Below are 72,089 nucleotides of genomic sequence, written 5' to 3'. Positions count from 1 at the left end.
CAGGCATTTGAAGAAGAGTTGTTGGTGGAGAGAGTTATCACTCTCTTGGTGCTGATGAAATCATAGGCGAATAAGATCAACTGGAAATGTTTAGAAGCAGAAGAGTAGAGAAGAACTGTCTAGCTGTTGTGCTGCAGTATCCCGGTGTGTCTTAGATAGGTTATAACTACACAGAAATATTGATTCCTTTAACTTTGGGGCTGCTATGGGGTGTCTAGAAATGACAGGGCAGGATTTGGGCCAGCAGAATTTCAGGAGCAATGATAATGGCCTTATCATTCCCTCTTCCTTCATGTCCTGTGCAAATGTTATCTTCTAAGTGTTTCTTGATATAGAAAAACATGAAATTCTAGCATATTTTACACCCTTGATTATATCCTCACTTAAGGGGGAGATAAAGGAAAATAATCTTTAGAGGGAGACCCAGAGGGAAAGATCAGAGAAGGTCAAGGAGAACCTGCAAAGAGTAGTATCAAGGAAACTAAATATTATATTTGCAGAACGAACCTTCTTCTCACTGGTGATCAATTACCAAAGTATGCCGGTTCATTTTTATATCTTCTATCTCCTGCATTTATTTATTCATTCTTTCAGAAATCTAGATAATCACGCTTAGGTGTCAACTCCCTGTGAAGTGTCAGGTGCCAGGCTTTTTGAACATTAGGTATTTATTTGGTTCTGACTGATAGCATAGAGCAATCTGACATTGTAGGAAGGAAGAATACAAATTGGTTTTTGTTGTTTTAGAGACTTAGCAATCGTGTTAGTGTTCCCACTACTTGGGAGAAAGTGCAGATCTACTCCCAAGGCAATTCACAAAGACCAAGGAGATTCTTTCTGACATTTGGCTAAGAACCCCCTTTATTATTGTTATTATTTTTGAGATGGATTTTCTCTCTTGTTGCACAGGCTGGAGTACAATGGCGTGATCTTGGCTCACTGCAACCCCTGCCTCCCGGGTTCAGGAGATTCTTCTGCCTCAGACTCCTGAGTAGCTGAGATTACAGGTGCCCACCACTACACCTGGCTAATTTTTTGTACTTTTAGTAGAGATGGGGTTTCACCATGTTGGCCAGGCTGGTTGCGAAATCCTGACCTCAGGTGATCCACCCACCTTGGTCTCCCAAAGTGCTGGGATTACAGGCATGAGCCACTGAGCCAGGCCAAGAACCCCCTTTTAAATTACTTAATTCATTCAGAAATACTTGAGTACATACTGTGAGCCAGATGCTGGGATGAGAATTTAGCAAATGAAACAGATAAAGCCCTTGCCCCATGGAGCTCACTTTCTGGAAGTGGGACAATAAGCAATTAAATAATGATGGCAGATAGTATGTCAGATGATGATGAGTGATATTGAGACAAATAACACAGGAGAGGGGTAGGAATGGCTGGGGAGAAACTACATTTTAAATAGGGTGGTCGGGGAGACTCCAACACTTACTAAAACATATCAGTGAAGTCTCCTGAGTCATAATGACTAAACTCAACCAGGAACCCGCACGAAAATCGAATGCATTGTTATTTTCCCAGAGGAACTTATTCTTATTTAAGAACTTATTTAAGAAGACTCAAGGGCCTGGTTTTTATATCCCAATTTTGGCTCGTGAATCCAGCTTATTTTGTATTCATATTAGTTAATGGCTAAACCTTTCTTTGCTCAGTGTTCCAGAATGAATACCTATCATCAGTCTGCCATGCATTGAATAAATGGAGCATTGGAAGTGTCCCTAATAGTCTTTTGGGTCTTGTGGCTTTGAAAGGAGATATTTTGAATATCTTAAAATTTTAACCTCTATACTGTCCCAGCCATCTTGTATCCTTTTATTTCTGGAAGAAAAAAAAAGGCCCACTGGTAATTTTACTTTCTCTGTGAATAACTTCCCCCCAGAGTCTGTATTTTTCCTAACTGAGAGATGGCTGAAGGCAAATCCTGATTTGCCGACTTTACTCTGCCCCAGAAACTCAGGACATGGCTGGAAATCTGCTGCTCTTGGGAGTCTAGGCCATGGGGCGTCTGGGGTAGAAGAAGCTGTGTTTATAATGAAGTCCCTCAGGTCCTTTAAACATAATGTCCCTTGAATGGGACTCAAGACCAATTTGTATTGGACTGAAGTTGGCAAAACGGATTTTACCAAATAGGTATGTTCACGAAAGCACAAATGAAACCAAGTTTGATAACTCAAATCCTACCTGAAATGCTCTAAGGAAAATCACTAAGGATGACATCTAGTGAATCCTTTTGGAAAGTGAATAATTGACACCAAGTTTCTCTTAGTACAGGCACAGATTTTTGTATTTGGGATATGTCTGTAACTGCTATACCTCTAAGGAAAATTTTGAGAACACATGAATTACACACTAAACAATGTGATAGTCAATCTTTATTGTATAAGATATTTTCTAGAAGAGTTGTCTCTGCCTAGAAGAAGGGTCAACATCTTTTTCTGTAAATAACCAGTGAATTCTTCAGCCTTTGGAAGTCTTGTGGTGTCTGTTACAACTGAGAACTCTTCCATTGCAGCACAAATGCAGCTATAGACAATATACAAATGAGTAATGTGTTGCATTAATATTTTATGAATTCTAAAATTTAAATTTCATATAATTTTTGTGTATCATAAATTTTTTTTGCTTTTTTTTCCAAAGCATTTAACAACGTAAAAGATATTCCTAGTTTGTGGGCCACACAAAAACAGGTGGCAAACTGGATTTGGTCCACAGGGTATAGTGTGACAATCCATGAGCTAGAAAATTATGTTATGTACTGTTCACACATTATTTCCTCCAGATTTACATGATTGTCATTCAGTAGATGTTTGGGACATTATTTGTACGTCTGTGTATTTCATGGATAAGAGTTCCAGCCAGATTTCCAACATTTCCTCTGGGCTTTTGAATGAGTTATGGGACCTTTCTGACTCAGTTTCTTTACCTGTAAAATGAGGAGAATGATATTCACCTCTGGTGGGTGATATAATAATTAAATTATATGATATTTATGAAATAGGCAGCATAATGCTTATACATAGTAACTTAAATAAATGAACGTGTCTGTTAGCAGGCGTTTCGTATTTCCTCTCATTAGAAACATATTTTGCTCTTGAAGGTTAATCTCTAGAGGGCAGATATGTGGCTTATGAATCTGAGGCTGAATACTAGCCAATATCTTCTTTCATCTTGATGTCGTGGATTGTCTCTTTCCCGGTGGTTGTTCCTCTAGCTAGAGAGAAGATTTGTCCCCATTGGGTATTTCTGGTCATCCATGGCTTGCCCAAGGAGCTGATAGTACAAACTGGCCTTCCTTGTCTGTGGTTTCTTTAACTTGCCTTCCTCATTAGATTCCGAGCTGTTTAAGGAGACCTCCTGATTTGATTAGCCAATACATCAGTCAATTTCTCTTCAATAGGAACCCTCTTAGTTCCCTTTTACCAATCACAAGGCATATTAGTCAGTTTCTTTCACTGCTGTAAAGAAATATCTGAAACTAGGTAATTTATAAAGAAAAGAGATTGAATTGGCTCATAGTTCTGCAGGCTGTACAGGAAGCATGGCAGCGTCTGCTTCTGGGGAGGCCTCAGAGAGTTTTTACTCATGGTGGAAGGCAAAGTGGGAGTAGGTGTCTTACACGGCAGGAGCAGGACCGAGAGAGAGGTGGGAGGTGCCACACATTTTTTTTTTTTTTTTTGCAAATCAACAATGAGTTTATTGTTCATGGTAGATTAAAATCAAACTTGCATAGCCAGGCGCAGTGGCTCACGCCTGTAATCCCAGCACTTTGGGAGGCTGAGGTAGGTGGATCACGAGGTCAGGAGTTCGAGATCAGCCTGACCAACATGGTGAAACCCTGTCTCTACCAAAAATACAAAAATTAGCCAGGCGTGGTGGCACGCACCTGTAATCCCAGCTACTCAGGAGGCTGAGGGAGGAGAATCGCTTGAACCTGGGAGGCGGAGGTTGCAGTGAGCCGAGATCACATCATTTCACTCCAGTGAGACTCTGTCTCAAAAAAAAAAAAAAAAAAATCAAGCTTGCATAAAGGTTGGGCTAAGTGGTCCTGGACTACAGACTCTGTTGCCTTGAATATAACAGTACAATTTGTCAATTACTCCACACCAGGTTAAAATGAGTAAAATCTATTTGAAGGTATCTTCTTTGTAAATATTTGTCAGACTCTAATTTTTCTTTTTGTATTAAAATTCAACTATGGATGTATGTGAAACAAAATAAATGGAGATAGTTTTTCTCCCACAGACAGAGGTGTCTTTGAATGTGCGCTAATGATTATCTGTAAGCCTCTGTGGGGAGGGAGGGCTGCAAGGTCATGAAAGGCAAAAGAATCTAATTGTACCTGGAATTCTCCCGGACAGCAGTGGCCCCTCGTTTTGTCATTCCCAGTCAATTGTCATCACGTCAGAGGAAAATCTTCAGGGGTGCTAATCCTGTCACATTAGTTGATCATACTAACGAGAAAGGTAATGCGACAAGATACACATTGCCTTCATCTGTACATTCTGTGATACCAGGCAAATTACCAATTACAGACAGCTACTTATATTTTATGAGGGACATTTTTTTTTAGATGATCTCATCCTCTGTGTTATTTGTTGATTGGGTTTGTTTTTTGCTTGTTGGTTTGTTTGTTTGTTTCTTCCATGTAAGGAAAAGTAGTGTAAGCAGTAGCAAGAAAATGAGGAAGATGCATTTTGCGTGTTCTTCCTTTCAATGTTCTTACACATTGTATTACTGCATTGTGGTAATAGCTTCTATAAAATCTGCCATAGCTGGATTATGCAGCTTTGCAAAAATTTTACTAGATTTTATTCTAACTCATATTAGCTTTGTCCTATCAACTTCTGGAATTTATCTAATTATTGCTTTTAAAAGTTTCCTTCCTTTTAATGTTTCCCTGCTATGCAAAACCTTTCCCAGACCTTGGTTTCTTAAAAGAAAGATGTTGCTACAGTTCCCAATTCTTTCTTATTACAGGCTCAGGTATGCCACACACTTTTAAACAACCAGATCTCATAAGAACTCACTCCCTATCACAAGAACAGCCCCAGGAGATGGGGCTAAACCATTCATGAGACCTCCACCCACATGATCCAATCACCTCCCTCCAGGCCCCACCTCCAACACTGGGATGACATCTCCATGTGAGATTTGGTGGGGACGCAAGTCCAAATCATATCACAATATGGCCTGAGATTTTGGTTGCTGTTGGTCATCATTAACTTATAAAGGATATGGTTTGAAGGGCCATTTCTTCCCTGACACTTTGTTTTCTGTCTTCTACATTCCTTGAATATATACATTAGGTCAGTTTTGACACATTTTTAGATAGGGAGGAAAGCTTTACTAGGGGGTGCTCTCTCTGGATTGGATGCAGAGAATGAATCGATGATGGACCACACAAGTCAATATAACCGCCGGGACTATAGAGAGGAATTATAGAAAATACAGCTCTTGGCTGGGGACGGTGGCTCATGCCTGTAATCCCAGCACTTTGGGAGGCCGAGGCGGGCGGATCACCTGAGGTTGGGAGTTCGAGACCAGCCTGACCACCATGGGGAAACCCTGTCTCTACTAAAAATACAAATACTTAGCAGGGCATGGTGGCACATGCCTATAATCCCAGCTACTAGGGAGGCTGAGGTAGGAGAATCACTTGAACCCAGGAGGCGGAGGTTGCAGTGAGCCAAGATCGCACCATTGTACTCCAGCCTGGGCAACAAGGGCAAAATTCCGTCTCAAAAAAAAAAAAAAAAAAAAGAAAAGAAAATACAGCTCATTCAGGAACCCAGAGGTAGAGCAAGAAGTAGAAAAGTCTGAAGATCTCATAGACGCAATGACACCGGCATAAGAGGAAGCAAAGTGTTGATTGCTTTTTATCTTCCACTTCTGCAAGTGGGGTATTTTCCTAAGAGGTGTGGATATATATAGTTTGTTGCCAATATAAGATAAAAATATTATGTAAAAAACAAAATACATTATGCTTGTTATGTTAAATGTGTATATATTATAGAATATATATTATATAGAATAGACAGTAAAGCTAATACCTAGGGGTAAAATAAAATATGAAGTGCAGGTTCCCTACTGTCCAGGGCCTGGGGCAATAAAGATGACTGAAGAGGTGGAAATAGGGACTGCTGTTTTACGGCCACCAACAAGGAGTTGCTTTACTTCAGCATTCTTTCCAAGTTTGCTCACTTCTTTTTGCTGTGGAAATGATTTTAGAGCAGATTCTTGCCACTGACAGCTGGATCATAGTTAAGAATTATTTTCACCAAGCCTATACGGGCTGAACTTCTACTCTCAGACCATGGAAGGCTGTTTCAGCTTTAGTCACCAGGAGGTTAGATCCATAAGCTTTCCCATTGTCTGTTTCTACCTTCCAGTTCAACCTGGGAAGGATAGATCAGCTGAAAAGTCCTACCTCGTTGGCATTGGGAAAAGGCTCAAGCATAATAAATGCTGAAGTTGCTGGGAAGTTAGAAAACTACCGGGCAACAGAGTAATGTTTTGATAAAAGAAAAATGGCTCAGAAAATAACAAATGTTGGCAAGGATGCAGAGAAATAGGAACCCTTGTGCATTTCTGGTAAGAATATAAAATAATGCAGCTGTTATGAGAAACAGTATGGCAGTTCCTCAAAAAATTAAAACATAGAATTGCCATGTGACCCAGCAATTCCACTTCTGTGTATATATACATCCAGCTGGAGACCATTATCCTAAGCAAATTAATGCAGGAACAGAAAACCAAATACCACATGTTCTCCCTTACAAGTGGGAGCTAAGCATCAGGTACTCATGGACATAAAGATGGCAACAATAGACACTGGGGACTACTGGGGTAAGGGAAGAGTTGAAAAACTGTTAGATACCATGCTCAGAACCTGGGTGCTGGGATCATTTGTACCTCAAACCTCAGCATCACGCAAAATACTGAGGGAACAAACTTGCACATGTACCCTCTGAATCGAAAATAAAAGTTGAAAAAGTAAAACAAAATAATTTAAAAAAGAATTGAAAGCAGGACTTTAACAGATATTATATACCCGTGTTTCTTAGCAGCATTATTCATAATAGCCAAAAGGCAGAAGCACCCCAAATGTCCATCAGTAGGTGAATGGATAAACAAACTGTGGACTGTGTATACACTGGAATATTATTCAGCCTTAAAAAGAAAGGAAATGCTGACATATGCTACAAATGGATCAACCTTGGAGACATTATGCTAGGTGAAATAAGCCAGTAACAAAACGATAGATATTGTATGATTCTACTTACGTGAGGCTTCTAGGGTAGTCAGATTCGTAGAGACAGAAAGTAGAATGGTGATGGGCAAGGGCTGGGGAAAGGGCAATGGGGTTATTGTTTAATGGGTATGGCATTTCAATTTAGAAAGGTAAAAGCACGTTCTTGACATGGATGGTGGTGATGGCTGTACAACGACATGAATGTACTTGACGTCTTTGAAGTGTATATTTGAAAAATGGTTAAAATGGCAAATTTTGTGTTGTATTTTACCACAATTTTTTTACAAAGCAAAACGGAAGGAAGGGAAGGAAGAGAGGGAAGGAAGAGAGAAGGAAGGGAGGGGGAAGGGAGTGGGAGGGAGAGGGAGGGAGGGGGAAGGGAGGGGGAGGGAGGGGGAAGGAGGGGAGGGGAGGGGGAAGGAGGGGAGGGGACGGAGGGGGGAGGGGGAGGGAGGGGGAAGGAAGGGAAGGGAGGGGGAATGGAGGAAGAAAGAAAAACAAAGGATGGAATGAAGGTGGGAAGGATGGAAAGAAGGAAAGAATGGCCCAAACCAGCAGATGTTAAGCGACAGGGACAGTGGAATAGAAACCTTCGTTCCAGAACTAGGCTAAAGCCAAACTTACCATAGAAAATTATTTCTGTTTAGTGTCTCTGTGAGCTAGGAATTAAATATTTCCCACCATTTCTCTTCTTTGGGCAGTGAGCTGAGCGAAGAGAGAGAAAACAAAAACACTGTGCAACAATTTGTCGGAACAACTTTGTCCTTCAGGACATAAGCGTGTAAAATTGCTGGATAGAATGTAATACTGAATGCCACAATGTATGGAACAGATGAACCAGGAAATTATGTTCTAGAATAATGTGGTCTGCTGAATAATTCAGGACTTTTCAGTAGGAAAAGGACTTGCAAAATGCAAGCATGTTCTCTGGTGTTGGCCGCCTCTTTCTCTACTGCAAACATGCAACTTCCTCACTTCCCCTCAACAGCATAGCTATTCCCAGGTGCACCCTGCTGTCACTTGTCTTTAAGAACATTTTGTGTTACCCAGAAGATGGTATGAAATATCGATGAAAAGGTTGCAGGCCTTCATTTGTGGTAAGAAGATATTATTTTAATGTTCAAAAAGTCTTTGATCATTTCCAGGGACTCTGACCAGTTGACATAGCCACGAAGTGCAGCCTCACCACCAGATTGGAAGGCAACACAGGGAGCAAAGAAGCGACAGCGCATGCATCCTTGTGCTTCTTTCATTTCTTCCTCCTTTCTCTCATTTTTTTCTTTCTTTTTAAGGAAAGATTGGTTTAAACGACGAATAAATAAGAGTGAAAGAAATGGTGGTAAAGAGAAGGGTGAGGGTGGAGAAAAACACCAGGCTGTTTTTATTTTATTTTATTTTTTCTATAGAGCACTCGGGGAAGTTTTGAAGGGGGAAAAAAAAAAGATTTAAGAAGTGATACTTTTGAACTTCAGCCAAAAGCAAGCCATCAAAATGGGACACTGTCTCTTTAAGTGCAAGCCTGCACAAACGAAAGGAAATTAATTAAGTATCCGACGCTGGTTTGGCGCCATGGAAAGAATACACAATCTGGGTCCTGTATGCCAAATCTGAAATGAAAATGAAGGTGATCCGTCATATTTGGCTGTTTTTTTAAAGACAGAATATATATTTTTGAAAGTTGACTAAGCAATTACCCAAATTAAAGAAACTGGAAAAGCAAACAGTGGTAAAAAATGCTTTAATTTTTTAGAGGGTAAATTAGTTTTCAAATGTGTGCCTTTTTTATCTTAATACCAAAGAGAAAGAAAAAAAATTAAAAATAAAACAGAGGGCTCCTTAACTCTTTAATGCCGGCAACTAGGAGACTTTATTCACTACCTCTGCCAATGATAAAGTTTCCAAACTTAACAGGGAAATGTAAGAAAGCTCAGGCTCCTTCTAAGCTCAGGAAGAGATGTTTAGTATGTGTTTCTAAATTTGAGATTTCTTAAAGGTCGTTTTCCTTTCTTAAGCGTGGGTCTCTATGCCCCACTAGCCTTACATGTTGTCAGCAACCAGATGGGTTCTCTCCCTTGCCACCAACTCCTGCCCTCTGAGCCACTGAGCTTGGGCCTTGCCATCTGGCAGGTAGGAGCAGCTTTGCTTTGCCATGATTCTGTATTATTCTCTGGCAAAGGCTAAGAGAAGAGAAGAAAGGGCTTTAGATCCAAAAGTTTCCACCCTGAGGACAACAGGACATGTACCAGGTGGTCTGTATGGTCAACTAGACTTTCATTTTGCTCCTTCTTCAGTTGGGAAGAGAACATCAGAGGCAACGCTCCAGCAAACTTCATCTTATTCCCCCAACATCCTAGAGCTTTTCATAATACGCTAGGTGGAAGAAGTCATCAGAAAGAGGTGATTCCTGAAATAAATACTGCATTTATGGAGATTGTTGAAGAAAAGGCTATGTTAGATTAGACGCTCTTATTTGCAACAGACAAAATCCATAATAAATGGTCTTGAAACAAAAGGTAGTTTACCGGCTTTTGTAAGTTGAAATGTCTACCATAAGTTTGGCTTTAACTCTGATTGAATTCGGGGATTAGACATGTGGTATTGAAGAGAGTCTTCGCTTTCTATTTTTGTCAGTTCTTTCTCACTCTGGAGCTGTATCTTCACTCTTGTAAGGTTACTGAGAAAAAGGAAAGTGATGAAAGGTCAATCAAAGGCTTTGAAAATTTTGCTGCCCTTGATTGGTCTGATTGGGGTATGTGCCCATTTATGTATTCATCACTGTGTTCAGGGATATGAGATGGGCATGCAGGATTACCCTGGTTGTATGTTCTGGAAACTAGGAGCAAAACTGGCTTCATCAAAAGTATCTGGGGACAGTGGATTTGATTTGATTGATTACTATAAGACAGAAGGGCATATAGTGAGTGGCAAAAGAAGATGGCCTTCTAAGTGAACTTAAACATCATTAACTGTTTTCAATAACCAACACAATCACTTCACAACTAGTTCAAAGAGTTAGGGATAGAGGCAAAAAACTCCCAGCAGCAAACATGATGCAGAAGGATGGTTGTTGGAGGGAGTTTGCTGGCAGCTGGCTTAGTGATGTGGCCACCAACCCCTAATTTATTTATATTTTTATATTTTTATTTTTTTTGGAGACAGAGTCTCACTTCCTTGCCCAGGCTGGAGTGCCATGGTGCATTCTCTGCTCACTGCAACCTGCGCCTCCTGGATTCAAGTGATTCTCCTGCCTCAGCCTCCTGAGTAGCTGGGATTACAGGCACATGCCACCACACCCAGCTTTTTTTGTATTTTTAGTAGAGACAGGGTTTCACCATGTTGGCCTGGCTGGTCTTGAACTCCTGACCTCAGGTGATCTGCCTGCCTTGGCCTCCCAAAGTGCTGGGATTACAGGTGTGAGCCACTGCTCCCGGCCTACCAACCCCTAATTGACAGCAAAACACATCTGGCTTTTGTGTGTCAGCTTGAACACTCTCTAGATGTGTCATCTTGGCCAAGTGACTTAACTAGTTTGATCCTTGGTTACATCACTTTTAAAATGAGGATAACAACACCTATCTTGTAGGGTGTACTAGTTTCCTAGAGGTGCTGTAAGAAATTACCACAAACTATGTGGCTTAAAACAACAGAAATTCATCTCTTTTAATTCTGGAGGCTATACATTCAAAATCAAGGTGTTGGCATGGCCAAGCCACACTTTCTCTGAAGGCTGTGGGGAATAAATTGTTCCATTCTTTTTATTTCATTCCTGGTGTTGCCAGTAATCCTTGGTGTTCCTCGGCTTGTAGAGGGATCACTCCAGTTCCCATCTCTGTTTCACAATGTTTTTTCCTCTTTGTCCACATCTCTTCTTCTTCTTTTTTTTTTTTTTTTGAGATGGAGTCTCACTCTGTTGCCCAGGCTGGAGTGCAGTGGCATGGTTTTGGCTCACTGCAAGCTCCGCCTCCCGGGTTCACACCGTTCTCCTGCCTCAGCCTCCCAAGTAGCTGGGACTACAGGCGCCCACCACCATGCCTGACTAATTTTTGTATTTTTAGTAGAGACGGGGTTTCACCATGTTAGCCAGGATGGTCTTGATCTCCTGACCTCGTGATCCGCCTTCCTCGGCCTCCCAAAGTGCGAGGCTTACAGGTGTGAGCCACTGTGCCCAGCCATCTCTTTTCTTCTTATAAGGACATTTGACATACTGAATTTAGGGCCTACCCTAATTCAGTGTGACCTCATTTTCACTTGATTATCTCAGTTAAACCCTGTTTCTGAATAAGGTCATATTCACAGGTATGGGGGCTTAGGACTTCTACATATCTTTTTTGGGGGAAGCAATTCAGCTCATAACATACAGTTACATAATAATCATGTGAGATGATGCATTTAACCATCATTATCAGCTAATGCTCCCCAGCCAGCTATTCAAAGCTTGCAGTGTTAGGATAAGAGAGTGTTAAAAAATGTATTTTATGATGTATAGCAAATATATAGACACTTGCTCAAAATGTAAGCATAACCTCAAAATTGTTTTTTAAACTGAGCACAGCCATGTAAACAACACCCAAATCAAGAAATGGAACATTGCTAGGACGTAGGATCATAGACTAAGTGTATGTTTAGCCTCCTTGAATAAGACTAAATGGTATTCCAAAGCAGTTGTACCAACTTACACTCCCAAAGCAAGGTATACAAGTTTCAGTTGTGCAACATTCAGGAGAGAAAGTTTGTATTTCTTCTATTCTTTTCCTGTTGATGTCTGAAACATCAAGATCTGTAAGAAGCTACTAAAGAAAATCCTAGTTTAGTTCTCTCCTCTGATCAAAAACTAATAAAAATATAGGAAAATATTAGTTTAACATCTCTTCTGATTAACAAATGAAGGATGGACTGCCTAATGTGACTTCTGGAACACAAGTCAAGGTGGTCTTTATGGACTTCTGCAAATGTAGATACCTCCCTCACATCACTATGTGGCTTATCTGGTTTCCAGGAATTTAAGGTTCTTGGGTACTTGGTATGTTGTGACATTTAATTTGGATATACATTTTTATTTAGACCTGGGAATAAGGGACATAGAATATATTAATGCATTCATAATAGATAACCTGAGGGTCTGAGGTCCACAGAAGCTCCATAAGTTGCCCAAGGTCAGCTAAGGAGTGTCAATGACTGAGTTGGAGGCTAAAAATTTGCATGTAGCCACTGATTTTCACACTAAATGTTCATATATTTCTATTTACTTGAGTATTTTCATATATGACCCAAGGGGTCACACAATTGTTAAGTCAAGGAAGTTTCTTTGTTTATTGTCATTTGCTAGAATAATCTATGCTGATAGTTGAAAATATAAAAGCTATCAGCACTTTGTCATCCAACACTGCTACTATTCTTTTTAGCTACTTGATTCAGCATCCAGCTCAGCTAATCTCTTCTTGGTTTTCTTCTAGACTCTGATTGTGTTAATCCTCTCTCTCCTACCCCAGAAAACTTATGGGGAGCAAGATTGTTTTCATCTATCTTTTCCAGAAACTGCAGGGACTTAAAAAAAATAATAATGATTGCCAAAAGGACTTTAACTGTCTTGAACCATAGAAAGAACCAACAAAGGACAGAATTTAAAACAGGTCCAGTTACAGACTTTGAATATGCTCCCTCTTAAAAGTACAATGTATGAAGCCTCTGAGGCTTATTGGAAAGGTCAATAACTTTGAAATCAATATAGCTGAGTTCAAATCCAGGATTTGGATTTGCACCTTGGATCTTTTAGAGCCTCTATTTCTGTCATTTTATAATGACGATAATGTTGCAAGACTTAGAGATAGTAAATTTCAAAACTCAGCCCAATGTCTTACACTAAGCTGTAGACATCATTATTGGTATTATTACCTATTATTGAAGTAAGGTATATTCAAGGCACATTCATGTACTTTATTATCAAAGTAACATGTTTGTTAAGCTATGTAGGAATTCTCTAAAACAATTAAAGAAGAAGCAAGAACAGGCTTTTTCCTAAATACTTAACACTGAATGCAGTATTAGCACAGATGTTGGAGGAACCAGAGCCTGTTTGTAAGTACACTTTCAGAGAGAAAAGGGCCGGGGTAGTAGTTCTCAAGCACAGATGAGTCTCTTCTATGGCTTTAAAAACATACAACACTCTGAGTACTTTCCCTGAAATATTGATGGATATTTTAATATGGTGCTCAGTTCTGGAGCCAGACTGCCTGTGTGTGGATTCCAGCTCTCCCATTACTAGCTAGGTAACTTTATGGTGTTATTTAATTTCACGGCTCCGGCTTCCCCAGCTTCCCCAGCTTCCCCAGCTTACTCTGTAGCATAAAGAAAACACTGGCACTTGCCCATTACATAGGAAGGACTCAACAAATGCTTGCTCTCATCAAGAGGTAGGAGTCTGTATTAAAAATGAAAAACGAAAACAAAAAATTCCCTGACAAATTTGTAGTTCAAATTTGTTTGCGAACCACTGACCTAGTGACAGAATGTAATATTGCATTTTGGGTAAAAATCTCATATCCCAGATTGTAACTTCTTAAATTCTTCACTTTTCCTGAGATCTTAAAAAAAACCCCAAAACTTATGGGTATAAAATTGAATGAGATATATCTTTGTCTTGAGAACAATTAAATTGTATGTATAGTTTTGAATACACACACACACATTTCTGTTTGTAAAAAGTATTCATCCATATGTACTTCTGTTTTATAATTAATTACACTGAAATTGCCTCCTTTTAAAGAAATAAGAATGTGAGAAACTGGGGTAGATTTCAGTTTACAAGGTCACACCTCCCAGAATCCAGAAAATGTTTTCCTAACAGTAGAGGCGACTTAACCCACATGTCAATTGCACAAGTTTTTAGTACCAGTCCTGATCTTTGCATTAGGGATTAAAGAAGCTCCAGCTTAATATTTGAAGTATTAGCATCATGTCCTCTCTGTGGCTTGTCTGGCTCGGAACTTGTGAATTTTTTCTGATTACTACTTCAGGCTTTGTTCTGAAACAGCTCTTTCTGTGGTGCCAGATCTGGTAGACCAATTTCTATTTCGGTTTCCATGTTTAAGTTTTCCTTGTTTCCTGCCTCAGAACCTGTAGAGTCTCCATAAATTGGTTTTCAAATTGCCAGTGCTCTTTCCTACAGCGCTAATGGGGAGGGACCTCAATCTATTCACAGATTTCCCTCTCTGTCTGGATTTTTCAAGATTATCTGCTTGCACATCCACAGGCTTCATGTTTTGTCTCCAATAAAAAAAATTTAGTATTTTGAGTTTTCTCTCTTCTTCATGTGATCAGTCTAGGTTAAGTTTTGTCAGTTTTGTTGATCTTTTCAAAGAATCAACTTTAGTCTTTGTTGACTTTATAATTTTTCTATGTTTAATTTCATTTATTTCTGTTCTATTCTTTATTATTTCCTTTGTTCTGATTCTTTGGGTTTAGTTTGTTCTTGTTTTTCCAGTTACCTAAAGTGGAAGATTAGGTTACTGGCTTGAGCCCTACTTTTTTTTTTTAATATAGGAACTTAACAAACATAAATTTCTCCCCAAGCACAGCTTTAACTTAAACCTGCAAGTTATGTTGTATTTTTGTCTTCATTCATCTCAAAGGATGTTCTAATTTTTCTGATAACTTCTTCTTTGAAACATTGGTTATTTATGAATGTGTATTTACCTATTTGTAAATTTCCCAAACTTCCATTTGTTGTTAATTTCTAACCTAATTGTATGTAGTTAGATAACATATTCTGTATGATTTCAATCTCGTAAAATTTATTGAAGATTGTTTTATGGCCTAGCATATGGAGAATATTCCATATGTACTTGAAAATAATGTGTGTCTGCTGTTGTTGAGTGAAAGATTCTATTAGATCTCTTAAGTCTATTTGCTTTAGGGTGTTGTTTAGGTCTTCAATGACATTATCTTCTGTCTAGTTGTTTTACCCATTATTGAAAGTACATACTGAAGTCTCTAATCATGTCGAATTGTCTATTCTCCCTTCAGTGCTGTCATTGCTTTATGCATTTTGGTGGCTCTGTTGTTAGGTGAATACATGTTTATAAGTGTTATATCTTCCTGATACATCGATCCTTCTATCACTATAAATTGTCTCTCTTCATATCTAGTAACATTTTTATTTTAAAATTATACTTAGCCTAATATTTGTATATTAGTACATATTAGCATATCACTTCAGCTCTCTAATGGTTGCTATTGGCATGATATATTTTATTTTCATGATTTTACTTATATCTTTGAATCCAAAGTATGTCTTCCATAGACAGCATATACTTGGATTTTATTATTGTTATATTCCCCAGTGTGATAATCTTTGCCTTTTGATTAGATTGTTTAGTCTGTTCATGTTTAATGATATTAATGATGTGATGAACTTTAGTTCTGCCATTTAAATTTTTGTTTGTTCTGCCATTTAAATTTTTGTTTTCTACATATCTTCAGAATTTTGTGTTCCTTTGTTTCTCCTTTACTTGTTCCTTTTGCAGCAAGTGGAAAATTTCCAGTAAAACTTTTAATTCCTTTAATAATTTTAATACTATTCAAAAATTTACTTTCTTTGTGGTTGGTCTAGGGTTTACAATATATGTCTTAATCTATCAGAATTTACTTCAGACTTATAGTAATTCAATTCCAGTGAGATACTGAAACTTTACTCCTATATAGCTGGATATCTCCATATAATTATTTCTTCTGTGCTGTTATTGTAATACACTATGTGTGTGTGTGTGTGTGTGTGTGTGTGTAATTCAACAGTATATTGTTAGATGTCTTTTAGAGAAGAAAGTAGAGCAAGTATGTATTTATGAAGTTTGTTATAGGAACCATTTTATTTACTATTTCTGGTTCTCTTTATTTTTCTTCTGTGGATCTAATTTATCATGTGATATCATTTTCTTACTCCAGTAGGGCTTTGCTCCTATTCACCTCCTTTATGCTATTATTGTCTAATATGCTACACTTCTATATATTATAGTCCCAACACACACGCATATTATATAATGCAATTGCTTTTTAAATCAGGTATTATAAGAAAAAAGAGGAAATATACAATAATATTGTTTTTCATAATTACCCACATAATTAGCACTACTGAAACTCTTTATTTTTTCCACGTAGAATCAGATTACTTTTGTGTGTTACTTGCTTTCAGCCTGAATAATTTCTTTTAATATTTTTTGTAATGCAGACCTACAAGAAAAAATTTCTCAGTTTTGGTTTTGTTGAACTGTCTTTATTTTACTTTCTTGTTTGAATGATGTCTTTACTGTATAAAATATTCTCAGTTGGCATTCCTCTCCCCACCAGTACTTTGAATATACGATTCCAGTGTCTCTGGCCTTCATGTTTTTTGATGAGAAGTCAGCTGTTATTTATTGAGTTTTGTGTGTGGGGGTGTGTGGGTGTATATATAAGGTGTGTATATACAATGTGACTACATATACATATATAATGTGTCTAAGAGTGGTAGTCTTTGGTAATGATTCTACTTGGAGTTCATTGAGATTCCTAATTTTCAGATTAATGATTTTCATCAAATCTGGGGAGTTTTTAGTCATTATTTCTAATAAAATATTTTTGTTTCTCTCTCTGTTCTTTATTTGGTACTCCCATTTCATATTCTGAGGCTTTATTGATTTTTCTTCATATTTTTCTTTTTGTTCTTCTGATTATATAATCTCTCTTAATCTAACTTTACATTTGCGGTTTTATTTATTTATTTATTTTTCTTCTGCCAGCTAAAATGGTGCTGGGGACATATGAGCCATGCCAGTAGCCTATCTCTCATAGGGTAAAAACTTTAGCCCTAGACTGTTGATTCCCTGTAGTAAATTTTTTATTTTGGTTATTGTACTTTTCAATGACATAATTCTAATTTAGTTCTTTTAAAAAACAATTTATCTATACTTGTTGATATTTTCTATTTTATAAGCCATTCTCATAAAACCTTCCTTTACATGTTTAAACATGGTTTCCTGTGGTTTTTGGAATGTATTTATGATAATAGCATGAAAGTATTTGTCTGCCAAGTCTAACATCTGGGCCCACATATATATAGTTTCAATTATTCACTTTTATTTTTCGTGTATGCATCAGATGTTTTCTTTACATGTCTTGTAGTTTCTTTTGTTGAAATGGACCTTTTGGATACTGAAACTCACCTTGTCCCCATGGACTTATTGTTCTTGTTTGTTTGTTTCTTTGTTTACGGACTTAGAACAGTTGTGGAAAGTAAATTTCATCCACAGCATAACGCCTCTGGTGTCACTCCACAGAGAGTGCAGCTTTGGGCATATGTGCAATCTTTCTGACCAACAGAGATAAGTGTGATTCTACCCAAGCTTTCTTTGCCTATTCCTTTTCCCAGCCTTCCTCTTAAGCTTCTTGCTGGTATGCCTATTGATGTTATATTCAGCTATTATAATTCACTATTTGCAAATTGATTGCTGTATTGTTTTCACCAAAACTCTGTGACTTGAATTGTTCCACAGTCTGATCCAATTAAATTCAGGCATCTTTTTCAAGTTAGGGTGTTGCTAGACTTTGATGTTTGCCCCAACTCCAAGCCTTCTAGTGGTCTACTGTTTCACTTACTCCTATCATGAAGCTATCAGTGTCCTCTCTATTGCTCACTACTAGTATGTCTATTGCGAATTTCCCCATAGTCAGTTACATATAAACTCAATCCTCTTAGGAAGAGTTTCAGAGCTCTCTGTTCTTATGGACTGCCTATCCCCTTGAGCAAAAACTGCGCAACTGCTCTGGAGTTGGTAAAAAGGACAGCATCACACTTCTTCAGAAGTGACACTCTTTCATTATTATTGGAGCACTGGTCAGGTATGGTAGCTCCTGATCTTTTCAGCTTGCCCCTTCCTCTGTGAAACCTTTGCTCTATGAGCAAGCTGTGGTGGGGACAATGAGAGCCCACTATTCTTAGTCTGCAAAATCTAGAGTATAATTTCTACCCATTGTACTCCATTTCTTTCAACCCTTTCTGCCTGGAATCGTTCTGAAACGTGGTGCTGGGGGCATATGAGAGATGCCGATAGCCTTTCTCTCCTGGGGTAAAACTTTAATCATAGACTGGAGCTAAAGGGGGAAAGGAAGTCCTAACTTTATGGCCATCAGTGCAGAGTAGGCTCCTATCACACTAAAATTTGGAGTTGTGGGGAGGGAGTTCATGACTCAAATGCACACATGACTCTTATTGTTTTTACTGAGATTTATTAAAGTTTTTGGATTAGTTTACTTTTAGAGACATCACATTAAAAATAATTTTCACCAGTTAAAACAGTTATTTCTCTGAGGAGAGAGTCTGCTAGCTTTTTCTACTGCTCTTTCAGAAGTCCCAGCTCTTCTGTCTTCTTTTTCTGACATCATTGTAATTTCATTTTTGACCTGATGCTACTTATTGATCTTTGCCTGTTCTACTTTATTCTGACATTGGGAACACTTGAGTATGTGCTATAAGAATAGAAATGCTGCAGGCAACCACAGGACTGTGTATTAACCCTAATGTACATTAGGTCAGATTGCCTCCTCACCTGAGGGAGGGGTGAGGTTTTTCTACCCCATCTCTGTTAAACGCCCAAACAGGAAATGCTTACCAACCTCCAGAGAAATATACACTTAGCACAATCTCTATGACTAGTCTTATGCTACAGGATTTTCCCAAGCAAATAGCTTCACTGAATTTCTCCAGGCTTCTGTCCACAGAGTATCTATTTGACTTCATGTTTTGACTGTGGCCAGAGATGGACAGTTTAGGGGACTTTTTATGGAGGGGAGATTAGATAACATGCTGTTGGAGGAGGAGTTTCATAAAGAGAGGAATCCATTGAGAAACATTTTAAAGCCACTGGCCCAGAATCACCACAGAAGTTCCAAATCTGAACTTTTTCCTTTCTAGAGAACAAAGGAATATATATATCAATATTATTTTTGTATTGATTCCATCTTCTCCAATAACTGAAAGTCCAAGATTGATAAAAATAGAATTAAGTCAATGGATTATGAAGATATAGAAGTTCAAACCTGTGGGAGTATGTAATAAAATGGGTATGGGGGAGGTGAAGAAAAGGAAGGTGTCAAGAATTACCTAAATTTCTATGATTGTTCAACAGTGGATCAAATTTCTTATGCAGAGAGTGTAGGGGGAAAAAAGAAAGGGCCTAGTATAGACTTTTGAATATTACAAGGAACGAAAATCTTCTGTTGAAGACGATGAGCCTATGAGATAATTGAGACATGGAGAAAAGGGTGAAAGAAAGAAAATTAGGAGCTTCTGGGAAAAGATAATGTTTAATTTAAAGAAAGTAGTCAAAAGTATGATTTGCTCTTAAGAAGTTATAGCAGGAGAGGCCGAAAACGACATTTGATTCTGTGACATGGATGTCATTGGAGACCGTAGTAGGAAGTGACTATGAAAGGGATGGAGCCGAGTTTTATTAGAGGTTTGAGAAATGAATGGGAGATGACTTGGTGGAAATAGGCATGTGTAGGCAAGAGATGATTGGCGCAAACTCCTTTTTCCTTTTTAACTCAGGAGAGACATTAAGAGAGCAGAAAATTACTAAAGAAATAGGGAGATAATTCACTATGGAGAGGAAGTTCATCACAAGAAGGAATGAGGGCAAGACTAACTCATCTAGTGCATGGAACTGAGAACAGAGTAAAACACTGGAACTAGACAGACACCCTGGCCCTGGTTTTTATTCCCTGTGTAACTCTGTATAAGCAATACACTTAGTCTCTCTGCACCTTGGTTTTCTTGTTTGTAAAGTGAGAGTAATGAAACCTATACTGAAAGTTTCCCATGACACACAAAAAGAGGGATCACAAATGAGACCATGTATATCAATCACCAGGCGCATAATGTGTTAATAAATGTTTCTTTATCCAGTCTATCATTGATGGGCATTTGGGTTGGTTCCAAGTCTTTGCTATTGTAAATAGTGCTGCAGTAAACATACGTGTGCATGTGTTTTCATAGTAGAATAGTAGAATGATTTATATTCCTTTGGGTATATACCCGGTAATGGGATTGCTGAGTCAAATGGTATTTCTGGCTCTGGATCCTTGAGGAATTGCCACACTGTCTTCTACTTGTAACTTGCAACTAAGGATAGATGTTATATTGTCTCATTTATGTTTATCAAATAAATGTTAGTTGACTTGTAAAAAAATAAAAATGTTTCTTTTCTTCTTTTGCTCAACTTTGCTTACCCTATTTTCCTCCAAATGTATATGAACGTCTTACTAATGTTTTGTTTTGTGCATAAATACCTTTGTGGGAACAGTGTTTATTCAATTAAAGTCATTGAGACAATACATACTATTTATTGAGCATCTATGTGAACAAAGGGAATCTCTGAGGGGCTCACAAATGTGCATGACACAATTAGATCACATTTAAATAGAATTACTCCATCCCATTGTAGAAAAATAAACCTATATGAGAGAGTATAGGAGCATATATAGCAGATATTTTGAATCTAGGCAACAGAGGATAGTGTTCTGGGGACAGCAATGGCTGTGATGGAGACAGAAATGCATTGATGTGAGAAATTTTAGGTGGGAGAGTAAACAGATGTGGAAATAAACTAGAACCAGTTGGTGAGTGGGAAGAATGAGACAAATATAATGCTAAAAGTTTTGGCTTGGGTTCTGGAGAGGTGGGTAGTTTCATTCCCCGAGAATTGTCTTGATGGCTCATTGAGTGGTCACTGTCACTACAAAGCTGTATGTTGAGCAGAACAAAACATCGGTAACACACTCCATATAACTTGGAGAATTTCTGACGATGGTGCAGAACTGAGTGAACTTTAGGTGAGATCTGCACAGGAGAATATGATATATATGAAAAGGTCTACAGCGTTTTTAGGAGTAAAGCACTAAAGTATTCCAGAACCAATTATTGCTATAATCAGTTTCACAGAAAATGCTTCTATGAATATTGCCAATCATGCAAAAACTGTGCATTTTGACATGTGTCACTTCTAGAAAAAGTTATTATAGGACATTAATGGCCTTCCTCATGTTCTCTCTAAACATTGAAAGCTCCACTATGGCAACTGCCGGCAAACAGCAGGAACAACAGCAGATTCCAGCAAGTGCTTTTTCTTCTGTCTGTGTTTTGACTGTCATAGTTTCAGCTTGTAACAAAAGGAGTAGGTTTTCCTGTGGCTAAATGGACCTGGGAGGTTTGAAAAGTAAATCATTAAAGGGTTTCATGATGAGATTGAAATAGGTATATTATTGATATGTTGAACACCACATGGGTATAAAACAAAAGCAATGTAAACAGAGAATGTCTCCCCACTGACCCAAGTGAGGAATTTCCAGATGCCGTCACAGCGGGTTCTGTGGATGGAACCTTTGCTGCTTCCAGAAGGTCAAACTTGTGACCTTCTCTGGACACACACACACATGCACCCACACTAAACACATGAATACACACACACACATTCACATTCTTTTAAACTCAGCACTGTAAACTTCTGATAGCATCGGTTGCTTTTCTGCCTTGATGGGACTTCTGAACATTTGAGTTTTGCAATAATATATGTGATTTGAAGAGACAGAGAATTTCCCATCCACCAGAGGAAGAGTAATTTCTATGTTAAAGTCATGATCAATCACACTGAGATTCTTTTTTATTAATGCTTTGTAGGCTAAGAGAGCATCGGAGCTGGAGGGGAAATCTGAGAGCACACTCTTAGTTTAACAGATGTAAAGTAGTAGAAGGTAGAAGTGACTTATTATACCTAAACTCAGACAACTGGTCAGTGGCAGAGCACATGTGAAAAACGGTCTTCTTGTGCCCTTTCCTTGCTCATTTTATCATAATGTCATATCTCCTTTTCAGTTTTCCTCAGTGATGATCTTACAGGCAGTATGAATAATTCCAAATAGAGAACCATTTGGGAATCAGTTATTCATTCCTTTTGTTTTCTCCATAAATGTTTTATGTTGGGTTATGCTTTCTTTAGACTATTTCAGTTTCTGAGTAATCTATCATGCTGGGATCTATGTTCCATCAGCATACCATGTGGCAGAGGAAAAGCAACCCAAGATTCTTTAAAAATAAATTTTACCTATAGAGTTCAATATTTTAGTTTTCTGGGATTAAACATTATTATTTTTCTGTTTTATTTGCTAGAATATGCAAGCTTTAATGCATGTTCTAATGAGGGTCACTACACCTCAGAACTCTATGCTCTTTACATCATACCTTTTATTTTAAGTATGCTTATTTTCTAAAATCTACTTTGTGGCCAAGTATGTATTTTATGCATAAAAATAAAAACCCACAAGGTTGTAGAAAGAGCATGGCTTTTGTATGAGTAAACCCAGTTTCAAATCCTAGGTCCTTCACTTCTCAGCTCTGAGAAAATGATCAGGTAAATGCATATCTCTGTTTTCTCATCAGCATCATTTGTAAAGTGTGGATCCCATAGCATAGCTATAAAGACAAAATAAAATAAGGCGTGTAAGGTCCTCGCACAATACAGGACATTGGTATGGGAAATAACAAAATAATTTAAACAGTTCATTTCAGTTTGCTCACTTTAATATTCCATCACAATTTTATAAGCCATACTTGGGCTCCATGAGTTTTACCTAAGTCATTCTGTTATGAGAAATTAACAATGAAAATGCTTTAGAAAAAAATTACCTACTGTAAAGGAAAATGAAAGGGGATAGTGATAGTCATTTTGGGGGCATTTATAAAATGATTAGATTATTTTCCCAACATTATTCTATTCTTGAGTAATACAGATGCAAAGATGATTTCTAAAGGAATGGTAGAGCCTCCTCATTCAACTCCGTTAAACACTACAATCCTTAAACCTCATGGCTTTACAGGAGGCTGGTCAGTTCTGATGATAGCAGTGTTCTCTTCCATGCTCTGTCATGGAGAATTTTGACCAGGCAAAGGACCATGGCTGGATTGCAGAGCTTAAGACATGGTGCATCGCCTGATGGTGAAATAATAGCTCTAAACTTTAAGAACTTGACAGCCCTCTCAACTATCCAATTGAAACCTCTTATTTTACAGCTATGGACATCAGAGTACACAAATTTCACTTTAAAAATCAGTAAATAGATTGGCATCTAGCAGACAAATGTTCAATAAATACTTGTTGAATGACACAAAGTATATGTCTTTTGTACAAAAGTATTAGGTTGGTGCAAAAGTAATTGTGTTCTTTGCCATTACTTTTGTACCAACCTAACAGATTGTTTTAAGATTAAGTAGATTAGGAAAATTGAAATGATAGCTCTTTTCAGATTTTAAAAATTGCTATCTTCGGTTTTAATTTCTTTGGAAATTCACTTTCATTTTCCTTGAGTTTAACTTTCTTTCAACATGTTGATAATAGACAATTAATTCCAAAACAATACATTAAATTGTTCTAAGAAAGCTGGCTTTTTTTTTTTTTTTCCTTTAAGTTCGTTACTGGGACAGCTGTGGCAGACAAACGCTTCCCTGTTTCTTTTCCTTTCTTTTTTCTTCTCCTTTTTATTTTTATTTTTTTTTTCTGTTCAGGGATGAGTGATTGTTTCCTTCCACAAATTAAAATGAATCTCAAGGTCAGAGCATGCATTTATTTTGTTTTTTTTCTCTAAGATGATCTGTTTCAATACCATTTGCAGTTTTTGTGACTTTTTTTCAATTATTGATTTATACAGTTTAGGACCTTGCTTTGGGTCCTTTTATGCAACAAGTTTTCAGAGTGGTCAAAACAGAAGCATAAAGGGGCCGTTTTGCGAGTATTTTAATCTTAGCCCAAAGCATTTGGAAACTTCTGAGTGAATATGTTCTGCTAAGTATTATAATCTTTCTCTAACAATTTACAATTTTAAGCACCAGTGATGTGATATTTACACACCTAGACCTAGACTGCCTCAAAGAGGAAATGAGTATGTCTACATGTTCTTCACTGAAGCTGCATTATAACTGAGCGGCTAAGCAATTTCTATCATGTGCAATGAAATCCTGACCTGATCCAAGGTCCAATTATGAATTCGGAGCCACAGGCACACAAGTAATATCACGTGAGGCCTTGTAGTTGGTTAATATTTTCTTCTTAGAACATGCTTTTACCAAAGAACTCATTCTTTTGTTGAGTTTCTGAACCAAATTCAATAAATGTCTTTAGATTTTAATAGTTACTTAAAAGCAGGGTTAAATTTTAGAGACAGAAATATTTGGATCTTTCTTCCTTTGATGGTTCCAAGATCATGCTAAACAATGTAGACAACCTACAAAATGATTCTTTACATGAATGTTTCCAAATATTAGTGTGAATGAGATAAGTAAAATTTCTAAATAAAAGAGTGACTCTCTTATGTACGTTTTTACTTTTGAAAAAATTCTGTATATTAGCCATCGTATAGTCATACCGATCCTATGTTGGCAAAGATTTGTTTGTACCTAGGATAAATAATAAAAACCCTTGAGTAGATTAATGGATACTGTATTCCTCTTTTTTTCTTTTTCTTTTTCTTTTTCCTTATGTAAATTGTAAACAGTACATCCTATGAGAAACTGGAGAAGCAATGAGTAGCCCAGAGCCAATAATTACCTTTTCTCTTTGTTTACACCAAGGTTCAGAGGGCATTTCTTTTTCTTTTCCATTGAAAAAAAAATCCCTCCTCATTCTCCAAAACACGTTAATGGTAAAAAATAATCCCCAGTCCAACTAATATCGTTAATAAGAATGGAAAGCACTGAACATCAGCCCCGCTTGCCCAGTGCCTTCTTTTCCTTCCCGAGTGAGGAATGTTAACTGCATTGTGCTGTAATGAGCCATGCCCAAACTACTGTTTTCTGGTCCACTGTTTATTTGATTTCTTTGTTGTAATGAAACTCAGATGGTTGGTGTTTACACTAGCAGTGTGCTGGGAGATCACGCTGGGAACCATTCTAATTAGCTGCAAGTGGGTCTCAGAATTAGAATGGAGGAAAGAACAAATTTTTAGTAACGACTTTAAATTGAAGCCCTCATTTATTTTCATTATGGCCAGACCAGAAGCAAGCTAATGTTTCCCAGGTCTTTCCGTGCAAGGCCTGTGGCTCAGCTCAGTGGAGAAGGATTCAGCTATTTTAGATGCACTTCAACATACATTGCTCCAGGAAAGAGAATGTTTAAGGTAACACTGGAGCAAGGAGCCCAGCTGGAGTTTTCAGAGCAGAAGATGAAGTGGACACAAGCAGAGAGCAAGCTCTCTGCCTGACTCTGAATTCACTTCATATAAAGGATTATGTTTTCTGAGCTCTGTTCTGAAATCACCTTTCTCTGCCTGGGTGTATTCTCAGAAATGAAATCTTTTGGTGTTCATAGCAAAATGAACAGTGAATTATGTTTTACCATTCAGCACACAACGGAGACCACAGTCTAACAAGAAAATGGCTTGCCCTAATGAGCCAGTGTTTACATATCTTCTGGGTTTGTGGTGTTCTTTCTTTGGAAGCAACTAATTGGTCAATCATAAGAGATTTTGAACTATCTAGTCAGACTTCATGTAGAGAGTACCTCTAACACATGCTCTGTAGCATGAAACATCATTTTAATGGTTACAACATGTGGCCAGATGCCTTCCATGCCTTATTTTGTGATGTAATTCTAGCATGTGAATTGGTAAAACATGATTTGTAAAAGCTACAATAGTCTTACTGGAGTAATCAACAGTTCTTCTCTGTAGAGGCATCTATGTCTACATGTTCTTGTGTGCTTTTTTTTTTTTTTTTTTTTTTTGACTTACCAACTTTGGAGGTGACTTTAATGAGAGTTTTAAAAGTAGAGTTTAACATATTTGTTGTTTGCTATATAAAAATTAAATTGTGTTTTGCAGAAAATAGTGCAGTATTTGTAATCTTGTTCTGGAAGACTTTTTTGTTCTTTTTCTGTTCTTTCAAATGTGATCATGCTAATAACCTGACTTTTTTTCTGAATGGGAGAAAATATTTGAAAATCATATATCTAATGCAGTACTTTCACCTAGGGCAAGCTTGTCCAACCTGTGGCCCAAGACAGCTTTGAATGTGGCCCAATACAAATTCATAAACATTCTTAAAACATTATGAGATTTTGTTTGTGATTTTTTCTTTGCGATTTTTTTTTTTTTTAGCTCATCAGCTATTATTAGTGTTAGTGTATTTTATGGGTGGCCCAAGACAATTCTTCTATGATGTGGCCCAGGGGAAGCCAAAATATTGGACATTCCTGGCCTAGAGTATATAAAGAATTCCTACAACACAATGATTAAAAGACGACGCAATTAAAATGGGCAAATGATCTGAATATTTTTGCAAAATAAATATACAAATATTTAATCAGAACATGAATGAATTTAATATACACATATTTAATTAGAACATAAATGAATTTAAACATGAAATGATGTGTGATATCATTAGTCACCAAGAAAATACAAATCCAAGCCACAGTAAGTTACTCACTAGGACTGTCATAATCAAAAGGCAGATAATGAGAAGTGTAGTTGAGGATGCAGAGAAATTGGAACTCTCATATTCTGCTGATGGAAATGTGAAATGGTGCAGCCACTTTGGATAATAGTCTGGCAGTTTCTCAAAATGTTAAACACAGAGTTACCATACAACTCAGCAATTCCACCCCAGGTACATAACCAAGAGAAATAAAAACATATGTCCACATGAACACTTGTACATAAATGTTTAACAACATTAAGCACCAGAAATGTTAATCAACTGATGAATAGGTAAACATAATGTACATTCATACCATGGAATATTAACAATAAAATGAATGGAGTTCTGATACATAATATAGCATAGATGAATTTTAAAAATATTTTACTAAGTGAAAGAAGCTGGTCACAACCCATGTAGTATGATTCCATTTATATGAAATGTCCAGAAAGGGCAGATCTATAGATAGAATAGAGATAGACAGTAGATTATAGACAGAAAGTTGATTAGTTGTTGCTTAGGGATGAGGAAAGGGATGGGGGAATTTTGGAGTAGTGATTAAAAGATTTGGGATTTCCTTTGGGATGACATATATGTTCTAAAACTGATTGTGATTGCAGTATATCTGTTAACATATTAGGTTGGTGCAAAAGTAATGTAAAACCACAATTACTTTTGCATCAACCGAATACTCAAAACTCTTGAATTGTAGGCTTTGACTGTATATAATTGAAGTGTATGTTATGTGAAGTATAATTCAAGACAGTTGTGACAAAAAAATTTGATGTTTATTTGCTTTAAAATAAAATTTCATTTTGAAAAAAATCTATGAAAGAGAATAGGCCTATGGAAAAGTCCTTCTGCAAACAGCAGGCATGCAGCACTCCCTGCAATTCCAGGAGAGCGCAGTGTATTTCCTTTCCTGCAGCCTGTGCTTACCTTGTCCCTCTGTCTGGAATGTCTTTGCACTGTTAAAAGCCTTCCAATTCTCCAAAGTCCTTCGCCACCATTCGTGTTTCTTCCATGAAGCCTTCCTGGATGAGTCTAGCTGGGATACTCTTTTCTTGGTGCCCTCCCAGAACACAGTGATAGCGACCATCTCCCAAATTTTGATCAGAAGTGTAGGGTCATTTAGATATTATTTAGTCTAAACTCATCATTTTATAGATGAGAGACTCAACATACAGGAAGACTGCCCTACTCAAAGTTACATAACTGTTTGAGATAAAAATCAAGATTTCAGTTCTTGATAGACCCTAAAGGCAAGGGTTAAGCACTGCCAACTTCCAAAAAATGACCAAAAAAGGAAAATATGTCTGTTTTGTAATTAATTTTGTTACAAAATCCTTTTTGCTTTGATATACCTACCATTCCTGGCCTGATTGGGGGATTGCAGGACTTGATATCAGAGGAAGGAGGGTCTTTCTGGGAACCAGAAGTGCTGTTTGAAAAGTCAGGACAATTTAAGGCTGTGCACCAGGTTATAACACATTTCCATACTATTACAAGTAAAGACATGGTTGAAGGGAACAGTGACAGTTTCAGGGAAATACTGAGTTTCAATGGTGGTGGTTTTCTATGAGACTTCATTCCAGTGATCTTTATGATAGCTTCTCTCTTACGTAGAGTCAGAGACACGATTTATGCATGATGTGGTTTATAAAAAGATGCCTTGGGCAAAATGAAATTTAATAGTCATATGGAGAAAACAGAATAGCATAGGCTTTATGCAAATTAAAATTTAATCTAGTTAACTATACATGTTTTGAGAGAACAAAAGAAACTTGAGGAGGTCTAGTCCTTGGGCCTGCAGGAATGAACTCATTCATCTAAATTTCCATGAGAGACAATGGGTATAAAGTAAATAGTACCTCCCTGCCTCACAGCACTGTTGGGAAGCTCCAAAGGAAATACATCAATGTGGAAGACAGTGTGGCGATTTCTCAAGGATCTAGAACTAGAAATACCATTTGACCCAGCCATCCCATTACTGGGTATATACCCAAAGGATTATAAATCATGCTGCTATAAAGATACATGCACACTTATGTTTATTGCAGCACTATTCACAATAGCAAAGACTTGGAACTAACCCAAATGTCCATCAACGATAGACTGGATTAAGAAAATGTGGCACATATACACCATGGAATACTATGCAGCCATAAAAAAGGATGAGTTCATGTCCTTTGTAGGGACATGGATGAAGCTAGAAACCATCATTCTGAGCAAACTATCGCAAGGACCAAAAACCAAACACCACATGTTCTCACTCATAGGTGGGAATTGAACAATGAGAACACTTGGACACAGGAAGGGGAACATCACACCTCAGGGCCTGTCATGGGGTTGGGGAAGGGGGGAGGGATAGCATTAGGAGATATACCTAATATAAATGATGAGTTAATGGGTGCAGCACGCCAACATGGCACATGGATACCTATGTAATAAACCTGCACATTGTGCACATGTACCCTAGAACTTTAATAATAAAAAAAAAAGAAATTGAAAGATTGGAAATAAAAAAAAAGGAAATACATCAATGAAAATGTCTTATAAACAGTGAAGTTTCTGGAACTTCCAATGCAAAGTTTATAAGGCTTTTACTACATATATATTTTCTCAACCTCATTTAAAATTTATTTTTCGGTTTTTACTGTGTCTTTAACGCTGGAGTAAGAGCCACAAAAACAGTGCTAAAAAATGATACAGGAGATAGTCCCTGTGTCTGAAAAAGATACCACTTTCCCTTTCTGTTTTCTGCTGCCTGCTCCGACGTGATCAGCCTACCAGGACAGTTCCTTTTCCTAGGATAAAGGGGTGTCCTGTCCTTCTCCAGTTTCATCCTCTGCAAATCAGGGGGTGGGGTATAAATCAGGTCAGCCCTGCAACCCCAGTCTCTTCCTTGCCAGAGAATCCTGAATGAATCAAGTTCTTTTATCTTATTTGGCCTAATAATCAATGCAGGTATTTTCTACGGTAGATAAACTCAAAGAGGAGTCTTAGATTTGTCCAAATTTGTCATATATTATGCATGACACAGGAAGGTCTCTTGGGCAAATATTCAAAGTGACATTTAGGAACTGAAGGATAACTTGGGAGAGGCAGGTCTAAGGAAAGAACTGTGGTCATCCTCGACCTGTGTGCTGCAGAAACTAATATTATGATTGTAGCTGCCATTTTAGGCACCAATTCTGGAATTAGAGGATTTGATCTGTGTTACAAAAATTAACTAAATACCATATGGGATACAGACCACTTGTGCTTGGTATTTTATTTTTTGAATTTTTGTCCTGCCGTTGATTGGGAGCAAAAAATCAGGTGTTCCTAGTCACGTTCCTTTGTATCTTGTTTTTAACTTAATCTCAAATCAAGGACAATACTGTTGATCAAATAACCACTGGCTTCATTGGCTTATCTCTAGATCCCTGAAGTCACCACTCTGCACCCACACTTTCATCATCCTCTAAATATCTTGTGGTCTCCAGATCTCTCTGCATTGTTGATTATGACTGCCTTGGTCCTGGCTGTGGATTTCCAGGAGGTACCTCATAAGGGTGGTGGAAGGACAGGTACTGAGAGGCCCTTATTATTGAAGCTGTGTCATCACCTTGAAGTGCAGAAACATCTCAATGTAATTATTATTAAAAGGGGATTTTAAAAACCACAGCACTCTCTCCAGGAAATCAGGTTTCCTTGGAGATTTTGGAAGGAATAAAATCAATTAAAAAATAGATTTGGGGTCGGGTGCAGTAGCTGATACCTGTAATTCCAAAACTTTGAGATATAAAGGTAGGAGAATTGCTTGAGATCAGGAGTTTGAGAGCAGCCTGGGCAACATAGAGAGACCCCCATCTTCCAATTTATTTTTAAAATTAACCAGGTGTGGTGGTGCACACTTGTAGTCCCAGATACTCAGGAGGTTGAGGCAGGAGGATCACTCGAGCACAGGAGGTCAAGGCTGCAGTGAGCTATGATTGCACCACTGCACTCCAGCCTGAGCAACAGAGCAAGACCCTGTCCCTTAAAAAAAAGATTTGGGTCATGAGTCAGAGATTGCACCACTGCACTCCAGCCTGGCAACAGAGCGAGACTCTACCTCAAAAAAAAATGATTATTAATATCTACAGCTTTTAATTATGAATGTTTGTGCTATAACCTCCCTCACATCCAAAACCTTCACAATAATCTATTTACCCCCAAAATGTCATGCTTTCGGAGGAAGAAGAAAACGATTGATTTCCATGTCTGGAGCAGGAGAAAGAAAATACCCACAAGAGGTGAGATACAAGCAAAATGAACTGTGAGGAAAAAGTTCAGCAAGACAAATAATTTGCAGCCAGACATGACCATGAGAACATAAGACTCTCTGGTATTTTGCAAAAATCTTGGGGGAAAGCTAGGCATGTCTCACAGGATGTGGAATAAGGGCTCAAGCCAATTTTCCTTAAATCTCAGAGGATTGGGTGACCTTAGGTGACTGCATTACAACTTTAGTTTGCCTGATGGAGAATGCCTGATGCTCATTGAGTTTTCTTTCTTTTTAGTCAACTTCCTGCTGACCCATTGTGGTCAATACAATTCTGAGACCATCCTGGAACATTACTTCCTGGTGTGAATGTCAGAGGAGGCTCTGGAAGGGGCTGCTGACTCTAGACTGAGGGTTTTCCATGAGGAATCCTGGTTGCATTAGAAGGACCCAGTGGAGGGTAGATAAATGCACTCTAGAATCCAGTCACCTGTTGGTAGACCCCAAATAAAGTGAAACAAGGAGACCTCAGAATAACTAAGTTTATGACAGTTGGCTGGAATGGTGTTTGAAAAAATAAATATTGCTTTCTGCCCTGGAATGTGCATTTCCTGTGTGCTAGGTCATGACACTAAAGAAATTCTATGTATTTATTTATTTATTTATTTATTTATGAGACAGAGTCCCGCTCTGTCACCCAGGCTGGAGTGCAGTGGTGCCATCTCGGCTCACTGCAAGCTCTGCCTCCCGGGTTCATGCCATTCTCCTGCCTGAGCCTCCCGAGTAGCTGGGACTACAGGCGCCCACCACCAAGCCTGGCTAATTTTTGTATGTTTAGTGAAGACGGGGTTTCACCGTGTTGGCCAGAATGGTCTCAATCTCCAAGAAATTCTTTTATGTGAAACATTCCTATGCTGAGATCTCAGTGGTAAATGAAAAGGATGTGTGTTTGCAGAAGGTAATATCTGCTATTATTTTATAGGATCTAATGATGTCAGGTAGGTAAGTCCCACAGGAAATGTGATTGACATACCTCAGGGGTCTTCTATGAGATCGATTAAACATGTTTGATTTTATTGAGGAGGTTATAAAACCTTTAGACATTGATTTCAGTCGGTTCATTTCACCTAGCAATTAAAAGTTCCTCAAGAGAAAAAGAAGGTGAAACAAACTTTGGCTTAGGCCAAGAAGTCCTTCTTTGGAAATTTATACTTATCTGTGTCTGTTCCTTTTTCTTAACAGTATAGATTGGCATGAGTCTTATCTCCATGGCAGTGCTGGGATATGCCGTTTTGTATTAATAAAATTAAGTTATATTAAAAAGAATAAAGTTCCTGAATATTGAGTGAGCCAAGTGCATGTTGACGTACCTTTAAAATGTGGCTCAGGGTAGGGCCAGGAAGATTTTAAAATTCAGAAGTAGTAGCTATTCAGAAGGTTGTTCTAGAACCACTGCCAGTAAAAACTCAAAGTGAAAGGTCTGATGTATCACACATTGAACTTGAAAAACTATGTTTGGGGTAAAAAGGCAATCATTTCTTCATCTCACTTTCTCTTTCAAAAATACGCGCGTGCACACACACACATGAACACACCACATGAGAACTCCCATATTTTAGTGGCAAGAATTGTTATCGACTGTTCTGAGCAAGCAGGGTTAGTGCAGGCAGAAAAGTCTACTTTTTCATCTTCTCTTTTTTAAACACTGATGAAAAAAATAAATGATGCATTCATGCCTGAGCTATATTGCTGCTTTCCTCCCTCTTAAAGATAGCATAATGCATTTGGGCAGGTATAGTTCCAGGCATTAAATGATGCAGGAAAGGCAAGAGAGCCTGAGAGTTGAATTTACAAGGTATCATGTTGAAGCTAATACCTAGTGATAGAACCCGAAGAATTGCTCACTACTGGGATGAAATATGACATAGCGGGAGATGGGAATAGCAGGGGTATCAGGTCCACTGAGCCAGGTCCCTCTGATTGTTACCCTCCATGGGGACTTCTCAAACAACTGTCACATTGATTGTTCTATCAGACACTAAGGGATGAAAGCAACATTAGTAATAAATACCATAACCTGATGACCTATTATGTGTCAGCCTCATGCTAAATACTTTAAAAGTTTGTGTAACTGAATTCTTACCACCCTGTGGAACAGGAATTACTATTCCTGTTTGTCATAGCTATACTGATTCTGAGCCAGATGACATTACTTTTTCCTTTCTACTTGGTGTTATGGAAAGAAAACTGATTTAGAATAAGGAAGACTCATCACCTTTTACCAGCTATGGGAGGTAGGAGAAGCAGCCATACTTAATAAATTTGTGGAAGGACAACCTTGCTTGAATGTGGACGGAATTTGACTATGCCCCATGAACATGAAGGTGGCTATTCTAAAGAACAAACTGTAATCAGTGTGTTTTATGTGGTAGATGCAAGGGACATAGCAGGCACTCTCTGCTCCCCTGTCTTCTTTCTAGAGTCAGACTCCTGTTTTCTCAGCTAAGTGTTGGCAGGAGTGGGGGAATGCATGAGACTGGAAGGAGCCTGGGATTTTCACTGGAACAGATTGAAATTTGAGACTTGCTCTATTTACTTACTATAAAGATTTCTGCCAATTGTTTCAACTAACACAAACTCATAGGTAAATTGGGGTATTTAATTTAGACTAGAGATTATGTATATATACACAGTGCATGTTATATAGTAACACTCTACCCATGGAAGTTCTTTTTAGTTTTATTTTGTCCACATACTTAAGGAAGTTCTCCAAAGGACTGTCCATGATGTTAGAATTAGAATACATTTGCTTAAACCATTTACTATGGATTGAGAGTCTGTGCGTTTATCCATGAGCTTCTCAACTTTACCTATATTTATTCTTCAGCCACTATCTTCACCTGGGGTAGTCGGTTCCTTACCTTTTTACCTAATCTGTTAGATGTGTTTCCTATGGCCTCTCCAAAACTAGATTACCACTGCTAGAATTTCAATCCGGTCTGTGTTTGAGCTAGTCTTAGTTTTGTAATTCTAGTCTTTCAACTTGCATCTTTTCTGATGGCTAGCATTTATTGTGTCCTTAGGAATCCGTGCCTTCTCCTCTTCTACCAGTAGGTTTTTCTGTGTGAAACAAGGACGAGATGAGGCTTGCTCATTAACATCCATACTAACTTAGGCTTCTCCGGTCTTTGTCACTTGACATTTGTTTACCAGGTCCTTGAAAACTATCTTGTTACTGTTTCACTCAGTTGAAAATTTAGATGGACCTGGGTGATCAAACAGCTTTCCAGATTTCCAGTCAAACACATCAGTTTTATTGGAAATGGCCTTTGAATTTTCAGTTATGATCTAGGTTTCTGGAATCTTTTCAGTTGTACCCATATAAAAATGGAGTACTAGTACACAGACTTTTATGAGACATAATGTGAAAATGGGCATTGAGTGCTTGATGTCAGCTCAGCATATTGCAACACCTCCCTCTATCTGTCATTGTCAGATGTTGATCTGTTTCACATGGTAAGTGCATGTACTTTAAAATGTTAACTCTTAAATGGAAATAAATGTAAAGTGCATAATGCTCTTACGTATGTTAATAGGATTTTTCTTCTGATTAGAAAACTAATGTATATACATGATAAGCAATTTAAAGTAAAGCATATTTAAATAGTTATGTCAGTTATAACCTACTTCTTGGATATTGTACTATCCATCATTCCATACTTTTCTCTGTGCATTGAAATATTTTTAAAGGAGGGTCTTAAACACACATTTAAAAATCTATTTTTATCAGCTTTTTGAGGTATAATGTATATACAATAAACCCATCAATTTTTAAATGTATAATTTATAGTTATTAAATGCACATTTTTATAACCACCACCATAATCATGATATTGAACATTTTCATCACCCCAAATTATTTCTTATATCAATTTGCAATAAATTCCCTCCCACATCCCTGAACCTTGGCAACCACTGATCTTTATTTTTTTTTTAATTTTCATTCATTCTGGATTGCACATTACTGGTGTATAGTAATGTGTATATTAAAGAATTTTTTTGTGGATTTATCGGACTTTATATAGATTTTTGTTATCTACAAATAGACATAATCTTACTTTTTTTCCCCCAATTTAGATGCTTTTGTTTCTTTTTCTTGCCTAATAGCTCTGACGAGAACTTCTAATACACCATGGAATAGTGGTGCTGAAAGCAGGCATTCTTGCCTTGTTTCCGATTCTTAGAAGGTCATCTTTCAGTCTTCACTATTGAGTATGATATTACTTGTGGAATTTTTACAAAGTTCTTCATCGTATTGAGGAAGATCTCTTCTAATCCTAGTTTTCTGAGTGTTTTTGTCACGAAATAGTGTTGGATTCTGTCAAATGCTTTTCTGCATCAATTGCAGTGATCATGTTTGTTTTATTTGTTCTATTAATACCATAGTATTTAAGTATTGTTAATTTTACATCATAGTAATTTAAGCTATAGGATATCAAAAGTAAACATCACTCAAAGACTTTACCCCCTTTTCTGGTAAAGAGGTTAGCATGTTTCTGGTTGTCTACTGGACAGTTATATCATATTAGGCAGAATAATGATGTTATTGTCTTAATTAGAGATTAAGTGTGGTTTAGGGAGATCTATGTACAGGGGATGCCAAACTGACAAAGGGTAGAGTTATTGATTATTAAACTTACGTGTCAAATTGAGTGGGTCAAGGTATGCCCAGATACTTGGTTAAACATTATTTCTGAGTGTGTTTGGGAGGACATTTATGGATGTCCTCATTACCTAATGTCCTACCACAGGCCCGACCTCCTGATACTACCATGTTGGTGATTAGGTTTTAACATACAAATTTGGAGGGAGCATAAACTTTGAGACCATAGTACATACCATAAACTTGGAATAATTATTTATTTACTTAGGTCATCTTCAGTTTCTCTAATCAATTACATTTTGTTAGGTATATACCCTAAATATTTTGATATTTTTGCTATTAGCATAGTTGTTAATTTTTTTCACCTTTATTGTTAAACATTATATTCACTGTCTTTTTTTTTTTTTTTAACTTTCAGTATTTTAAAGATGTCTCTCCATTGTCCTCTGGCATACATAGTTTGTGACCAAGAAACCTATGGCAATTCTTACTTTTGTTCCCTCCATGTTGTGCGTTTTGACTATAGATTCCTTTAAGAGTCTTCTCTTCATCACTGGTGTTTAGCAGTTTGATTATGAAGTACCATTGCATGATTGTACTGGTTCACTGAGATTTTGGATTCGAATGTTTATAGTTTTTATCAAATTTAGAGAATTACCATTATTCTTTCAACTATTTTTTTCTCTCTCTCCCTTCAATTCCCTTCCTACTCTTCTGGGATTCCATTGATGGTTATGAGACTACTTCTGTCTTTTTCCTGTCTGATATTGGATTGTTTTTGTTGGTATGGTTTCAAGTTCCTTTTTTTAATCTTCGGTGTTTAATATGCTATTAATACTGCCCTATGTATTTTAGAGATAGACTTAACTATTTTAAAAACAGTTTTAGGCCAGGCATAGTGGCTCATGCCTGTAATCCCAGCACTTTGGAAGGCTGAGGTGGGTGGATCACCTGAGGTCAGGAGTTCGAGACCAGCCTGGCGAACATGGTAAAACCCCATCTCTACTAAAAATACAAAAACTAGCCAGGTGTGGTGGCACATGTCTGTAGTCCCAGCTACTGGGGAGGATGAGGCAGGAGAATCTCTTGAACCCAGGAGGCGGAGGTTGCAGTGAGCCAAGATAGTGCCATTGCACTCTAGCCTCTGCAAAAATCGTGAAACTCTGTCTCAAAAACAAACAAGAAACAACAACAACAAAAACAAAAAACAGTTTCAGATATACAGAAAATTTGTGAAGATAATATACAGAGCTCTCATATACCACAAATCTGGTTTTTCTTATTATAAACATCCATCTTATATTCATATGGTACATTTGTTAGAATTAATAAGCAATGTTGATATATTATTATTAACCAATGTCCATACTTTATTCAGATTTTCTGTTTTTACCTAATGTCCTTTTTCTGTTCAAGGATGCCATCGAAGATATTACATTACATTTAGTTGTTATATATTTATAGGCTCCTCTTGGCTATCAGAGATTGTCAGACTTTGCTTGTTTTTGATGACCGGGATGGTTTTGAAGAGTACTGGTCACATATTTTGTAGAATTCCCCTCTGAGAATTTGTCAACTCTTGTTCTCATCATTACACTAAGGTTTATGGGTTTTGGGGAAAAATCCCTCAGAGACAAAGTGTCATTTTTATCATATTATATCAAGAGTACATACTATCAACATAATTTATTGTTGTTGATATTGACTTTAACCATCCTACTAGGGTCGCATTTGATAGGTTACTCCAATATAAAATTATTCCTTTTTCCCTTTTCCATACTGTATTCTTTAGAATAATGTCACTATGTGCAGCCCACATTTAAGCAGTGAGGAGTTATTTTCCCTCCTTGTGGTGGATTATCTACCTAAATTATTTGAAATTTTTGTTTTTGGGAGATCTGCCTATTTTCCCCACTCCATATATTTATTTATTTAATAATTTATTTATATCAGTATGGACTCATGGATATTGATTTTATTTTTTGTGCTATAATCAATACTATTTATTTTACTACTCACATTAATTCAGGTTTGGCCACTGAGAACTCTTTGAGTCGGTTCTTGTGCTCCTTTGACATACCCCGATCAATTTCTTTTTTCCTTTGTACTTCCTTACTTTCTGCCATAAAGAAATATTCCAAGATCATCTTGTATATTTTCTACCTCAGTCATAGAACCAGCCATTTCTCCAAGGAGCCCTAGTTTCTTTTATTGAAGAATGATATTAGAAACAAGATATGGGGCCTAGGTATGCATTTTCATCAGAGTATTTTTAATTTCGATTTTTTTTTAATTCTGTAGGAGTTCCCTTTGGGTCCTTTTTATATTTCACATGTTTTCCCTCATAATGATATGTTTCCTTTACGTTGTTGAATATACAGATCATCTTTTGTTTTGTTTCGTTTTGTTTTGGAGACAGAGTCTCACTCTGTCGCTCAGGCTGGAGTGCAGTGGCGCCATCTCGGCTCACTGCAAGCTCCGCCTCCTGGGTTCATGCCACTCTCCTGCCTCAGCCTCCCAAGTAGCTGGGACTACAGGCGCCCGCCACTACGCCCGGCTAGTTTTTTTATGTGTTTTTAGTAGAGACAGGGTTTCACCGTGTTAGCCAGGATGGTCTCGATCTCCTGACCTGGTGATCCGCCCATCTCGGCCTCCCAAAGTGCGGGGATTACAGGCGTGAGCCACTGTGCCCGGCCCAGATCATCTTTATAATAGCTGTTTTATTCCCTGAATCTCTCTACTCCGGCTTATGAGAACATGTACTATTCTCTGCTATGTGTGGACTCCGGGAATGGTTTTGCCTACTCTATTCCAATATCTCTTGTCTATGGCATTTGTCATTTTCTCTCACATATGCACAGATTCATAATTAGCAAACTCTTGAGGGGACCCCTCTGTACCAGTGTGTTCTCTCTCTCTCTCTCTCTTTCTCTTTCTCTCTTTCTCTCCTTCTAGCTCCCTCATTTCTTCCTTGGCCACCTTGACTTGTATTCTCTGTTCTCTTCACTTAGTGAGACTATATTGGCTCTCTATGGGTTCCCTCTCTCTGCAATGCAGTCTGGAAACTACCTTCAAGCAGTAAGCTGGGACCATTTCAGGGCTCACTGTGCTTTTTCCTGATCTCAAGGATTGTGGTGCTGTGAAGCCAGTTGTTCAATGTCTGAAACGCTTGTCTCACATGTTTTGTCTGATATTATTGTTGCTTATTATGAGAGGGTAAATCCAGTCCTTGTTATTCCAACTCACTGGAAGATATAGTCTAATAAACTATTTTAAATGCAAATACAAATTATGAGCATTTTCCATGTCATTAAATATTTTTGTGAAATATGATTTTAATTACTGTATATATTTCCATCATACACTTGGTTCAACTATTTCCTCATTTGGTCTTAGCCTTTGAACTTTAGTTATGGTGTTTTTCATAAGCAAAAATTCATATGTATATAAATATAACAACCTTTACTTAATGGTTTCAGATTTTGCATTTGTTATTGTAATGGCAAGAAAAATATTTGCTTGCTCCTTTTATTCTGGTTATTTTGTGAGTGTACTTTCTACATTAAACTCATGAACCTATCTGGAATTTATTTTCATATTTGATATGAGGAACTGGTCTATATATTTTTTAAGTAATAAAAATGAGAATATGAAAAGAAGCATTGAAACAATAAAAATCACATTAAAACCCCATATTCTTTATCCTCCCCTTCTGGAACTCCAGTAACATTCATTTAGACCATTTTACTTTGTATCCCACATGTCTTCTATGCTCCTCAGTATCTTTTTTCTTGTAATTTTATTTTTCTGTCTGCACTTTGATCTGGGAATTTTTACTAATCTACTTTTTATTTTACTAATCTTCACTTCTGCTGTTTTGCATCAGCTCTTGAACCCATCTGTTGAATTATGTATTTTTATTGCTTTTTTCTTGCTACAATTCAAGGAAAGCTTGGTTCATTTTTTTTTGTATTTCAGCTCTCCAGTTAAATGCTTCATCTTACTATCTATTCTCTTGAACATACTAATTATGGTTAATATAGAGCAGGCATCTGACAATTCAAAAACCTGGATTACCAAAATGCTTATTTAGTCTTTTTTCCCCTTTTTTCTTATGGTCATTTGGTCACATTTCCTGGCATTTCTGATAATTTTGGGTTAAATGCTGGACATTTTACATTAAAAAGCATAGAGGCTCTAGATTAATTGCAACAAAGTGGATATGATTTTCTAGTTGTGAGAAAATAGATCTAGGAAGATAGCCTTGATGCAGTTAGGCATTGAGGCTTCGTTTCATGTTTTATGAAGACTCTTATCTTGTTGCCCTCACTTGTGTGGCACAATCTTGCAAGGTTTCCAACTGAACACATGACATTTCCAGGTTCCCTCATCCGCTGGCCACTTGTGAGGCTCTTTATCCTGATTTCCAAAGTCCTACATCCTCTGTCTCTGCCTGTGCCCTGACCATATCTTTACCACTCTCCCTCTCTACTCTTTTTGCTATGATCTCACCATCCTTTTGTTGCTGCTGCTGTTGTGTGGACATGCAGGCTTATTTTTATCTTAGGTTTATTGTAAAAGCTCTCTGTTCTCTCCAGCATGCTCTTCCTCATAGTATGACCGTTCCCCATGTGTTCAGGTCTCACCAATGCCACATCTGCAGAGCACCCTTACCCCTCGGTGTTATCTATCTCATCAACCTAATTTTCTTCATACAATTTTAAAATCACATGATTTTTCTTTCTCTTTGTTATTTCTATAGTTTTCTGTATGTTTCCTGAAGTAGAATGTAAACTGTGAAAACTGGGACCTTGTCTGTTTTGTTTGCCGCTTTGGTCCCAGCATTTAGAACTTCCCTGTCCAATACCATTGCTAGTAGCCACAGCTGGCTATTGAGCATTTGAAACATAAATAGTCAAAATTAACACGTAAGTGTGAAATACACATCCGATTTTGGCAACTTAATTTGAATAAAAGTAATGTAAACTACCATATGAATAACTTGTATATTGTATTGAAATTATAATATTTTGATTTGAATAAAATATATTAAAATTAACTTCACCTTTTTTTTAACCATTTTTAATGAGGCTAATGCAATTAAAAATACATGTGCAGCTCACATTTGTGATCTGCATTTGTTTCTGTTAGATAACATTGATCTGTGATAATTACCAGCCAAGGAAAAGTCACCAGTTTTATTTAGCCTTTTTTCCTATTTAAGAAAAGAAAAATGCAATCTGTTAAAAAATATAATATTTTTCTCTTAGTCCAAATTTCTGCCCTCTTATAAAACAAATGATGACTATTAAGGATATAGGTTTGTTTTTGCTGCTTTAAATGGTGCTAGACTTCAATGTTTTTGTTAGAGGTTTTGATTTTTTTTCGTTAACTGTTTAGTTTTTCTGCATTTTGCCTGTTTGAGGGTATTGACTATCAACTCTTGCTTTTTGCAATGCAAGCTTTTTATGAAACTAGCCCTTTCCTAATCATTACCACTAACTGTCCATGTGTTATATAACTTTAAAACAAAGGTGTTTGGATGTGCATCTCAAGAACAACTTGGTACTGTGCAGACATGGGATTCTACAAAGAGTAAAGTATTCGAAGCATCACGACATTTATTTTGGTTAGCCAGAGGTTGTTTCATCCTTTATTTTGTTGAAACTTTTGGCCTTTGTTTTCCAGACAATATACTAGTAGGCTAAGAACCCCAAAATAAGGGGAGAGGTATAATTCTTATGTAAGAAGGAATGTAATAATTAATTTATTCTTCATGAGTCCATTTCCTTCAAGATATGAACCTGTTTTTGAATTTTGTTTAGTTGAAAACTTCTCAATTGGGATTTGATAAACCATGTGGAATTACTGATTATCCCAAGCAATTTTCTGTTCTGGAAACATGATTCTTTGTGCAGACATTTACAGAAAGAGTTATACTTGCAAATATCCACTTGCATCGACAGATATATACATGAAAATTAAGGTATGTTTTTAGAAGGCAACTTAAACACCTAACAGTTTAGGGAAAGGCAGTGGAACATATGAGCTGTGATTTTATTTTTCTTAAGATTTTTCAGGAAATGGAAAATAATGGCAAATCACACCCATCAAGTTCCAGTAACTCAAAACGTTTATTCTCAGTCTACAAGGGACTAAAACAAGACCTTTTTTTCTTGGAATGACATTTAGCTGCTCTGGTCTTGCAAGAACAGCTAAGCTTTTCCTTCTGATTTTCTCTCTAATGAGAAAGTGGTACCTGGTTTTTAGACTAATTTGGTTTTGAATAGCTGCTTGGTCATATGCTGTGTGGCAGTAATACAACTTTTTCTACCTGGGGAAAGGATGAAGTTGGAAATACTCTTAGTCACAAATTATAAAATTCATTTGCTGGTTCATATATAATTATCGCAATGTCTGCTAAACATTTAAAAGCTATAAATATTGCCCAAACTATTTATTTATGAGGACTTTATGCAAGCAAAAATGGGGCTTGATGATTGGGTAAGAAAATATTTTCCCACTATTTAAAAATTCTAGTTTGTCCCACAAAGTGAAATATCAAAGATTGTAAAAACAATATCTATTTAACAACACTGTACAATTTTAATCTTTAAAAAGAGGCTCAGATTTTGATTAAGGCAAGGGTTGGGTGAGTTCTGATTTCAATTGGGAAAATACAACCCAATTAGAAAAAGTCTCAAAGGAAGGTGTGAAATAATTGGAAGTTTGAAATAACAAATCAAGTCCAGGAGGCTGTGCAAAGAGTTAGTCTTTAGCAAGACCACAAATTATCAGGGTATCAAAATATCAGTTCAGGGCGCTAAAACTGTTTAAGATGAAATAACTTGAAGGCAAAGCCTATAGAGCGGAGGGAAAAAGTCTGTAACTTGAAAACTAATTGCTTTCAATTCATGGTTTAGAAGGCTGGCTGACCACATTTACCAGCCAAAAGCTCCACTTTTCTAACAAGAAACAAAACTCTCCCTTTTTGAGATTACCTCTATAAGCTATATAGATTAAATATGGCCATGCTTTGCTACTTTTAAGTTAAACATATAGATTTGGTGTTTCTGAGCAAAGACATAGGATCTTAGGACTAGTCTCTACTTAGTCTCAAAGTTCTGGGTCATTCTTTTTAACAACTTATTCCCCAAATACCTCTCTTTTCAGAATTTACAGAGGTATTTGAAGAAACTGTTTTGTTGTTGTTTTGAATATATTGTGAATGATTACTGTCATTTTTTAGTGTCTAATGCCTTGCCATAACTATAAAGGACCTTCTTCAAATCTATCTGTTTAAAAATCAGTTAAGTCCTTGTTTTTAGATTATCTTCCGTAAGAGTTCTGAAGGATTGGCACAGAGAGAAAACTCTTCAGAAAGACTTTCTTCTTAATCCCTGAGCATGTTCTGTCTGGAGGGAATGTGTTTAGCTGCAGATCACAGTATACCCTACCAACAGTGGCTTTGTTCTCACATCACTAGAAAGTGGGGTTGATCCAGTGGCTCCATAAAAAGCACTAAACACCCACACTCCTTTCCTTTTTCTGCCCCACCATACTAAAACATCCTTCTTTTTGCCTCTTGGTCATAACATGGCTTCTGAAGATACAGGCAAAGGGAAAGAGGGCGAGTTAATCAGCCCCATTTACTAGTTCATGAACTTTACCAATGAGTTTCCCTTATGTCTCTCTTTTTTTTTTTTTTTTTTTTTTGAGGTAGAGTCTTGCTCTTTCACCCAGGCTGGAGTGCAGTGGCTCAATCTCGGCTCACTGTAACCTCCACCTGCTGGGTTCAAGTGATTCTCCTGCCTCAGTCTCCCAAGTAGCTGGGATGACAGGTGCATGCCAGTATGCCTGGCTAATTTTTGTATTTTTTGAGGTTTTACCTTGTTGGCCAGGCTGGTCTCAAACTCCTGACCTCAGGTGATTCACCCGCCCCAGCCTCCCAAAGTGCTGAGGTTAGAGGTGTGAGCCACCATGCCCGGCCCCCATTATGTTTCTTTGAACACACTGAACCACACGACCACCTAGCTGCAAAGGAGTTGGTTAATTAGGAACAAGATTGAAGAGGCACCTTAGGCCAAAATGCCTGCCTTTGCACACTTACCATCTAGACTAAAACCAGGGTATGCTAGCAAGGGAGAAAGGAGCAATGAACACTTGGAGGATACTCCCAACTATATCGTAAAATTTGTCTGTCAAATATAATGGTAAAATGATGTCTTGATTAAGTCTTGAAGATTTCAAATTGATAAAAAAATTTTAAAGTAGGATATATAACTCTCAGGTCTTCTATTGCCTAGAATCCCTTTAATATTTAGACATTTGGGTATGTGTAGGATGTCCTTTTGCATAATCCCCTAAAGTCTTCTTAAAGAGAAACACATTGAAAAAGAACCTGTCAAATAATCCTGTCCCTTATAACTCCCGCCTGCTTCAAGCTAACCCTCTTGATGTTTCCATGCTTAGAAATAGTAATCAAGAAAGCAACAATGTTTTCCACACCCCTAAATCATTAAAAACCCAATAGGGCTATGCCTGGGCACATAAGATATTATAGAACTAGCCTTTCACAAATGTTGTTAGGAAAAGTGATCCCAGAATCGTGGAAGACCCTTCCGTTTTTATGACCACTGTGCTTTTCTCATATTTTTATGAAGAGTTTTTCTCTGTTCTTTTTTTATTGCACATTTACTAATAAGTCTCTAAGTTCCCAAGTGATGAAACAACAGATTTATAACTAACTAAAAAATTGTGTTCTATCATATCCCACCAGAAAGCTCAGTATCATTCTTTCTGGTTAGCAGGCCATAGTGGACAGATAAGCCACAGAACGTTAGAAAAATATGGCCATAACCTACTATATACTTTTCTAAGTCTGCACTAGACCATGTGACATAAAGATAAATATTACAACACCATGGAAAAAGTGCATGGATATATTCAAGAATAAGGTAAGATGATTGTATTGTAGAGGAAGTCATTCATTTGGGTTAGTTTGGTCAACAAATGTTTTACAGAGGAGGACAAACCTGAACTGCTTTTGAAAGATTATTAAATGTGTTAGGTGGATGAAAAAGTTAAGGAGGAAATTTGCAGGTGTAAAGAAGTGAGACTATGAGGATGTGACATTCCATGGTAAAAGTTGGGAACTGAAAGTATTCTGCAGGAGCCAAAACTCAGGGCACATGGTAAAGAGATATTTAAGTTAGATTATTATATGATTTGGCTGTTTCCCCATCCAAATCTCATCTTGAATTGTAGCTCCCATAATTCCCACGTGTCGTGAGAGGGACCTAGTGGGAGGCAATTGAATCATGGGGGTGGGTTTTTCCCATGCTGTTCTCTTGATAGTGAATAAGTCTCGTGAGATCTGATGGTTTTATAAAGGACAGTTCCCCCGCACACACTCTCTTGCCTGCCCCCATGTAAGATGTGCCTTTGCTCCTCCTTTGCCTTCTTCCATGATTGTGAGGCCTCCCTAGCCATGTGCAACTGTGAGTCCATTAAACCTCTTTTTCTTTATAAATTACCCAGTCTCTCATATTTCTTCATAGCAGTATGAAAATGTACTAATACATATGAACATGTGTATGTGGAATTATAATAGAATAAAGAGAGACCATGAAGAACATTAGACATCATATCAATGCATTTTGACAATATCCTGTAGATATTAAAGGAGCCACCAAAGGGTTTTCTCTAAAGCCTTAATATAATAATATTCTGGTGAAATAAGAACACTGTGAAGACCAAGGCATAGAACCACAAGCTCCACATATTTCAATCATCTAAGAATGAGATGATTAGTCTCTGGGTTAGGGAGGTAACCTGGTAATGGAGAAGAACAAAGTGGCATAAGATAAAAATGGAAGTTAAAATCAAGAGTTTTGAGGCAGATGGAGTATGAGATTTGGAGGGATTAATTCTCTTTTCTGGTTTCCATTCCTACAACCTTCTGATAGTTTGTTGTCAGAACAATCATCTTCTTTCCACACCCTTTTTTGGATGAAGCTCACACTTTTTGGAATGTCCTTACATCATTATCTTGACATGTTAAAATGCCAAATGGATTTCAAAGGCTTGTCCAATGACATTGCTTCTATGACATTTACCTGAAACTTTTGGAATTGCTCTCTCCCTTCGACATACTAGAGATATTACTTGTATTTTTTTTTTTTTTTGAGATGGGGTCTCGCTCTGTCACCAGGCTGGAGTGCAGTGGCACCATCTCGGCTCACTGCAGCCTCTGCCTCTTGGGTTCAAGCGATTCTCCTGTCTCGGTCTCCCGAGTAGCTGGGACTACAGGTGCATGCCACCACGCCCAGCTAATTTTTGTATTTTTAGTAGAGACGGGGTTTTACCATGTTAGCCAGGATGGTCTTCATCTCTTGACCGTGTGATCGCCTGCCTTGGCCTCCCAAAATGCTGGGATTACAGGCATGAGCCACCGCGCCCAGGCTATTTCTTGCATCTTTATGGCAACGTTTATCACATTCTATTTTGTTTTACAGGTGTTTCCTGCCCTTGCAAAGAATATGTTCTGCTACTGTCTGTTCTGTCTAAACTATGCCAGAAAGCTAGGATGAAATGAGACCTTATCTTTATTTATGAGTCTTTCACATCCTTGAGTAGGATAAATTGTCATAGAAAGCACTCAGGGATTTTATTAATTGAATGAATACCCTCATGATAGAATTTACCAACTGGAAAGTTTTAAACAATATAAAATGTCTGGTTAAAGATAGAAACATAACTTGCTATAGAAAGTAAGATGCACATACTACAACTGTTTATTAGCTTGAATTGCAGAGACTTCAATAGTCACATTAAAAAATAACTATAATGAAAAGAAAGAATAACTTCCTCAAAAAATTATTTTTATTTATTTTACTATTTTACCTGTTTTCTAACATTTGAGATTCCAAAATAAGTATGAGGAAGCAGAGGAAAGAGAAGCCACTTGGCCTGTGCTCAAATGTCTAGTTGTCTCAAATGAGCATGAACAGAACCCCTTCTGGCCCCTTGGGAAGGGGGTGGCAGCCTTTGCACATCCTACACCATCACGCAACCCAGTGTGTACCCCCAGACCCAGAGCATAACAGAAATTGTGCCAGCCTTAATAGAAATTGTACTGTGAGTCAGTCAGTATGAAAAAGAAAATCGAATTTTCTTTACGGGTTGCCACTCTGGACCCTGAAGCACTTTGTATAATGAAAAGAAAACTGAAAAACAAACAAAAAAAACCCAGAAAACTGAAAAAACAATAACAAAAGATTATTTACTAAATGGTATTGGGAATAAATACTGGGTGGCTTCCAGGGTGAAAACTGGATCACACCAGGCCTCTTAGCCAAAAAGACACCCCAAAATCAAAATTTGAATGTAAATAGATATGTATCAGCATAGAAAATAAAACATGGAATCATTTTATATCAATTATTTTTGAGTGGGAAGTCTTTCCTAATATATAAATTTCATAAAATTTAAAATATAAAAAGGTCAACAATTTGATTACATAAAAATTATAAAAACTTCTTATAAAAATACCATAAATAAAGTCCAATGTCAAGTCGAAAATTGGGAAAATGTGTTTGTAAAGCATGTCAGAGACAAAGGTTTAATTTCTGTAATATATTCATACTTCCTGTGAATATATAAAATCTATAAGAAATGTGAAATCAGTAAGAAAATATATTTGCATTTTCTTTTATGTGCATTATCTTTTAATATCCTTTGCCCATTTTCCTGAGCTATTTTTCTAATTATTTATTGTACAGCTATGTCTGATATGAGGTTTGGTACATCACTTACAATAGCAAAGTATTGAAAATAATTAAAATATCTGTAAATGGGACTGGATAAATAAATTATGACACATTCATATAGTAAAATAAGTAAAATAAGACTGTAAGAAAATAATTGGGCAAACTAATTTTAATTGATGCCCATGATATATTGTTGTGAAAAAAAGTTGCAGAAATGTGTGTGTGTTTGTGTGTGTGTGTATAGTATGTGCTGTATTTGTGTAGAAAAATATCTAGTCACATTTGCATCCAAATGCTTATCTCTGAAAAAGCACAGAATAAAATGGTAACGACTGTTGCTATTGGGCAAAGAAACTGTTGCCACAGGGACTTTTCAGGAAGAAGAGATTTGGGTGAGACGACCCATAATCAAACACCTTAGCAATTTTGCAACTATACATATGAATATGCACCTTAAGTGAAATAGACTAGACCATCAATAACTTTCTATCCATTTAGGTCAGATTTTACCAACAAAGTTTGTCAAAAAGTTACAACATATCCTATTATTTCAGGAATTAAATTTGATTTTGGAATGAAATTGGATTTTTAGAATTATATATAAGAGAATCGAGAGTGAACTAGAAAGCTGTAATAATTTGGTTTTAACTGAATAGCAAAATATTAAACATATTCAGTAGTCAGGACGTGGTTGAATAAGTCAAGGATGAATTCCAGAGAAAGTGATGATTGAGGCCATTTTGACTTTAAATCACATGCTACTTACTACAGTACCTATATGCTGTTCATTAAAATGAATGATAACATAACTTGGTGATGAAAAAAAGCAATATAAAAGCAAAAAGATTGTCCCAGTGGCTTGTTAGAAAAGGTGGCTTATCCAATAATGAACCCAACCAAGGGATAATTTCAAAAGTTTAATCAGATTTTTTTTATTACTCTGAATAGAGATTTTTTTCAAAGTCATAGGGTTTATCAAGGACTGATTCTTGGAACCCGTGAAAGAACACAATTGAAGAGGAAGAAATGAGAGAAAGGAACCAATTCTTCCATTTCACAAATATTTATTGAGTGTTTATTCTTTCCAGCCACTGATCCGTGTTCCAGGATTAAATACACACAGAGACCTTGCCTTCGTAAAGCTTACAAAAATAACGAATACAGAAGGTAATTTCAGGTACTCTAAGTGCTGTAGTACAAAAGTGCAGCAAGGTAATTGGGAATGATGGTGGGAATGGTGGCTACCTCGACAGGATGATTAAAGAAAGGCTCCCTGAGAAAGTAGCACTGGAGCCCAGGCTTGATGTATTGAGAGAACCAGTTATGTGAAGATCTAGGAAGAATGTTCCAGGCAGAATGCACAGTAAGTTCAAAAGATCTGATGCAAAGAATGGCCATAATCAAAAAATCAAAAAAATAATAGATGTTGGTGGGGATGTGGTGAACACGGAACATTTCTACACTGCTGGTGGGAATATAAATTGGTATAGCCAGTATGGAAAACAGTGTGGAGATTCCTGAAAGAACCAGAAGTAGAACTACCATTTGATCCAGTAATCCCACTACTGGGTATCTACCCAGAGGAAAAGAAGTCTTTATAGGAAAAAGATACTTGCACACGCATGTTTATAGCAGCACAATTCACAATTGCCAAAGTATAGAACCAGCCCAAATGCCCATCAATGAGCAGATACAGAAATTGTGGTGTGTGTATATATAGTATATATAATGTATATATGAATATCATATATATACACATATATGTATATATAATATATTACATATATAATATATATATATTTCTCTTCAATTCTATCCTGCCTTACTCTGCAGCAGGCATGACTGTCTTCTGGTTCCTCGAACCTACCAGTGTGTTTATTCTTGCATCAGATCTTTTTTTTTTTTTTCCATAAGTCTCCGATTCCATCCAGGTTGCTACGAATGTCATTTCATGCCTTTTTATGGCTGAACAGTATTCCATGGCATATATACATATAATATTATATATACCATATTATATAATATATCATATTATATATTATATAATTGCAGTATATCATATATTATATATAATATATAATATACATATCATATATATTATATATTATATGATATACATATTATATATTATATATAATATATGATATACATATTATATATTATATATAATATATATGATATACATATTATATATTATATATAATATATATGATATACATATTATATATATTATATATAATATATATGATATACATATTATATATATTATATATAATATATATGATATACATATTATATATATTATATATAATATATATGATATACATATTATATATATTATATATAATATATATGATATACATATTACATATATTATATACATATAATATATAATATATAATATACATATTATATATCATATATATCATATATAATATACATATTAAATATATATAAATACATAAAATATATATATTAAAATATACATTATATTTTATATATAAAATATATTTAAAATTATTATATGTTATATATAAATATATAACATATAATATATAAATAAATATGTTTTATATAATATATAAAACATTAAATATATTTTATATATAATTATATATTCTATAATATATTATATATATATTATATATACCATGGAATACTATTCAGCCATAAAAAGGCATGGAATGACATTCGTAGCAATCTGGATGGAATTGGAGACCATTATTCTAAGTAAAGCAATGCAGGAATGAAAAACCAAACATCATATGTTCTCACTCATAAGTGGCAGCTAAGCTATGAGGATTCAAAGGCATAAAAATAATACAATGGATTTTGGGGACATGGGGGAAAGGGTGGGAAGAAAGTGAGGGATAAAAGACTACAAATTGGGTACAATGTATACTGTTCGGGTGATGGGCTCACCAAAATCTCACAAATCACCATGAAAGAATGGTGCTTGTATGACCAAACACCACCTGTTCCTCAAAAACCTATGGAAATTAAAAAAAAAAAAAAACAAAAAAAACAAAAGAAGATCTTATGCAAGAATAAACCACTGGTAAGTTCGAGGAACCGGAAGACAGTCATGCCTGCTGCAGAGTCAGGCGGGATAGAATTGAAGAGAAATGAGGTTGATCATATATGGCCTTTGAGGTCAGGGTAGGGAATTTGGATTTTGTTTTAAATAGTATGGAAGCTTTTGGAGGGTCTTGAACAAGAGAGTGACTTGATCTGGTTCTTGTTCTTAAAATATAATTTTGGCTCTTTGTAGGAAAAGAATTGTAGGTAAGAGTGAAGGCAAAATGTAAGTTGGAGTCTTGTGGTAACGCAAGTAAGAAAATCTTGAGAATTCTAGTGCTGGATATGATTAGCTGAGTTGGGCTATGTTTTGAAGTTTGGAAAGTACGTTTCATTAATGGACTTTATATGAGATAAGAAATAAGAGAGGAATCAAGGGTAATATGCAGACTTCTTACTTGATTAAACTGAGTGGACCGTGATCTGCACTATTAATAGGAATGACTGGGGAAAGGGCAGATGCAGAGGGGAAAAAAGCATAAGTTTTTGGTCAGGTTAAAGTAAGAAGCTTCCTGGATGCCTCTCACACATTCACGTATTGGTGTTAATTGTACAGAGGGCAGACAACTCAGACCTGGGAATGCGAATACAGAAGTCATAAGCTTATACATAGGGAATTTAAGCCACAGGATTGTTTAAAATCACCTAGTGAGGAAATACATAGAGAAAATAACAGTGGACAAAATTTATGTTGAGAAAGAGAAGGGAAGTAAAGAAGAACACTGATGAAATAGAAAATCAGGTGTCATAGAAGTCAAAGGAAAGACTACTCAACTGTACCAAACCTGTCAGAAGTTGAGTAAAATGAGACGGAAAGTTGGCCACTAGATTTGGCAACATGAGGCTTATTCTTGACCACAGTAAGAGCTATTTTAGTAGAGTGATATTGATAACATTTAATCGCAGTTGATTGAGGAAAGTAAAAAAGGTGATGGGGAAGAGACAACACAAATACACAACAAGTTAATGAGTTTACCTCTGAAAGGGAGCAGAGAAATAAGGCAGAGGCTTGAGAAAAGACACCTAATATTATGAAATCCTAAGTCCACTGTGAAAATGTCTTGCAAATTATAGAGTAATTAGAAATTTATATATTTTTAATATGCCTTCTTATAGGATGTCTGTGTAGGTGTGTGTTCATTCATGAATATGGATACTTCAGTTCATATATCCTAGGAAGAATAAGAAAGTGCATTTGAAATTCACTCTGATGGGATGACTTTGAGGGGATGTGGCCTGAAGTTCCTATGCCCTTGGAGACTGCTGCTCTAGATTCGGGATGTCTAGCCCGTCTACATGCCCTATCTGTTTTCTGGGACTTAGAAAACCAATGGTGAGCATAGCTGTTCCTTTGTATATTTTGACTTCTTCCCTGACCCCAATTATTTCTTTTCTTTTTGAGACAGAGTCTTGCTCTGTTGCCCCGGCCGGAGTGCAGTGGCATGATCTCGGCTCACTCCAACCTCCCGTCTTCTGGGATCAAGCGATTCTCGTGCCTCAGCCTCCTGAAGAGCTGGAATTACAGGTGTGCCATCACCATGCCTGGTTAATTTTTGCATTTTTAGTAGAGACAGGGTTTCACCATGTTGGCCAGGCTGGTCTCGAACTCCTGGCCTCATGTGATCTGCCTGCCTCCGCCTCCCAAAGTGCTGGGATTACAGGCATGAGCCACCATGCTCACCTTCCTGACCCCAAATATAAAACGAGTTATTTCTGATTTTTGTTCCAGTTAAAATAGCTCAGTCTTGGGTAAAAATAGTTTAGGTGAAGTGGTGGGAATGCACCCTGGCAGAAAATCAACTCAAGTGCATGGAAGGTGAAACTTTTGAATGGTGGTCATAAAGACACACAGCAGAGTTTAGAAAAAAGATTTTTCACAGGAATGCTCAGACCCTATGAATAGGTATGAAAAGTTCAAAAGCAGGGATGTAGATGAAGAAATCTCTATGAAATGTGTGACTTATTTGTTACATTTTCCTTACAATATATTTATAAAATAGCAGGGGAAAATTGACACTAAGTTGTAATTTCTATTTATTGCAATCATTTATTAAAGTTGATCATGTCTCATGTAATTTGTGTCACTGCAGCAGTAGGATAGGGAAGAAGGCTCTGGGGCAGTGAACAGGGTCATGGTCTTCTCTTCCTTCCTCTTCCACTGGTGCTCAGATCAAGTGAGAATAGTCAACGGAAAGGCCAGTAGTGAGGAATAAATTTGTTAGTGTGGGGAAGAAAAGTGTGAAAAGGAACATGCTTTGTTGAGGAGCACATACTATGAGAATGACAGAAGACTACTTCTGAGATGACTTATCCCTTTTTCCCCAAATAGAATAAAGAGAAAGTGGCAATTTCCAAGTGAAATGAAAACTGACATTGAGATTAATTATCAAGAACTCTTATCAGATCAGTGATTAGCATGAGTTAATCAGCAGCAAGGCCTGATGACCTTTGTTCTCTCTGGGGGCATGTTGACTTAGATTTGGGTTCTGGCTCATCAAACATTTACCATTTACCAGAACAATGGCCATATATGTTCAAAGTCCATAGTGTTGCCTGCGCTCGAATTGAACATGCAAGTAGATGAGCTTTATCCTACTTCCCATTCACAATTGCCAGGGTTTACTTCTAAAGATCTTCCACTTCAGGAAGGACAGCAGAAAACCTACACTGGGTTCTTCACAGGCAACACTGGAGCAAGGATTACACTGTCTTCCTTTTCTTGGTTAAATAAGACCTCTGTTGACACTGGAATTAAGCATGATTTTCTCCAGTTGAAAATGTGAGAATCAGACCATTTAGCAGTAGACTGGTGCTGTATTTGCCTGTTACCCTGTGACGTGTTCACTATGAAAGGCCAGCACACAACACTGGAAATTCATAAGAACTCCAGAAGCGAGCTTGGTTGGACTTCTTGTTTGTGGGATTGTCTGACCACTAAATGATTGATGAGAGGCATTAGTGGATGAGAGTATTGATTCACTGAAATACGTAAAATGCACATTTCCTTTTTTTTTCAATATAAAATACCAATATACGGTCAGTGTATTTAAGAGGCTGGTAATATGAGTCTTTGTTAGTGTTTCTCTGTGTTTTATTTCCCTTTGCTTTCCTGGAACAACTAACTCTAATGAAACCTGACATCTTAGTGCTACAATATGTTGACCCTCCTTCTTATTGTGCATTGAAAATGTGTTAAATCATCTGTCTTAAAGTGTTTAGGGTGTCTTAGGTTTCTCAAAGGTGACCATGGCTGCAAGATTATTTGTTTTCTTATTGAAACATAGAGCAACCAGATATGAATGAAGGTGAGCACGATTGGACTCGATACTCGATAGCCAATTTTTGTAGTAGACATTGTGATACACGTCCCAGATCTTGTCTTCACAACATTCAGAACTAATTTGTTTCCCAGCTGGAGTTGACTGCTGATGGATCATGATTGAATTCCCTCTGAGGACTGCTCTCCGAAGAAGAAAAGTGCCTTGCTCAAGGTCATACCCCAAGGGAAGCCCGCATCCAAGAAAACATAAACAGGGAAGAATAAAGACCTGGCCATCTTGGCAGAGCTGGGGACAATTCTGAAGGGCCTTCCTGTCCCACAGCTCTCTTTGAGATCAGCTGATGCCTTTGTTGCAATGCTTGCTGTTCAGCATTTCCTTCTGTTCCTGCTTCTCTCACTCCTTCAAAGATATCCCAAGAGCTCTCCAATAAACTTAGTGCATGCACATCTCCACCTCGGAGTCTGGTTCCTGAACAATAGAAGCCAAGTCAATGTTAAAATAGTTAGAAGATGATCAAGCTATTTCTGAAGCCATCTGTCAGAAGTATGGAATATAATTCTAAATGAGAAGAACAACTTTAACAGACCATGGTACAAGTTTCCCCTGCCTCCTATTGTAACAACAGCTAGATGGACAACTTTCTATAAACATCTCTTAAAGACCATGAAAGTTGGAAAGAAGGTGAGAGGAACTAAGATGCTATCAGGATTTCATGAACTTGCTCAGATCCAAGTTCTATCATTTGGCACCAACATTTGCTTTTGATAGTTGATTGAAGCAGGATGATGACCCAGGGCAGTGTTTCTCAAACAAGGGACACTTGCTAAAAATTCAGAATCCCAGACCCTCCTTAGGGGTCAGAATCTGTAGGGCAGGGTCTGATGATCTGTATTTAGCAGTCATTCCAGGAGGTTCTTATAAATAGGGAAGATTGGGAAAATTAAACTAGGACGAAAAGTCTATACAATGCAGCTATTGAGAGAAACTATTTTTATAGAAATGAAAACAACAACAAAATCTCTGCATAGAGCCATCTTTTGTTATGAGCTGCCTTGGTCACAGTCTCGGAGGCCCAAACAACTACTTCTCCCATATTGGTTACCAAGAAAACCACACTAATGAAAACAGTCAACAAATTAGATGTGCAGTCTTTCAAAGCACCATTTGTTCATGATGGAAATTAAAGCACCCTGGTGATAGAGCAATAGAATCCCTTTGGATTCTGGAAAGGCAGATTACTTTGTGCCTTCCCTTTGTGTCCAGGATTTGGGATAGATAATGATAAAGTAACCCGAGGCTTGGAATCTGAAGATAGGCATGGCAAAGTCCTCTTCTCATTGTTTCCTGAGGATCCTGTATTTCTTCCAGATGACCGGTGTTCTTTCTTACTTTGTTCCCTGTATTACAAAAGGCATAGTCAAATAGTGGTTTATGTACTATACACATACTCACATGCTAAGCTAATTCACTGCTACAGAACATTGTGGTATTTTTATTTGCAACCTATCAGGATAAATTATTTGGATGTTATTTCAATAGTGTTAGGTCAGAAATATCTTTTCCCCCATTCCTTTAAACTATAACAATTTTTTTTATATAACAAGTTGCTTTTCGTTAAAAGCATGAAAATAGTCATTCATGTAATTCCTATTGGGTTTGCTAGGAAGTTAGCAATTTTAGACTCAAAAATTAGATTTAGCTACTCCACGTTTCATGAGAATATTGGGACTATCAGCATTTCACCACTTTTAAATAGTGATAACCAAGAAGTCTGCAGAAAATAAGCTTTATTACATCTATGGTAATGAGACTTGCTGTTCAGAGTCTCTAATAATTCCTTTGGGTATCCCAAGGAGTCAGAGCCAACGTAGGCAAAAGTATGTCTTTTTGACAGTCTAAAGACTTTGCAGACATCGATTTCCTATCCTTTTGACACTCGTATGGGTTTGATGTTTCCTTCATAAATGTACTTGGTTTCCCTCAGGGTCATTCAGTGGGTTTCTCTGGCAAATTTACAGTTCTGGATGGATTTGTGATCACATGATAAAGGCTTTGACAAGTTTCTTTCCCCCCCTCACCCATGACTTGAAACCATTCTTCACTAATTAAAAAGTTTCAGTCTGCTTACAAAGGCTTTATGACCAATTAAGGAAATCTCTACTGAAAAACAATTCAGAAGGTATGCTACATACTTTGCACAGGAAAAACGTACACTGCCCACGCTGTTGCTCAGAACTTCAGATATATATAATGGACAATTTCACTAAGTATATGAATATTTGGGCCACTTCAAATAAACGTGTTTTTCCCCTTTGTAAGAGGATGTCTTTATCTTTTATTTTATTTTATTATTTATTTTGTAGAGAAAGGTTCTTACCCTGTCGCCCAGGCAAGAGAGGAGTGGCACCATCATAGCTCACTGCAGCCTCAACCCCAGGGGCTCAAGCGATCCTCTCACCGTAGCCTCCTAAGTAACTGGAAATACAGACATGCGTCCACCACACCCGGTTAATTTTTAAATGTTTTGTAGAGATAGGATCTTAGTATTTTGCCCAGGTTGGTCTCAAACTCCAGGGCTCAAGCTATTCTCTCATCTTCGCCTCTCAAAGTATTGGGATAATAGGCAAGAGCCACCCCGACTGGTTTGTTTTTATACCTGGGTAAAAATACTTGTTTCACTATAGACTGTAGCAACACACAGACATACCTAAATACAGACATACATAAAACCAATGCACATATATCAGCATGAACAATCAGATGGCTGAATCAAATTTTGCAGTGTATTTCAACCAATACTTACTATCAGCAGATCTTTGGCAGTGGAAAAGAGGGAGACATCATATGACATGATGTCTTCAACATTTCATAACTTCTGCTTGAGAAACCAATACTTAGTATTTTAGTTTTAGGGATTCTAACATGACATCAAAATAACTGGTTGAAATGCAACTTTTATTTCCATTTTGCACTATAAAAACCAAGCAACAACAACAACTAAAAGAAAATGTTTAGGTTATTTCCCCCTTTTGGATGAATTTTAATGACCTTGTGACTTTATTGAAAGTAGCAGAGATGAGGTAGGTAAAGTTGAAAGAAGTTCCAATTTCTGGAATTTGATTTGGTGACCAATGGGATGGAGTGGAACAAAACTTTCATGAGGGCAAGACCTTATTTGTGCTAAATGGTGAGAATACAATAATACACAAAACAATATAAGCATTTAATTAATATTCAATAAAGAACTAATGGAAAATTTAAAAATGAGGCAGATTGGTTTATCTGAAGTTCCTAGATTGGGATTTTGAATGGGCCATGATTTTCCATATCTCTGCTGTCTAATATGGTAGCCACTAGCCATATGTGGCTACTGAATTTAAATTAATTTGAATTAAAGTTTATTAACCAGGCACATTTCAAATGTTCAATAGCCACAGCCAGTAGTGACTATCCTACAGGATAGCATAGAGATAGAACATTTGCACTATCGCAGAATATTCTATTGGACAGCACTACTCTAAACAGATATGAAAATATTAAATAGAGGAGCAGGAATGGGAACAGCTGCCCACTATTACAGTTTCACATTTCCAACTGCTTTCATACACATCGTACTGACTCTGCAGACTTTACATGTTTTAAATCCAAACTCAACCAAAATCTCCCCCAAATCCCTAATTTTATAATTAGCACTACCATTCTACCAGAAACCAAGGCTCAAAACATACTTGCAGTCTTTGTTTATTTTTGTAAAGTTAGATTAAAACCCTGTTTTTCCCTACACTATCTGTTAGATGGATTCTTTCCTTCCCACTTCTGCTGTTTGAACGACTTGCGTACTTTGGAACATACTTGATATTTGTAATAAGAGATGACCTTTTGACATAAGAGCAAGTACTCTGATTCCAGTGGGGAAAAAGATATGCAAAAAAGACAAATTTGTAATCAACACATCCTTGTTTGATTTAGCTTGTAAATAATACTGTACATAGCTTTCCATCCATCGTTTGTACAGCTTTATTGAGGAAATAAACTACATGTATTTAATTTGTACATTTTATTCAGTTCCGACACCTGTGAAACCATCAACAATCAAAATAATCAATGTTTCTATTACTCCCAAACTTGTGCTTTTTTATACTCAATTCCAATGCAACCACCTATTTACCCACTCATCCCTATCCCCCACTCTCTTTCTGTCACTATAGATTAATTTGCATTTGGTAGAGTTTATATAAATGTTCATATAAAGGGGGAAAATGACACTACTTTATCTTTTTTGGACATGTGCCATTGTTCTAATGTAGTTTAGATAATATGATGAATACCTTGCAATTTGGTTAAAAAAAAATATGGATAGAGGCTGGGCATGGTGGCTCATGCCTGTAATTCCAGCACTTTGGAAGGCCTAGGCAGGCGGATCACCTGAGGTCGGGAGTTCGAGACCAGCCTGGCCAACATGGTGAAACCTCTTCTCTACTAAAAATTCAAAAATCAGCCGGGCGTGGTGGTGGGTGCTTGTGATTCCAGCTACTCACGAGGCTGAGGCAGGAGAATCACTTGAAAGCAAGAGGTGGAGGTTGCAGTGAGCTGAGATCATGCTACTGCACTCCAGTCTGGGCAACAGAGGGAGGCTCTGCCTCAAAAAAAAGGTATGGATAGATGTAATTATTCAATGCCCCAACTATAGGATTTGCATAACACTGGAGATATGTTACAATATATTTTCCCCCAAATGATAAAATTTCTACATGCTGGGAGGTATTTTTGTATCAAGTCTGTAAGTTCAAGAGAAGTCACAAAAATAATAAGGCATATCGAAGAATATCAAAACCAATAAGATAAATCCTTTCACATTTTTAGCATGCTAAGATGTATATTATCCTTTGCATTACTATGCTTAAACACTAATGAAAGCTAAATGTTTCCTTTAAAGATGACATAGAATCAAAAGTTTCAGGGACTTCCTCATTATTATTAACAAAAATACATTTTGTGTTCAGATGGAAATTCCACAGATTCAAGGGGAGCCAGGAGAACCTCAGAAAAGAGCTATCTTCTTTCCTGAGATATTCATTGGCATTTTGGTGTTTTGGGTGAACCAGAGTATTCAGTGAGAGAGCATCATTCACTTTTAATACATAGCTGATTAATAAAGGGTGCGTTATCTTGGCAATTTTAGGTATCTTTGAACCTCGCTCTTGATTGTGACCCTGGCATTGTTTGAACAGTGGGGGACCTCTCACTAAAGGCACTCAGTTGTCTGAGCAACTTAGAGTTTCCTGCCAGAAAGCAAGAAGAGCCTTTCTGAACTAGAGCCTTTGACACCTGATATTAAGCTCAATTGGAACCTCTCAGGGTTTAATTTGTGTAAGAATTGCAGAAAGAGCTTGTTTTAAAATTGCAGATTCCAGCCAGGCGTGGTGGTTCATGCCTGTAAACCCCACATTTTGGGAGCCCGAGGTGGGCAGATCACTTGAACTCAGGAGTTTGAGACCAGCCTGGGCAAACTCCGTCTCAACAAAAAATATTAAAAAAAAAACGTTTGCTGGGCATGGTGGCACATGTCTGTAGTCCCAGCTACTCAGGAGGTTGAGGTGGGAGGATTGCTTGAGCCCCAGGAGGTAGAGGCTGCGGTAAGCTATGATCACACCACTGCACTCCAGCCTGGGCAATAGAGACCCTTGTTGTGGTCAACGATTGTCTGAGGCTGGCACAAAGATAGTAAAGGAATTTGCCAAGACAATAGTTTAGAAAAGCAGATTTATTTGGAGGAAAGGGAGAGATACATTGCAAGGAAGCAAAGGGCAAGACAGCAGAAAGAAGGCTGTCTGTCAAGAGACAGGGGCTGGAGGGGAATTTTATAAGATCGTACTGCTTAGGCCGAATGCTTGCAGACAGAATGCTTGGGTGCAGGTGAGCCATTTGCAGTTGACCTCATTTCTTGGAACATTTGTTCCCCTCTATCCCTGTTTCTGTCCCTGCCAGCTAAGTCCATTTTTCAATTTTCTTTTAACTCTTTAGGACTCCACAACCCTGTCTCAAAAAAAATACAGATTCCAGGGTTCAAGCCCTACACATTCTGTTTCTATAGGCCTGGAAAGGAACCATGGAATCTATATATTTAGTAAGTACCATATGTAAATATGAAAAATGTGCTCTGTGTTTCAAAGATCACACTTGGGAAAGAGAATGGGACTAGCTTAGAATGGAATGATCCTAGAATGTGTGTAGGGTGAAAGCTCCTCGAGGAAGGCCTGTGTGTGTGTGTGTGTGTGTGTGTGTGTATTTGTGTGCTCAAACATGTTTTTTTGTTTGAGAGTTGATATGGGTAGGAAAAAGTGGTGGACAAGGATCTCCAGATATATAGCAAGATATATAGCAAGATGTAGAGCTATTTCTCTGGGGCTCTGTTGGAACTTTGTTTCCTGAATATTTTCTTGGATAGGGAAAAAGAGAAGGCATACATAATACTCATTCTCCAGACCCAGTACTCAAATGGGAAAGTGATATTTACTTAATAAAAAGAGAGAGATTTACAAAAGCTGGGGGAAATATACGAAATGTGTGAGTGAGGGCAATTTTGAAATCGGAGACCCTGGATATTTCCTTAAAATAAAGAAGAGACTCTTCTATCTAGAATGGTTTGGATTAAGGATTCCTGGTACTATGGAGAAGGGAGGGAGGAATTCAAATATCTTCAGAGATCCTTTCAGCTTTGTCTTCATAATTCTGCAAGAATTATTAGTCTTTGCGGCAGTTAGCCATTAGCCGATATTTTTCCTGCGTATTCACCCCAATACGGTTTTCACCATGAAAGTCACTTTTCTCACTGCTAAATGTGTTTAGAAGCTGTTTGGTTTTCACTTCTCCAAGGCGATTTTTAGAACCTTTTTATTCCTTGATTAGAATTCAGTGATGTATAAAAGCTTAGTTATTTGAAATTCTGGTATACCAACTCAAAAAATTACAAGAAAGGATAGCGTGTATGTGTGTGTGTGTTTGTGTCTGTGTGTTTTCACATAGACTTTAATAGAGCTGATCATTCTAATTATTTCAACGATATGGACTTTTATTTAGTTCTCTTATTTTTTTTTTTTAATTTTGTTTTCTGTGTGACTATTTTGGTAAAATTATGTGACTTGTATATGTGGTAGCCTTTGGTTCTTAAATGGCAAATTCTAATTACTAAAAGATTAAATTGTTACTTATTATTAATTCCGTATTTCCACAATACCTTATTATATTTTGTGCACAAAGCTTTTAAGGGTGGGAGAAAAACTACAGAATGTCTGGTTTTTCTAGATACTTTTACTTTTTTTGGTTTGTAATACAGAATATCATAGTGTTTAACAGCCCAGTCTTTAGAGTATGACACACTTGTTTATAAATCTCAACCCTGACAAACATGCTTATGAAAAGAAACCATGCCATTTACTAGCTAAATGACCTTGGCAACAATTTAAACTGTCTGTACCTTGATTATCTCACCTCCAAAATGGAGAAAATAATAATACATTCTTTCTGGGGTTGTTATGAGGATTGGATGCATTGTAACAAAGAATACTGTGCATAGTAAACATGGTAAAAGTAAAGTGTAGACTATTATTAATATTAGTAGCTGTATCACCTAGCATTTTTTTAGGACAATCATTAACCATTGTCACATGAAGTTTAATAAAAAATACATCTTTGCAGTTATAATAATTTTATGTGATTATAGTAATTTACTCAGAGCTGTGATAATTCTTTAACATTGTGACAAAGTTTTTGTGTATATTTGTCATTCTATTTACTTAGGGAGCATATGAAAAATAATTCCTGTTGATGCACAATCTGGAATGTATGAGGTAAAGTCACCTGTATGAAAAGCAGCTCTATCACAAATCTAGGCCTTAAATTGAAAACTTCTGGCCTTTGACTCATTAGTATTTAAGATGAAACCAATGATCTCTTCATTTTACAATGTCTACATTTGCAATACAGAATCAGAGGAAGTAAGTCTCAAGGAAAAATATAGATTCCCCTTTAGCAAACCTGTTGAAATACACTGTTGTAGGCCTTGTTATTTTTTTAAGTGTCTGGATTTTCTTTATGAATTCATTAAAACATATTTTAGCAGCTCCGGTGGCCCAATATCTCATTCCAACATAAACTTACCACTGGAAGGCACATACCATTTGGCTCACCTTTTCATTTCGTGGCCAAATAATAATGATAAATTACAAGTGCTAAAGTGATGTTAGATCCCTTAGCTTAAGAAGTGATTCGATGCTCCTGGTATTAATCTTCTGTCCAGAGCTTCTTTATATATATGGCATCTCTCTTCTGATTGGCAATTAATGTCTTATATGCTGGAATTCCATTTCAGCAACCTGAAAATGATATTACCTTTCATAATTGGTAGTAACTTTGGCTCATCATTATATCTTAGTTTTAACTTCACTATAAGATATATACATATATATACACATACATATATATACATATATATACACATACATATATATATATATATATGTATATATATATACACACACAGAGAGTTTGGTTTCAAGTGATGTACATTGTGGAGCAGGCTCAATTGTCATTAAGAGAGGATGTCTTTCCTAATTTGTATTTATCTAGATATCTTGATTTTCCCTAAAGTGAATTTTCCCACATTTCATAGTCCATCATTCAAAGTATGCGAAAAATAGCTGTATGAAACATTCCTGCAGTTTTCATACAAATTCATTATATTACCGTTACATATTATGACTCTGATAAAGACACTTATTAAGTTCATATAGCTTTATTGTAGGTTTTCTTTGGGAGTTTTTTGTTTGTGATCATGTCATTAGTAAAGAGTGTGTTGTCGCTTTTTTTCCGATCTGTATGCTATTTTTTCCCCTGTCTTATTGCATTAGGCAGGAATTGGAATACAATGTTGAACAGAGGTCGTTAAAGGACATATTTGCATTGTTTCTGATTTTAGGTAAAAAGCTGTCAGTCTTTTACCAGTAAGTTTGATATCAACTAAAGATTTCCTGTAGGTGCCCTCATAAAATTGAGAAATATACTATTTATTCCTAATGTACTGAGAGTGTTTATCACAAATGAATGTTTAATTTTGTCAAATTTATTTTCTGTATCTACTGAGTTGGTCACAGGTTTTTCTTTTTTCCTTTTATTTTACTAACATGCTGAAGCATATCAACTGATTTTTGAAAATTAAACCAATTTTACATTGTTGGGATAATAATACCATTTGACGGTGGTATATCATCAAGTTTAAATATTTCTTAATTTGCTAAAATTTTATTTGGAACTTTTGTTTCTACATTCATGAGTAATACTGATCTACAAATCCTTCTTGCAATGTCTTTTATGGTTTTGCTATCAGTGCAAAATCTGCAAAAAGTGTCCAAGAATGTTGCTTTCTCATTTTTATCCTAAAAAAATGTGCATAGGATTACTTTATTCCTAAATGCAGCAAGAAACAATAACAGTTCTATCCTTGACAGAATTCACCCCAAAGCCATTATGGGACTTGAATCCTTTTTTGGGGGAAGATATGTAATTACAGATTCAGTTTCTTTGACAGACAGAAGATTATTTACATTGTCTGTTTCTTCTTTCATCAGTTTTGGCCAATTTGATTTTCAAAGTACTTGTCTGTTACATCTAAATATTCACATTCGTTAGTATAATTCTTTATTATATTTTTTATTATCTTTTAATATCTAAAGTATATGTAATGTAGTGATGTTCCCTCTCTTATTCTTGATTTTGTTAATATTTAGTGATCAGTTAAGGCATAAGTTTATCAATTTTATTCATATTTAAAAATTACCTTGCTACGCTTTCATTGATTTTTCTGATTATTATTTCTGCAACTTATATTTTGTCCTCTTGCTTTTCTTATTAAGATTCTTAAGGTGATGTGTGTATCATGGATTTTGGACCTTTCTTCTTTTATAATAGATGCACTTAAAACTACATGTTTCATTCTAAGCATTTTTTTTTTTTGCTGTATCTCACAGATTTTTATGTTGTTTTCATGTTCGTTTAATCAGAAATGTTTACTATAGCCAGTAATTTTTCTTCATCCATGAGTTACTTAGAAACATGTTCTTTAATTCCTAAACATTTGAATATTTTGCAGAAATATTTCTATTATTATTTCCTAATTTAATTCCAGTTGTAGTTGGGAAATATGCTTTGTTTGATTTTAACCTTTATTAATCTACTGAGACTTATTTTAGAGCCAAACATATGGTTTATCTTGGTGACTGGTTCGTGTGGACTTGTAGAGTTTGTACTCTGTGGATTTGAAATTTATTTCTCTGTAGATATTAATGACATTTATTGATAATGTTGTAACCAACTGAATTTCCATGTATTTATCTTACCAATTAATGGGAACATTGAAATCTTTATAACTATAAACTTGTCTTTTTCCCCCTTTGTTCCATCAGTTTTGCTTCAGGTGTTTTCATAGTTCAAAGTAAAACCACTAAAAACACTTTTAGGTGTTGTAAAGTTCTTATAGAAGCTCCAATAGAACATCATCTACAGGTACCCACTGCTTCTAGAATTAGGAAAATGTCTTCCAAATTGGGTGTGTTTGTGAAGGAGTGGGTTCAGTATATGGGAGTAAACAAATCAGTGGAAGAATCAGGCAAGAAGCAGTCATCCTGAAGGTTTAGCTCTACTTTGCAGAAACTACTAGCATAGAAGAAAGAATGAAGGTCTTAGAATGATGCTGTGTTATAGACAGGCAGGTCTTCAGTCAAGTGAACCAGGGGATCAGCAGAAGACTTTGACTGCAGGCCCAGACACTGGAGTGATTAAAGAAGGAATATTGGGGCAAAGGACTCATTCTGGATATTGGATCAGTACAATGAGAAAAAGCTGAGAAAAATAAATCACAGATGCCCAGTGCTATTTACTGATAACCCCAGATATCAGGTCAAACTGAGAACTGACTCCTGTGGGTAGCAGATGTGATATAATGAAAAGCGCACACATCTTTGAGGCAATCTTAAGTTCAAATTCTGCTTCTGTGATTGAATACGTCACACACACATCTTGTGCCTTGTGATCTTAGAAGATAAACTGTGCCTGTTTCCTCATTTTGTAAGTTGAGATAATGTCTATTTCAGAGGGTTGTTGGATGTAAGATGTAATAAAATTTAATATATAGAATAAACAGTCTAATACATAGTAAGTTTTCTATAAATGTTAGATTTCTTCCTTCCTTCGTAAAGCCAGATTGAGGATGTGAGTATAGAGAAGGAGATGATGTGACTCTGAGGCACTTATGCTGCATTGAGATAAAGAGTTAATAACTGTGCTATTTTTCTCTCAAGAACCTCTAATGCCCAAGAGCTAGAGGTCTTGTCTAAAACATTCCTCTCTGCTGAAGAAATGAACTCTCACTGCAGGGAGAAGGTAATGTCATTTTCAGGTGAATTCCACCTACTGTGCATGACTGCTTTCTGCCCCATTTGTGACTTTTATTGAGGAGCACATCTAGAGGCCAATGGCTACTGACAGTTTTGCTGTATGTGTTCCTTTGCTTATGACACCACTTTTGGGGGATATGGGATATTCCTAAATCCTCAGAGTGACTTCACGGTTACTTTTTGTTTTCCTAATTCCTTACTTCCCCCATTTAGTAGAAATTCTTATTTACCTGTGTGAAGTCATAAAAACTCTGTTTATAACCATTGCTTACCATATATCCTGCATTATCTTATAAGGCTGTAATTATCAACCTCATGAATGCTATTGCAGGCATCCAATACCCATGCTTTGGGTTTATTGCCTTGCAATTCTATATTCTTGGTCTCCTTATTCATCCTCCTTTGTGGCCCCCATTTCACAACCGTCTGCTTTCTACCAATCAAGAATGACAGCACATTACTTGTAGCCCTGCTTCAATCACCTCCCCGTCCCTGAACAACTGTGGTTAAATCGTCTTTATTTCACGATTTTACTGACTGCCAAAGACTAAAGCAATCAAAACTGATAAATCCTGAAGTGCTTCCATTAACCAATCAGGGGTTGTCACTGCTGTCAAGTCTGCCCTGAGAGAGGCCATTTTTGGTAGCTTAGAATTCTTGTGTATATGTCCACCGGGGATAGGTATGTTTAGCCAGTTAAAAGGGTTTTCAGCTCTGCAGTTAGTTACAGAAACTAGTTCTAGAAGCTTAAAAAAAAATTCCATTCTGTGCCTTTCAAAATATAAAACAGGTTTGGTAATTTTCTTGTTGTTCCTTTGTTGTTCTAGAAGGTAATTACACTTACACATCTTAAACAGAGTGAAGAAGAAACAAGATTTAAATTTTCACACTTGGAGATAATCAAGGAAACCAGGAGAGAATTTGTAGCCATCTGAATGCAGCAAGAAACAATAACAATTGGCAGGGCAGCAATGAGTGACACATGTTGCTGAGTGATTCTCCACCACTCAATGGCACCAAGTTTGACATTTAAATTGCAGGCAGCCCTGGGTCCATTCCAGGAGCTGGCTGTGGTTGAGTGCAGTTCTGATCACTTGCTTGAGGGGTGCAGTGGGGGTAAAGAGAGAGGAAAAAAAAGAAAAATCAAATTGTTCTCGGAAATCATGTTTAATGTAGAAATCTGGTTAATATTAAAATGCAATCTGCAGTTTTCAAGTATTCTATTCCTCAAGGAAAATATTTCCTGTTCAAGGGGCAGGGGCAGTAAGCTTTCCCTTATTACATCACTTCCTATGTCAGGCCAAACTAGCATTCAAAATGTATTACTGTATTGATAATGCTAATTTCAAAATGATGCCTTTTTTCCCCCCTTTGGTTAAAGGGTCTGGGCAAAATTCCAATCATATGGATCAATTTAGCCTTAGATGGCGCTGCCCAAACTGCTATTTCATGCACTATATAGAATATAGTTCTTCCACATGCTCAGGAATAGTAGTCCATGTCTCCTTTCTACCCATAGCATAACATTATGTTTCCAAAAGTTTCCCAAGAGAGCACCTACCTCATGGGTTTTAGAAAAGGGAATGTCATATCTTTGGGAGGGAGGGATCCCACATCATTCTCTACACACAGGCAGCCTCCAATTTTTGAATTACTAGGGAGTTAGGAATTGATTTCTGGAACTCAACTTTGTGCCATGTTCAAATCAACCTGGTATTTTCCCTGTGGGCTTGGCTGGCTTTCACTGCAACTGCTCTCATCACCAGGAGGACATGCGGGTATAACCACTGGTATTTATCCCTCTTTTATCCATTTTTTTTTTTTGCAATGCCTTAAAACACTAAAGCCGATGAGTTATTGGAATGAAGTCTTTTCAAATATCTGTCACCCACATAGTTAATAAGCATTCTTACCTTTATATATTTAAAAAAAGAAAGAAATTTTAAAAAGCCACTAACAAAAGATCAATGTGAAAGCACCCTATGTTCCAGACCAGAAGAAGGCAGTTTTATTTTTCTTGAGACTCTCCATTCTTTTGGAGTCTCTGCTGGGTAGAGCTGATCATACTCACAGTGGGGCAAGAAGTGCTTGATAGATGCCAAGAGAGAAAGCTTACCTCCATTAAGGTACTACTAATTTACCCTTTTTTGTTTTTGAGAATTTCCCCCAAATAGAAAATCTTCTATTTATGTTTACTACATTTTCCCATTAATACAAAGATACAAAACAAACATTTTTTGATGCTAATAATATGTTTAGAGTCTATGCTTTGCAATAATGGTGGCTGCCACTCAAATGTAATTTAATAATGAGGTTTTTATTCAAACCTATTTCCTTTCCTTTTTAAATCCTTCATAATGCCCAAAATTTATAATGCAATTTTAGTGGAATTACACTGAATAACTTGAAATTATGGAATTAGTTACATGCAGGTTTATTTAGAGTTGCCCATTGATTCAAGCCTGCTAGCTGACACCAGAGGTAGTTGGTTGCACAATGCCACAGGAAGAATATATTTAGCTTTACTGGGCTATGGTTTTTTCTATGCTAGCCAATTAGGGAAAATTTAGGTATTTGGCTAAAGGGTCTTATACTGGTCATTGAGGGCCAACTTGTGCTTATTTGACCTAATGACTACTTTTTTGTCTCAATGTTATGGGCTCCTTACAGTATTGTGGTAGATTAATTGGTATAATAGCTACCCCAATATCTCAGTAGCTTAACACAATAAAGCCTTATTTCTGAATTACAGAACAATCCCATGAAGGTCTGAAGAGGTTCTCTGTTCCACAAAGTAATTCAGGGATCCAGGAACCTTTATCTAGTAGCTCCATTTTTTTTTTTTAAGATTGCAACTGAATCCTCTGCAGTGACTGAAAAAAAAAAAAAAAAAAAAAAAAGGAGAGATCGAATATGGCAAAGGCATACTTGTTCCTAATTGCTGTTTCCCGAAGGTGACACATGCTACTTCTACTTACATTCTGTTACTGAGCAGTGTTCATACAGAAACAATCAGATGTAAGAGAAGGGGTGGAATGTATCCTAGAAGCATAGGTATGCTGGTAAAAGTTTAACAACTGGGTTTCTAGAGGGGAAAAAAAAAATCTCTGATCCATGGGATTTGCCATTTTCCACAGTGTAAATAACTCCCACCATGGCGAAGTTCAAGCTTGTGATGATGATGTCTTGGAAAAGTAAGACTATTAAATTAGGACACCAGTGAGAAATCTCTTGAAAAAAGACCAGATAAAAATGGGATATTGCTAAATGTGGATGGAATTGGGAGGGGATGTGCACAGTCTGCTCTCACAAGTGAGCAAGGTGCTGACTGAGCACACCACTGCCTAGGAATATGCCGAGGAAGAAGCAGTGAAGCTGAACATTGGTGAGCATGGCCGTTACCATGCCACTTACTCAGTGGAAGATGTTGTGTAAGATGGGGTGAGATGGACACAAGTATGAGCCAATGCTGATTGCATTTAAGGAGCTCACTGTACTTGGGAAGACTAGCATAATTATAAAAATAGCTAATATCTAATGCATGGTCACTGTTTTCCAGGCACCCTCTCAAGAGATCTATAATTTAACAACTCTATAATGTAGGTATTATTTTTATTCTTATATTATAATCTAATGGAGACCCCAAGAGACTTAGTAATTTGCTCGAGGTAAAGCATAATTGATTCTGATTAGGAATCTGTAGTAAGCCTTGTGTAGAGAGAGGTATAAGAGCAAGTCTGTGAAGAAGAAGATTTTAATTGGAGAGTGAAAGAGAGAGAAGGGTGTATGACTGTGTTTGGGTGGTTGGTGGGGGTGAAATTATAAGCTAAGGGAGCAGGACACTGAATGTAAGTGAAGTGTGAAAGTCTATGAGTAACAAAGCTACTCATGTTCTTTGACAACATAACCCTGCTTCTGGGAGGAATTTATCTTGAAAAAATAATTTTAACAAGACCTAAAATCATTTTGTTTAAATACATGAGATATTATAATATTTAAAAATATCAGATCAGCTGGAAAGAAAGCACAGGACCAACAAGAAAAATATTTTTAAAAATTCTAGACTCTCTGAATGCTGGTGATAATTATCATGATGATGATGATCATTGCTATGGGCCACATATAAGCAGAAAAGAACAAGCATGCTTTCACCACATTGACTGGTTTACCTAACTCATTGTTGAATTGTACTAAGTTAACAAGATAATATTATCTGACTATTTGGAAACATGAAATATTTTTGATAATTGCAAAATCAGAATATTAAATAGGTGAATTGTGTACACACACTCAAAAGGAGAGGACAGCATCATGCTAAAAAGGGAAATAGCAGATTTTGAGATATGGGATTATATTTAATATTTTTCTAAACTATTATTAATATTAGATATAGGGCATATATTCAATTAGAAAGGTTGATTATATAGTGTTAGATTTGCAGACTTAATCAATGTGATTGGAATAATGGCTGAAAGGAGTTTAGATAGAGTGAATAATTATGTAGTACAGTGGAAAAAGCCCTGAGTTTTGCTAACTAAGCAGATTTTAGTTCACACTACAAAGGGTGAAAAGCTATCACTCATTTTTTTGAAGTTGTGAATAATATAGTATGAACCCTAGAAACAGTGTGATGGTCTTGGAAGAGCAAGACTATTAAGCAATCAGTGAGAAATCTCTTAAAGACCAGATAAAAGAAGATACAATTTAGCGTAGCATTGGTAGGGCTAAAGGAGAGAGAATGGGTAAATTCTAGAAATGGACAACACTTGGAAGACTTGACTGATTTGGGCAGATCACAAGGTCAGGAGTTCGAGACCATCCTGGCTAACACGGTGAAGCCCCATCTCTACTAAGAGTACAAAAATTAGCTGGGTGTGGTGGCAGGCGCCTGTAGTCCCAGCTTCTTGGGAGGCTGAGGCAGGATAATTGCTTGAACCCGGGAGGTGGAGGTTGCAGTGAGCCGAGATTGTGTCACTGCACTCCAGCCTGGGCAACAGGGTGAGATTTCTTCTCAAAGCAACAACAACAACAACAACAACAACAAAACAGATTTGAAGGTATAGAGGATACAAAGAAGTTACAGGAAACTGATTAGTTAAATTTTAGGGCATATTGAGTCAATATATCAGCAGGCTCTGTGTTTAGAAACATGCTGTGGAACTGGACACTTAGATCCAAGCTGCAGAGAAACATCACAGTGGGATGAAGATTTGGGGATCATCAGATGAGAGCCAAGATGATAAACAGTGAGAGAGAAAGTGATGGGCCAGGCAGATGCCTGGAGAGCAGAAAGGAGAGCAGAGGCCTTAGAGGGGGTACTCAGCAGGGATTGAAGGAAGGGGGTTAAGACAGGAAGCAGAAGGTGCAGAAATGACAACAACTGTTTTAATTTTCTTAAATATAGAGGAGACCTTAATATATTGTGGGTTAAGGAAAAGAAGCCAGAGAGATAGGAAAACTGAACATATAAAAAGACAAAGAATGATTCACTTGTCAAGGTCTACGTCAGAGGAGGCTAAAAGGATGGGAATCAAGAATTGTGGAAAAACGCTGAGTGCAGTGGCTCATGCCTGTAATTCCAGCACTCTGGGAGGCCGAGGCAGGTGGATTACCTGAGGTCAGGAGCTTGAGAACAGCCTGGCCAACATAGTGAAACCCCATCTCCACAAAAAAAAATAAAAAAATAAAATTAGCTGGGAATGGTGGCACGCGCCTGTGATACCAGCTACTTGGGAGGCTGAGGCCGGAGAATCGCTTGAACCCGGGAGGTGGAGGTTGCGGTGAGCCAAGATCGTGCCAGTGTACTCTAGGCTGGGTGACAGAGGGAGACTCTATCTGAACAAAAAATAAGTAATAAAAGAATTGTGGGAAAAATTCAAATTGTAGAGGAGTGGGATCCATATTTGTTTTAAGACAGGAGAAAATGAGGAAAACATGGGAGAGACATTTGGGAGAGGTATAAAGGGGAATTGAGAGATATTTGTTATTTTCTCTGTCTTGTAAGGGGAGGCAGATTAGAGATTTCAAATAGCTGGTATCTGCCAAGGGGCTGGAGATGACACTAGAAGAATAAAGCTATTAGAAAGAAAATGCCCAGAAACATTTTTACATGATGATTTTATACACAGGCAATGCTGTTGGAAGAGAAGAATACAATAGGGGAAAATAGAGGTGACAAAGGAAGGTGAAAACAACAGAACAAGCAGAGGCAAAGAAAAGGAAGAGATATCTATTAGAGAATCATCAGCACCAATTTCCAGTTTATTTTACTCATGTTCCAACTTTTGATTGTATGTTGCTCTTTATCCCTTAATGCAGAATCTGCCTCATCCTTTTAAGACACTATCGTGTTAAGATGCATGGGTAGTGAATACAGACAACGTTAACACCTATTTACCTAGTCTGTATAGCAACTTGTTATTAACCTACCCTAACAGAGCCTGGGAATACTGAAAATATGTCAGGCTATTCTAAATCTATTGAGATAATAACTGGCATCAATTTTATCTCTCCTCAACAAAGCTTTGTTAAAAGCTAGACAATAGTCTAGAGCAGGATTTAGCAAATTATGACCTGTGTGCCAAATTCAACTTGCTGCTTGTTATAAATAAAACTTTATCAGAACACAATCATGCTTCTTATTTTTATAAATAAGGTTTTGTCAGAACATAACCATGCTCATTCATTTACATATCTATGGCTACTTTTGTAGTTGAGCGACCACAACAATACCGCATCGTCTGTAAATGGTATCATAGGGTCTGTAAAGCCTAAAATATTTTTAAGCTGTCCTATACAGAAAAAGATTGCTGAATCCTGTGGAATCAGCTGTGCATCA

Source organism: Pongo abelii, chromosome 19 (genome assembly GCF_028885655.2).
Source record: "Pongo abelii isolate AG06213 chromosome 19, NHGRI_mPonAbe1-v2.0_pri, whole genome shotgun sequence".
Classification (NCBI taxonomy): Eukaryota; Metazoa; Chordata; class Mammalia; order Primates; family Hominidae; genus Pongo; species Pongo abelii.
Note: the sequence above shows the minus strand (reverse complement) of the source record.